Here is a 72,089-nt window from a genome sequence, read left to right as displayed (position 1 = left end):
AACTGTGTCCTGCCCCGCGTGTGTATATAACTGTGTCCTGCCCCGCGTGTGTATATAACTGTGTCCTGCCCCGCGTGTGTATATAACTGTGTCCTGCCCCCCGTGTGTATAACTGTGTCCTTCCCCCATGTGTATAACTGTGTCCTGACCCGCGTGTATATATAACTGTGTCCTGCCCCGCGTGTGTATAACTGTGTCCTGCCCCTGCGTGTATATAACTGTGTCCTGCCCCGCGTGTGTATATAACTGTGTCCTGCCCCTGCGGTGTATAACTGTGTCCTGCCCCTGCGTGTGTATAACTGTGTCCTGCCCCGCGTGTGTATAACTGTGTCCTGCCCCGCGTGTATATATAACTGTCCTGCCCGAGTGTATATATAACTGTGTCCTGCCCCCGCGTGTGTATATAACTGTGTCCTGCCCCCGCGTGTGTATATAACTGTGTCCTTCCCGCGTGTATATAACTGTGTCCTTCCCGCGTGTATATAACTGTGTCCTTCTCGCGTGTATATAACTGTGTCCTGCCCCCGCGTGTGTATGTAACTGTGTCCTGCCCGTGTGTATATAACTGTGTCCTGCCCGTGTGTATATAACTGTGTCCTGCCCCGCGTGTATATATAACTGTGTCCTGCCCCGCGTGTATTTATAACTGTGTCCTGCCCCGCGTGTATATATAACTGTGTCCTGCCCCGCGTGTATATATAACTGTGTCCTGCCCCGCTTGTATATATAACTGTCCTGCCCCCCGTGTGTATAACTGTGTCCTGCCCTGCGTGTATATATAACTGTGTCCTGCCCCGCGTGTGTATAACTGTGTCCTGCCCCGCGTGTGTATATAACTGTGTCCTGCCCCGTGTGTGTATAACTGTGTCCTGCCCCGCGTGTGTATAACTGTGTCTGCCCCCCGTGTGTATATAACTGTGTCCTGCCCCGCGTGTGTATATAACTGTGTCCTGCCCCGCGTGTGTATATAACTGTGTCCTGCCCCGCGTGTGTATATAACTGTGTCCTGCCCCACGTGTGTATATAACTGTGTCCTGCCCCGCGTGTGTATATAACTGTGTCCTGCCCCGCGTGTGTATATAACTGTGTCCTGCCCCCGCGTGTATATATAACTGTGTCCTACTTGCGTGGGTATATAACTGTGTCCTGCCCCCGCGTGTGTATATAACTGTGTCCTGCCCGCGTGTATATAACTGTGTCCTGCCCCCCGTGTATATGTAACTGTGTCCTGCCCCGCGTGTGTATATAACTGTGTCCTGCCCCGCGTGTGTATATAACTGTGTCCTACCCCGCGTGTGTATATAACTGTGTCCTGCCCCGCGTTTGTATATAACTGTGTCCTGCCCCGCGTGTGTATATAACTGTGTCCTGCCCCGCGTGTGTATATAACTGTGTCCTGCCCCGCGTGTGTATATAACTGTGTCCTGCCCCCCGTGTGTATAACTGTGTCCTTCCCCCATGTGTATAACTGTGTCCTGACCCGCGTGTATATATAACTGTGTCCTGCCCCGCGTGTGTATAACTGTGTCCTGCCCCTGCGTGTATATAACTGTGTCCTGCCCCGCGTGTGTATATAACTGTGTCCTGCCCCTGCGGTGTATAACTGTGTCCTGCCCCTGCGTGTGTATAACTGTGTCCTGCCCCGCGTGTGTATAACTGTGTCCTGCCCCGCGTGTATATATAACTGTCCTGCCCGAGTGTATATATAACTGTGTCCTGCCCCCGCGTGTGTATATAACTGTGTCCTGCCCCCGCGTGTGTATATAACTGTGTCCTTCCCGCGTGTATATAACTGTGTCCTTCCCGCGTGTATATAACTGTGTCCTTCTCGCGTGTATATAACTGTGTCCTGCCCCCGCGTGTGTATGTAACTGTGTCCTGCCCGTGTGTATATAACTGTGTCCTGCCCGTGTGTATATAACTGTGTCCTGCCCCGCGTGTATATATAACTGTGTCCTGCCCCGCGTGTATTTATAACTGTGTCCTGCCCCGCGTGTATATATAACTGTGTCCTGCCCCGCGTGTATATATAACTGTGTCCTGCCCCGCTTGTATATATAACTGTCCTGCCCCCCGTGTGTATAACTGTGTCCTGCCCTGCGTGTATATATAACTGTGTCCTGCCCCGCGTGTGTATAACTGTGTCCTGCCCCGCGTGTGTATATAACTGTGTCCTGCCCCGTGTGTGTATAACTGTGTCCTGCCCCGCATGTGTATAACTGTGTCCTGCTCCGCGTGTATATATAACTGTCCTGCCCTGCGTGTGTATAACTGTGTCCTGCCCCGCGTGTGTATAACTGTGTACTGCCCCGCCTGTGTATAACTGTGTCCTGCCCCCCCTGTGTATAACTGTGTCCTGCCCCCGCGTGTGTATATAACTGTGTCCTGCCCCCGCGTGTGTATATAACTGTGTCCTGCCCCCGCGTGTATATATAACTGTGTCCTGCCCGAGTGTATATAACTGTGTCCTGCCCCGCGTGTGTATAACTGTGTCCTGCCCCGCGTGTATATATAACTGTGTCCTGCCCCGCGTGTGTATAACTGTGTCCTGCCCCACGTGTGTATAACTGTGTCCTGCCTCGCGTGTATATATAACTGTGTCCTGCCCCGCGTGTATATAGAACTGTGTCCTGCCCCGCTTGTGTATGTAACAGTGTCCTGCCCCCGCGTGTGTATGTAACAGTGTCCTGCCCCCGCGTGTGTATATAACAGTGTCCTGCCCCCGCGTGTGTATATAACAGTGTCCTGCCCCCGCGTGTGTATATAACAGTGTCCTGCCCCCGCGTGTGTATATAACAGTGTCCTGCCCCCACGTGTGTATATAACAGTGTCCTGCCCCCGCGTGTGTATATAACAGTGTCCTGCCCCCGCGTGTGTATATAACTGTGTCCTGCCCCCGCGTGTGTATGTAACTGTGTCCTGCCCGTGTGTATATAACTGTGTCCTGCCCGTGTGTATATAACTGTGTCCTGCCCCGCGTGTATATATAACTGTGTCCTGCGCCGCGTGTATATATAACTGTGTCCTGGCCCGCGTGTATATATAACTGTGTCCTGCCCCGCGTGTATATATAACTGTGTCCTGCCCCGCTTGTATATATAACTGTCCTGCCCCCCGTGTGTATAACTGTGTCCTGCCCTGCGTGTATATATAACTGTGTCCTGCCCCGCGTGTGTATAACTGTGTCCTGCCCCGCGTGTGTATATAACTGTGTCCTGCCCCGTGTGTGTATAACTGTGTCCTGCCCCGCATGTGTATAACTGTGTCCTGCTCCGCGTGTATATATAACTGTCCTGCCCCGCGTGTGTATAACTGTGTCCTGCCCCGCGTGTGTATAACTGTGTCCTGCCCCGCCTGTGTATAACTGTGTCCTGCCCCCCCTGTGTATAACTGTGTCCTGCCCCCGCGTGTGTATATAACTGTGTCCTGCCCCCGCGTGTATATATAACTGTGTCCTGCCCGCGTGTGTGTAACTGTGTCCTGCCCCACGTGTGTATAACTGTGTCCTGCCTCGCGTGTATATATAACTGTGTCCTGCCCCGCGTGTATATATAACTGTGTCCTGCCCCGCTTGTGTGTATAACTGTGTCCTGCCCCGCGTGTATATATAACTGTCCTGCCCGAGTGTATATATAACTGTGTCCTGCCCCCGCGTGTGTATATAACTGTGTCCTGCCCCCGCGTGTGTATATAACTGTGTCCTTCCCGCGTGTATATAACTGTGTCCTTCCCGCGTGTATATAACTGTGTCCTTCCCGCGTGTATATAACTGTGTCCTTCTCGCGTGTATATAACTGTGTCCTGCCCCCGCGTGTGTATGTAACTGTGTCCTGCCCGTGTGTATATAACTGTGTCCTGCCCGTGTGTATATAACTGTGTCCTGCCCCGCGTGTATATATAACTGTGTCCTGCCCCGCATGTATTTATAACTGTGTCCTGCCCCGCGTGTATATATAACTGTGTCCTGCCCCGCGTGTATATATAACTGTGTCCTGCCCCGCTTGTATATATAACTGTCCTGCCCCCCGTGTGTATAACTGTGTCCTGCCCTGCGTGTATATATAACTGTGTCCTGCCCCGCGTGTGTATAACTGTGTCCTGCCCCGCGTGTGTATATAACTGTGTCCTGCCCCGTGTGTGTATAACTGTGTCCTGCCCCGCATGTGTATAACTGTGTCCTGCTCCGCGTGTATATATAACTGTCCTGCCCCGCGTGTGTATAACTGTGTCCTGCCCCGCGTGTGTATAACTGTGTACTGCCCCGCCTGTGTATAACTGTGTCCTGCCCCCCCTGTGTATAACTGTGTCCTGCCCCCGCGTGTGTATATAACTGTGTCCTGCCCCCGCGTGTGTATATAACTGTGTCCTGCCCCCGCGTGTATATATAACTGTGTCCTGCCCGCGTGTATATAACTGTGTCCTGCCCCGTGTGTGTATAACTGTGTCCTGCCCCGCGTGTATATATAACTGTGTCCTGCCCCGCGTGTGTATAACTGTGTCCTGCCCCACGTGTGTATAACTGTGTCCTGCCTCGCGTGTATATATAACTGTGTCCTGCCCCGCTTGTGTATGTAACAGTGTCCTGCCCCCGCGTGTGTATGTAACAGTGTCCTGCCCCCGCGTGTGTATGTAACAGTGTCCTGCCCCCGCGTGTGTATGTAACAGTGTCCTGCCCCTGCGTGTGTATATAACAGTGTCCTGCCCCCGCGTGTGTATATAACAGTGTCCTGCCCCCGCGTGTGTATATAACAGTGTCCTGCCCCCGCGTGTGTATATAACAGTGTCCTGCCCCCGCGTGTGTATATAACAGTGTCCTGCCCCCACGTGTGTATATAACAGTGTCCTGCCCCCGCGTGTGTATATAACAGTGTCCTGCCCCCGCGTGTGTATATAACTGTGTCCTGCCCCCGCGTGTGTATGTAACTGTGTCCTGCCCGTGTGTATATAACTGTGTCCTGCCCGTGTGTATATAACTGTGTCCTGCCCCGCGTGTATATATAACTGTGTCCTGCGCCGCGTGTATATATAACTGTGTCCTGCCCCGCGTGTATATATAACTGTGTCCTGCCCCGCGTGTATATATAACTGTGTCCTGCCCCGCTTGTATATATAACTGTCCTGCCCCCCGTGTGTATAACTGTGTCCTGCCCTGCGTGTATATATAACTGTGTCCTGCCCCGCGTGTGTATAACTGTGTCCTGCCCCGCGTGTGTATATAACTGTGTCCTGCCCCGTGTGTGTATAACTGTGTCCTGCCCCGCATGTGTATAACTGTGTCCTGCTCCGCGTGTATATATAACTGTCCTGCCCCGCGTGTGTATAACTGTGTCCTGCCCCGCGTGTGTATAACTGTGTCCTGCCCCGCCTGTGTATAACTGTGTCCTGCCCCCCCTGTGTATAACTGTGTCCTGCCCCCGCGTGTGTATATAACTGTGTCCTGCCCCCGCGTGTGTATATAACTGTGTCCTGCCCCCGCGTGTATATATAACTGTGTCCTGCCCGCGTGTATATAACTGTGTCCTGCCCCGCGTGTGTATAACTGTGTCCTGCCCCGCGTGTATATATAACTGTGTCCTGCCCCGCGTGTGTGTAACTGTGTCCTGCCCCACGTGTGTATAACTGTGTCCTGCCTCGCGTGTATATATAACTGTGTCCTGCCCCGCGTGTATATATAACTGTGTCCTGCCCCGCTTGTGTATATAACAGTGTCCTGCCCCCGCGTGTGTATGTAACAGTGTCCTGCCCCCGCGTGTGTATGTAACAGTGTCCTGCCCCCGCGTGTGTATGTAACAGTGTCCTGCCCCCGCGTGTGTATGTAACAGTGTCCTGCCCCCGCGTGTGTATATAACAGTGTCCTGCCCCCGCGTGTGTATATAACAGTGTCCTGCCCCCGCGTGTGTATATAACAGTGTCCTGCCCCCGCGTGTGTATATAACAGTGTCCTGCCCCCACGTGTGTATATAACAGTGTCCTGCCCCCGCGTGTGTATATAACAGTGTCCTGCCCCCGCGTGTGTATATAACAGTGTCCTGCCCCCGCGTGTGTATATAACTGTGTCCTGCCCCCGCGTGTGTATATAACTGTGTCCTGCCCCCGCGTGTGTATATAACTGTGTCCTGCTTGCGTGGGTATATAACTGTGTCCTGCCCCTGCGTGTGTATATAACTGTGTCCTGCCCCCGCATGTGTATATAACTGTGTCCTGCCCGCGTGTATATTACTGTGTCCTGCCCCCGCGTGTGTATATAACTGTGTCCTGCCCCCGCGTGTGTATATAACTGTGTCCTGCCCGCGTGTGTATAATTGTGTCCTGCCCCCCGTGTGTATAACTGTGTCCTGCCCCCCGTGTATATGTAACTGTGTCCTGCCCCGCGTGTGTATATAACTGTGTCCTGCCCCGCGTGTGTATATAACTGTGTCCTGCCCCGCGTGTGTATGTAACAGTGTCCTGCCCCCGCGTGTGTATATAACAGTGTCCTGCCCCCGCGTGTGTATATAACAGTGTCCTGCCCCCGCGTGTGTATATAACAGTGTCCTGCCCCCGCGTGTGTATATAACAGTGTCCTGCCCCCGCATGTGTATATAACTGTGTCCTGCCCCCGCGTGTATATATAAATGTGTCCTGCCCCCGCGTGTGTATATAACTGTGTCCTGCTTGCGTGGGTATATAACTGTGTCCTGCCCCCGCGTGTGTATATAACTGTGTCCTGCCCGCGTGTATATAACTGTGTCCTGCCCCCGCGTGTGTATATAACTGTGTCCTGCCCCCGCGTGTGTATATAGGCCCTCATTCCGAGTTGTTCGCTCGCAAGGCGATTTTAGCAGAGTTGCTCACGCTAAGCCGCCGCCTACTGGGAGTGAATCTTAGCTTCTTAAAATTGCGAACGATGTATTCGCAATATTGCGATTACAAACTTCTTAGCAGTTTCAGAGTAGCTTCAGACTTACTCGGCATCTGCGATCAGTTCAGTGCTTGTCGTTCCTGGTTTGACGTCACAAACACACCCAGCGTTCGCCCAGACACTCCCCCGTTTCTCCACCACTCCTGCGTTTTTTCCGGAAACGGTAGCGTTTTTCCCCACACGCCCATAAAACGGCCAGTTTCCGCCCAGTAACACCCATTTCCTGTCAATCACACTACGATCGCCTGAGCGATGAAAAAGCTGTGAGTAAAAATACTAACTTCATAGCAATATTACTTGGCGCAGTCGCAGTGCGGACATTGCGCATGCGCAGTAAGCGGAAAATCGCTGCGATGCGAAGAAATTTACCGAGCGAACGACTCGGAATGAGGGCCATAACTGTGTCCTGCCCGCGTGTGTATAACTGTGTCCTGCCCCCCGTGTGTATAACTGTGTCCTGCCCCCCGTGTATATGTAACTGTGTCCTGCCCCGCGTGTGTATATAACTGTGTCCTGCCCCGCGTGTGTATATAACTGTGTCCTGCCCCGCGTGTGTATATAACTGTGTCCTGTCCCGCGTGTGTATATATCTGTGTCCTGCCCCGCGTGTGTATATAACTGTGTCCTGCCCCGCGTGTGTATATAACTGTCCTGCCCCGCGTGTGTATATAACTGTGTCCTGCCCCCCGTGTGTATAACTGTGTCCTGCCCCCATGTGTATAACTGTGTCCTGACCCGCGTGTATATATAACTGTGTCCTGCCCCGCGTGTGTATAACTATGTCCTGCCCCGCATGTGTATAACTGTGTCCTGCCCCCGCGTGTATATAACTGTGTCCTGCCCCCGCGTGTGTATATAACTGTGTCCTGCCCCTGCGGTGTATAACTGTGTCCTGCCCCGCGTGTGTGTATAACTGTGTCCTGCCCCACGTGTATATATAACTGTCCTGCCCCGAGTGTATATATAACTGTGTCCTGCCCCCGCGTGTGTATATAACTGTGTCCTGCCCCCGCGTGTGTATATAACTGTGTCCTTCCCGCGTGTATATAACTGTGTCCTTCCCGCGTGTATATGACTGTGTCCTTCTCGCGTGTATATAACTGTGTCCTGCCCCCGCGTGTGTATGTAACTGTGTCCTGCCCGTGGGTATATAACTGTGTCCTGCCCCACTTGTATATATAACTGTGTCCTGCCCCCCGTGTGTATAACTGTGTCCTGCCCTGCGTGTATATATAACTGTGTCCTGCCCCGCGTGTGTATAACTGTGTCCTGCCCCGCGTGTGTATATAACTATCCTGCCCCGCCTGTGTATAACTGTGTCCTGCCCCCCCTGTGTATAACTGTGTCCTGCCCCCGCGTGTGTATATAACTGTATCCTGCCCCGCGTGTGTATATAACTGTGTCCTGCCCGCGTGTGTATATAACGGTGTCCTGCCCCCGCGTGTGTATATAACTGTGTCCTGCCCCCGCGTGTGTATATAACTGTGTCCTGCCCCCGCGTGTGTATAACTTTGTCCTGCCCCCCGTGTGTATAACTGTGTCCTGCCCCGCGTGTATATATAACTGTGTCCTGCCCCGCGTATGTGTACCTGTGTCCTGCCCCGCGTGTGTATAACTGTGTCCTGCCCCCCGTGTGTATAACTGTGTCCTGCCCCACGTGTATATATAACTGTGTCCTGCCCCGCGTGTGTATAACTGTGTCCTGCCCCGCGTGTGTATATAACTGTGTCCTGCCCCGCCTGTGTATAACTGTGTCCTGCCCCCCCCTGTGTATAACTGTGTCCTGCCCCCGCGTGTGTATATAACTGTATCCTGCCCCGCGTGTGTATATAACTGTGTCCTGCCCGCGTGTGTATATAACGGTGTCCTGCCCCCGCGTGTGTATATAACTGTGTCCTGCCCCCGCGTGTGTATATAACTGTGTCCTGCCCCCGCGTGTGTATAACTTTGTCCTGCCCCCCGTGTGTATAACTGTGTCCTGCCCCGCGTGTATATATAACTGTGTCCTGCCCCGCGTATGTGTACCTGTGTCCTGCCCCGCGTTTGTATAACTGTGTCCTGCCCCCCGTGTGTATAACTGTGTCCTGCCCCACGTGTATATATAACTGTGTCCTGCCCCGCGTGTGTATAACTGTGTCCTGCCCCGCGTGTATATATAACTGTGTCCTGCCCCACTTGTGTATAACTGTGTCCTGCTCAACGTGTGTGTAACTGTGTCCTGCCCCGCGTGTATATATAACTGTGTCCTGCCCCGCGTGTATATATAACTGTGTCCTGCCCCGCGTGTATATATAACTGTGTCCTGCCCCGCGTGTATATATAACTGTGTCCTGCCCCGCGTGTGTATGTAACAGTGTCCTGCCCCGCGTGTGTATGTAACAGTGTCCTGCCCCCGCGTGTATATGTAACAGTGCCTTGCCCCCGCGTGTGTATGTAACAGTGTCCTGCCCCCGCGTGTGTATGTAACAGTGTCCTGCCCCCGCGTGTGTATGTAACAGTGTCCTGCCCCCGCGTGTGTATATAACAGTGTCCTGCCCCCGCGTGTGTATGTAACAGTGTCCTGCCCCCGCGTGTGTATGTAACAGTGTCCTGCCCCCGCGTGTGTATATAACAGTGTCCTGCCCCCGCGTGTGTATATAACAGTGTCCTGCCCCCGCGTGTGTATATAACAGTGTCCTGCCCCCGCGTGTGTATATAACAGTGTCCTGCCCCCGCGTGTGTATATAACAGTGTCCTGCCCCCGCGTGTGTATATAACATTGTCCTGCCCCCGCGTGTGTATATAACAGTGTCCTGCCCCCGCGTGTGTATATAACAGTGTCCTGCCCCCGCGTGTGTATATAACAGTGTCCTGCCCCCGCGTGTGTATATAACAGTGTCCTGCCCCCGCGTGTGTATATAACAGTGTCCTGCCCCCGCGTGTGTATATATCAGTGTCCTGCCCCCGCGTGTTTATATATCCGTGTCCTGCCCCCGTGTGTTTATATAACTGTGTCCTGCCCCCGCGTGTGTATATAACTGTGTCCTGCCCCCGCGTGTGTATATAACTGTGTCCTGCCCCCGCGTGTGTATATAACTGTGACCTGCCCCCGCGTGCGTGTGTATATAACTGTGTCCTGCCCCCGCGTGCGTGTGTATATAACTGTGTCCTGCCCCCGCGTGCGTGTGTATATTACTGTGTCCTGCCCCCGCGTGCGTGTGTATATAACTGTGCCCTGCCCCCGCGTGCGTGTGTATATAACTGTGTCCTGCCCCCGCGTGCGTGTGTATATAACTGTGTCCTGCCCCCGCGTGCGTGTGTATATAACTGAGTCCTGCCCCCGCGTCGTGTGTATATAACTGTGTCCTGCCCCCGCGTGCGTGTGTATATAACTGTCCTGCCCCCGCGTGCGTGTGTATATAACTGTGTCCTGCCCCCGCGTGCGTGTGTATATAACTGTGTCCTGCCCCCGCGTTGTGTGTATATAACTGTGTCCTGCCCCCGCGTGCGTGTGTATATAACAGTGTCCTGCCCCCGCGTGTGTATATAACTGTGTCCTGCCCCGCGCGCGTGTGTATATAACTGTGTCCTGCCCCCGCGCGCGTGTGTATATAACTGTGTCCTGCCCCCGCGCGCGTGCGCACAACTGTGTCCTGCCCCCACGCACGTGTGCACAACTGTGTCCTGCCCCCACGCACGTGTGCACAACTGTGTCCTGCCCCCACGCGCGTGTGCACAACTGTGTACTGCCCCCGCGCGCACAAGTGTGTCCCGCGCGCGCGCACCTTAGATGGTGCAGGCCTATATGTATATGAATAGCAGTCTCACTACGGGTTCCGCAGATACCGTAGATGGTGTCGGCCTATCTGTATATGAATAGCAGTCTCACTACGGGTTCCTCAGATACCGTAGATGGTGCCGGCCTATCTGTATATGAATAGCAGTCTCACTACGGGTTCCGCAGATACCGTAGATGGTGCCGACCTATCTGTATATGAATAGCAGTCTCACTACAGGTTCCTCAGATACCGTAGATGGTGCCGGCCTATCTGTATATGAATAGCAGTCTCACTACGGGTTCCTCAGATACCGTAGATGGTGCCGACCTATCTGTATATGAATAGCAGTCTCACTACGGGTTCCGCAGATACCGTAGATGGTGCCGACCTATCTGTATATGAATAGCAGTCTCACTACGGGTTCCGCAGATACCGTAGATGGTTCCGGCCTATCTGTATATGAATAGCAGTCTCACTACGGGTTCCGCTGATACCGTAGATGGTTCCGGCCTACCTGTATATGAATAGCAGTCTCACTACGGGTTCCGCAGATACCGTAGATGGTGCCGACCTATCTGTATATGAATAGCAGTCTCACTACAGGTTCCTCAGATACCGTAGATGGTGCCAGCCTATCTGTATATGAATAGCAGTCTCACTACGGGTTCCGCAGATACCGTAGATGGTGTCGGCCTATCTGTATATGAATAGCAGTCTCACTACGGGTTCCGCAGATACCGTAGATGGTTCCGGCCTACCTGTATATGAATAGCAGTCTCACTACGGGTTCCGCAGATACCGTAGATGGTGCCGACCTATCTGTATATGAATAGCAGTCTCACTACAGGTTCCTCAGATACCGTAGATGGTGCCAGCCTATCTGTATATGAATAGCAGTCTCACTACGGGTTCCGCAGATACCGTAGATGGTGTCGGCCTATCTGTATATGAATAGCAGTCTCACTACGGGTTCCGCAGATACCGTAGATGGTGTCGGCCTATCTGTATATGAATAGCAGTCTCACTACGGGTTCCGCAGATACCGTAGATGGTGTCGGCCTATCTGTATATGAATAGCAGTCTCACTACGGGTTCCGCAGATACCGTAGATGGTTCCGGCCTACCTGTATATGAATAGCAGTCTCACTACGGGTTCCGCAGATACCGTAGATGGTGCCGACCTATCTGTATATGAATAGCAGTCTCACTACAGGTTCCTCAGATACCGTAGATGGTGCCAGCCTATCTGTATATGAATAGCAGTCTCACTACGGGTTCCGCAGATACCGTAGATGGTGTCGGCCTATCTGTATATGAATAGCAGTCTCACTACGGGTTCCGCAGATACCGTAGATGGTGTCGGCCTATCTGTATATGAATAGCAGTCTCACTACGGGTTCCGCAGATACCGTAGATGGTGCCGGCCTATCTGTATATGAATAGCAGTCTCACTACGGGTTCCGCAGATACCGTAGATGGTGCAGGCCTATCTGTATATGAATAGCAGTGTCACTACGGGTTCCGCAGATACCGTAGAGGGTGCCGGCCTATCTGTATATGAATAGTAGTCTCACTATGGGTTTCGCAGATACCGTAGATGGTGCCGGCCTATCTGTATATGAATAGCAGTCTCACTATGGGTTTCGCAGATACCGTAGATGGTGCAGGTCTGTCTGTATATGAATAGCAGTCTCACTACGGGTTCCGCAGGTACCGTAGATGGTGCCGGCCTGTCTGTATATGAATAGCAGTCTCACTACGTGTTCCGCAGATACCGTAGATGGTGCCGGCCTATCTGTATATGAATAGCAGTCTCACTATGTGTTCCGCAGATACCGTAGAGGGTGCCGGCCTATCTGTATATGAATAGCAGTCTCACTATGTGTTCCGCAGATACCGTAGATGGTGCAGGCCTATCTGTATATGAATAGCAGTCTCACTACGGGTTCCGCAGATACCGTAGATGGTGCCGGCCTATCTGTATATGAATAGCAGTCTCACTACGGGTTTCGCAGATACCGTAGATGGTGCCGGACTATCTGTATATGAATAGCAGTCTCACTACGGGTTCCGCAGCAGCGGGACTAAGGGGTGTGTGCACAGCGTTCGTCCCTATATTACACCTAGGGCTGCTCCAAATCCCATTAACATTCCTTGGGCATGTACGGAGTGCTGGGGTGGAGGTTGACCCTGGGCTCAGGCGATGCTTGAAGGTCAAATTCAAAGTCGATTTTAACGGTCCCTGGGGGTGCTACATACCCCAAATTTGGTAGGTTGACGGGAGGGGGGGTCCCGAACCGACCTACCGAGTTTCATAATTTTGGGGTGCGTGGTTCAAAAAATTTGGGGGGTCGTGTCCCCCGGGCCCTAGCGCCCCCAATATTGGGTCTAGAGACTCGGGGTTGCGATGGTGGGGTAGTCCACCGATGGGGCTAACTTTGTTCCCGCGGGGGGGTTAAGCCCCGAAACCTTTCGAGGTACCCCAAAATCCGGTTAGAACCGTTCGGAGCGCGCCACAGGTCAGGGGTCATGACCTTTGACCTCGATTCCTATGAGAAAAATGTACCCCAATGAGTGCTCTACAAAACGTATATCTCCGATTTTTGATAGGACCCCCCTGGACCGAGCAATTGCCCCTCAAAACTGCCCCCCCCCAAAAAAAAAACGTCACCCGTGATAAATCACGTTCTGGGGGTGGTGGATCCTCCAAACCGGGTTCATCTGAAAGAGGGGGATCAGCTGAACAAAACGTATATCTCGGAATTTTTATAGACCCCCTGAATCCGGAGATATATCGGTCCAAAGGGACCCCGAAATCCCATAGGCGTTGCATGGAGCCCGAAATCGGGGCGGTTTTATACCTTCAACCGGCTGTAGCTCCGGAACCGTAGGGGTTAAAAAAAAATCGAAATATACGTCTTGTAGCCCTGATTCTCTAGTTTCAGAAAATGTAATTGTTTATTTTTTTTGGGGGGGTTCCCGGACCGCAATCCCCAAAACCGCAACTTACCCTGCAGACTCTGTGTGAAAGTAACAGTAAGACTTCATTTTTCGGCGTTTGGGCGAAAAGTGCTTGCGGCGCCGCCGGCCCCCCCGAAATCAACTTGCCCGCACCCCCCCCCCCCCCGCCCCGGGGCGCCACCCCGGGAGTCGCACCACCGGGGGGGGCTTAATAGTCGGGGGGGGCTTAATATTCGGGGTGTGGCTTAATATGAAAATGGACCGTTCCGGGGGTCTGGACTTCCATAGAGACCGAGTGTTCCGGAATTAAGTACCGGGACTCAGACGGATACATGTTTCCGGAATGTTCCGGTCCATATCTCCGGTTCCCCCGGAACGATTTACCCCAAATTTGGCCCAAATATAGATGTGATTCTCCTCTATTATGGTACCAAATTTGGGGTAAATAGCTCCACAGGAACCGGAGATCCACGACTTCCAGCCAGCGGGACCTGGACGATTGCTTACCCGGGAGTGTCCGGGTACAAGTCTGTGACTTTGCCGGTCTATATCTCCGGTTCTCCTAAACCGATTTACCCCAAATTTGGCCCATATATATATGATATACTCCTCTATTAGTGTACCAAATTTGGGGTAAATAGCTATTCAGGAACCGGAGATCCACGACTTCCAGCCAGCGGGACCTGGACAATTGCTTACCCGGGAGTGTCCGGGTACAAGTCTGTGACTTTGCCGGTCTATATCTCCGGTTCTCCTGAACCTATTTACCCCAAATTTGGCCCATATATATATGATATACTCCTCTATTAGTGTACCAAATTTGGGGTAAATAGCTATTCAGGAACCGGAGATCCACGACTTCCAGTCAGCGAGACCTGGTCACTTCACTTACCCGGGAGTGTCCGGGTACAAGTCTGTGACTTTGCCGGTCTATACCTCCGGCTCTCCTGAACCGATTTACCCCAAATTTGGCCCATATATATATGATATACTCCTCTATTAGTGTACCAAATTTGGGGTAAATAGCTATTCAGGAACCGGAGATCCACGACTTCCAGCCAGCGGGACCTGGACGATTGCTTACCCGGGAGTGTCCGGGTACAAGTCTGTGACTTTGCCGGTCTATATCTCCGGTTCTCCTGAACCGATTTACCCCAAATTTGGCCCATATATATATGATATACTCCTCTATTATTGTACCAAATTTGGGGTAAATAGCTATTCAGGAACCGGAGATCCACGACTTCCAGCCAGCGGGACCTGGACGATTGCTTACCCGGGAGTGTCCGGGTACAAGTCTGTGACTTTGCCGGTCTATATCTCCGGTTCTCCTGAACCTATTTACCCCAAATTTGGCCCATATATATATGATATACTCCTCTATTAGTGTACCAAATTTGGGGTAAATAGCTATTCAGGAACCGGAGATCCACGACTTCCAGCCAGCGGGACCTGGATGATTGCTTACCCGGGAGTGTCCGGGTACAAGTCTGTGACTTTGCCGGTCTATATCTCCGGTTCTCCTGAACCGATTTACCCCAAATTTGGCCCAAATATAGATGATATACTCCTCAAATTTGGGGTAAATAGCTATTCAGGAACCGGAGATATAACCGTTCAAAGTTACCCGAAATCCCCATAGACTTTGACGGGGGGAGGATGCTCGGAAAACAGCTAAGTCCAAAAGAGGAGATCCAGAGCTACAAAACGTATATCTCGGATAGTGGATTGACCCCCTGGAACCGGAGATAGAACCGGTTGAAAAACCCAAAAATCCCCATTGACTTTGCATTGGGACGGTTGCCGGTAGGGGCACCGGGTTTGGACCGGTGTAACTCCGGTTCCTCGGATCACCGGTACTTGAGATAGTGGATTGACCCCCTGGAACCGGATATATAACCGTTCAAAGTTGCCCGATATCCCCATAGACTTTGACGGGGGGAGGATGCTCGGAATTCGGCTAAGTCCAAAAGTGGTCCTGGAAGTCCTTGCGGCGGTTTGACCGCGTTCAGCCGGTACTTACCGTAAAATTACACGGGTGGTATCGTTGGATTCCGGAGCATATGCTGAGTCCAGAACCGTTGAGAGCTAGTTTCTAGCCCCCCCAGAACCGGAGCTACCGTTGGGCAAAGGTAGGGTGTCTTTGGACCGGTGCCGTTCCGGTTCCTCGGATCACCGGTACTTGATATTTGGTAAGCCGGTAGAGGAGATCCAGAGCTACAAAACGTATATCTCGGATAGTGGATTGACCCCCAGGAACCGGAGATATAACCGGTCAAAGTTATGGCCAATCCTGGGAGGAGGATGTTGGAAAAAAGACTAAGTCCAAAAGTGGTCCAGGATGCCCTTGCAGCGGTTTGACCGCGTTCAGCCGGTACTTACCGTAAAATTACACGGGTGGTATGGTTGGATTCCGGAGCATATGCTGAGTCCAGAACCGGAGCTACCGTTGGGCAAAGGTAGGGTGTCTTTGGACCGGTGCCGTTCCGGTTCCTCGGATCACCGGTACTTAATATTCGGTAAGCCGGTAGAGGAGATCCAGAGCTACAAAACGTATATCTCGGATAGTGGATTGACCCCCTGGAACCGGAGATAGAACCGGTTGAAAAACCCAAAAATCCCCATTGACTTTGCATTGGGACGGTTGCCGGTAGGCGCATCGGGTTTGGACCGGTGTAGCTCCGGTTCCTCGGATCACCGGTACTTGAGATTTGGTGTGCCGGTAGAGGAGATCCAGAGCTACAAAACGTATATCTCGGATAGTGGATTGACCCCCTGGAACCGGAGATATAACCGTTCAAAGTTGCCCGAAATCCCCATAGACTTTGACGGGGGGAGGATGCTCGGAAATCGGCTAAGTCCAAAAGTGGTCCTGGAAGTCCTTGCGGCGGTTTGACCGCGTTCAGCCGGTACTTACCGTAAAATTACACGGGTGGTATGGTTGGATTCCGGAGCATATGCTGAGTCCAGAACCGTTGAGAGCTAGTTTCTAGCCCCCCCAGAACCGGAGCTACCGTTGGGCAAAGGTAGTGTGTGTTTGGGCCGGTGCCGTTCCGGTTCCTCGGATCACCGGTACTTGAGATTTGGAGATAGAACCGGTTGAAAAACCCAAAAATCCCCATTGACTTTGCATTGGGACGGTTGCCGGTAGGGGCACCGGGTTTGGACCGGTGTAGCTCCGGTGCCTCGGTAGACCGGTACTTGAGACTTGGTGTGCCGGTAGAGGAGACCCAGAGCTACAAAACGTATATCTCGGAATTTTTATAGACTCCCTGTATCCGGAGATATAGGGGTCCAAATATGCCCAGAAATCCCATTAAATTGCATGGAGCCCAAAACGGGGACAGTTTTATACTTTCAATCGGCTGTATCTCCGGAACCAAGGGGTCTATAAAAAATCCGAGATATACGTTCTGTAGGCCTGAGTCTCTAGTTTTCGGAAAGGTAAGTCACTAGTATTTGTGTTTCGTGGTTCCGGAACTGTGATCCCCACACTAAGAATACTCCCATCCTGGAAGGCATCTTCCAGACTTCATTTTTTGGCCAAGTGGCATATTCTCCGACTTTGAACCCCCATAACTCCGGAACCACGCCCCCCACCCACTCATGGCTGGTACCTCCTTGTAGCCAACACCCCTGTGCTTAATATGAGGGGTGTGGCTTAATATTCAGATGTACCGTTCCGGATATATGGGACTTCCATTGACCGGGTGTTCCGGAATCAAGTACCGGGGCTCAGAAGGATACATTTTGTCGGTATGTATCGGCATATATCTCCGGTTCCTGCCACTCTTTTTACCCCAAAATTCGCCAAAGTGTAGGTGTGATACTCCTCTATTATGGTACCAAATCTGGTGCAAATAGCTATTCTAGAACCGGAGATCCACGACTTCCATGTAGGGGTACCTGTCCAATCTCTTACCCAGGAGTGCTCGGGTACAGGTTTTGGACTTTGTCGGTCAATATATCCGGTTCTGTTGGACGAAAATACCCCAAAATTGGCCAAAGTGTAGGTGTGATACTCCTCTATTATGGTACCAAATCTGGTGCAAATAGCTATTCTAGAACCGGAGATCCACGACTTCCATGTAGGGTTACCTGTCCAATCTCTTACCCAGGAGTGCTCGGGTACAGGTGTTGGACTTTGTCGGTCAATATCTCCGGTTCCTTGTATGGAAATGACCCCATATTACACATGTATGTGTGATACCCCTCTACTAGTGTACCAAATTTGGTGTAATTTGCATACAAGGAACCGGAGATCCAGTACTTCCAACCAGCGGTACCTCCCATTTGCTTACCCGGATCACTCCCGCAGGGGATCCAGTCAGTTGCGGTCCACTTCTGAAGCTGTAACTTCCGTCCCTGGGGTCACAGTGACCCCAAATTTTGCAGGCACATAGATTAGACTCTTGTCTATCACCCCATCAAGTTTTAAATATGTGGAGTCAACTCTCCATGAGCTATCCCGGTATGAACCGGAGGTGGGGTCCATTATTTTGACGGTCCATAACTCGGGTACCCCTGGACCGATTTTTCCAAAATTGGGTCAGTTTATAAAGGGGACCCCCCTCTACAAGTGTGCCAAATTTGGAGTCATTTGCATAAAAGGAACCGGAAATATCTTACTTTTAGTCAGACGCAATTTTCATTGGTCCGTTTTTCCAGAATACAACCAATCAGATTAGTGCTCCACTTGAGTAGCTATATCTTCCGTTCCTGGGGGGCTAGCGACCCCAAATTTGGTGTGCATACAGAAGGGACCATTGTCTATCACCCCACCAAGTTTCATAATTTTGGGGTGCGTGGTTCTTAAAATCTGGGGGGTATTGTCCCCCGAAGCCTAGCGCCCCCATTTCTCTATCGTCCTAGTGGATGCTGGGGTTCCTGAAAGGACCATGGGGAATAGCGGCTCCGCAGGAGACAGGGCACAAAAGTAAAGCTTTCCGATCAGGTGGTGTGCACTGGCTCCTCCCCCTATGACCCTCCTCCAGACTCCAGTTAGATTTTTGTGCCTGGCCGAGAAGGGTGCAATCTAGGTGGCTCTCCTAAAGAGCTGCTTAGAAAAAGTTTAGCTTAGGTTTTTTATTTTACAGTGAGTCCTGCTGGCAACAGGATCACTGCAACGAGGGACTGAGGGGAGAAGAAGTGAACTCACCTGCGTGCAGGATGGATTGGCTTCTTGGCTACTGGACATCAGCTCCAGAGGGACGATCACAGGTACAGCCTGGATGGTCACCGGAGCCGCGCCGCCGGCCCCCTTGCAGATGCTGAAGTAAGAAGAGGTCCAGAATCGGCGGCAGAAGACTCTTGCAGTCTTCTAAAGGTAGCGCACAGCACTGCAGCTGTGCGCCATTTTCCTCTCAGCACACTTCACACGCAGTCACTGAGGGTGCAGGGCGCTGGGGGGGGGCGCCCTGGGAGGCAAATGAAAACCTATATATTGGCTAAAAATACCTCACATATAGCCCCCAGAGGCTATATGGAGATATTTAACCCCTGCCATAATCCGTTGAAGAGCGGGAGACGAGGCCGCCGAAAAAGGGGCGGGGCCTATCTCCTCAGCACACAGCGCCATTTTCTCTCACAGAAAGGCTGGAGAGAAGGCTCCCAGGCTCTCCCCTGCACTGCACTACAGAAACAGGGTTAAAACAGAGAGGGGGGGCATTAATTGGCGATATTAATATATATATAAAGATGCTATAAGGGAGAAACACTTATATAAGGTTGTCCCTATATATATTATAGCGTTTTTGGTGTGTGCTGGCAAACTCTCCCTCTGTCTCTCCAAAGGGCTGGTGGGGTCCTGTCCTCTGTCAGAGCATTCCCGGTGTGTGTGCTGTGTGTCGGTACGTGTGTGTCGACATGTATGAGGACGATGTTGGTGAGGAGGCGGAGCAATTGCCTGTAATGGGGATGTCACTCTCTAGGGAGTCGACACCGAAATGGGTGGCTTATTGAGAGAATTACGTGAGAAGGTCAACACGCTGCAAGGTCGGTTGACGACATGAGACGGCCGACAAACAATTAGTACCGGTCCAGGCGTCTCAGAAACACCGTCAGGGGCTTTAAAAACGCCCATTTACCTCAGTCAGTCGACACAGACACGGACACTGAATCCAGTGTCGACGGTGAATAAACAAACGTATTTCTCATTAGGGCCACACGTTAAGGGCAATGAAGGAGGTGTTACATATTTCTGATACTACAAGTACCACAAAAAAAAAGGGTATTATGTGGGAGTGAAAAAACTACCTGTAGTTTTTCCTGAATCAGATAAAACAAAATGAAGTGTGTGATGAAGCGTGGGGTTACCCCGATAGCAAATATTGGCGTTATACCCTTTCCCGCCAGAAGTTAGGGCGCGTTGGGAAACACCCCTTAGGGTGGATAAGGCGCTCACACGCTTATCAAGTGGCGTTACCGTCTCCAGATACGGCCGCCCTCAAGGAGCCAGCTGATAGGAAGCTGGAAAAATATCCTAAAAAGTATATACACACATACGGTGGTTATACTGCGACCAGCGATCGCCATCAGCCTGGAGATGCAGTGCTGGGTTGGTTTGGTCGGATTCCCTGACTGAAAATATATTATTGATATAGAGCATTTAATAGGATGCATTCTATATATATGTACGCAAGATGCACAGAGGGATATTTGCACTCTGGCATCAAGATAAGTGCGTTGTCCATATCTCCCAGAAGATGTCATGGACACGACAGTGGTCAGGTGATACAGATCCCATACGGCACATGGAAGTATTGCCGTATAAAGGGAAGGAGTTAGTTGGGGTCGGTCCATCGGACCTGGGGACCACGGCAACAGCTGGGAAATCCAACCTTTTTACCCCAAGTTACATCTCAGCAGAAAAAGACACCGTCTTTTCAGCCTCAATCCTTCCGTTTCCATGAGGCAAACGGGCAAAAGGCCAGTCATATCTGCCCAGACATAGAGGTAAGGGAAGTAGACTGCAGCGGGCAGCCCCTTCCCAGGAAAGGAAGCCCTCCACCACGTCTGCCAAGTCCTCAGCATGACGCTGGGGCCGTGCAAGCGGACTCAGGTGAGGTGGGGGGGTAGTCTCAAGAGTCTCAGCGCGCAGTGGGATCACTCGCAAGTTGACCCCTAGATCGTACAAGTATTATCCCAGGGGTACAGATTGGAGAGTCGAGACATCTTTTCCTCGCAGGTTCCTGAAGTCTGCTTTACCAACGGCTTCCTCCGACAGGGAGGCAGTATTGGAAAAGATTCACAAGCTGTATTTCCAGCAGGTGATAATCAAAGTACCCCTCCTACAACAAGGAAAAGGGTATTAGTCTTCCACACTATATTGTGGTACTGAAGCCAGACGGCTTGGTGAGACGTAGTCTAAATCTGAAATCTTTGAACACTTACATAAAAAGGTTCAAATCAAGATGGAGTCACTCAGAGCAGTGATAGCGAACCAAAAAGGGGACTATATGGTGTCCCTGGACATCAAGGATTACCTCCATGTCCAAATTTGTCCTTCTCAACAAGGATACCTCTGGTTCGTGGTACAGAACTGTCAATATCAGTTTCAGACGCTGCCGTTGAAGTATCCACGGCACCCCGGGCCTTTACCAGGGTAATGGCCGAAAAGATGATTCTTCAAAGAAAAAAGGCATCTTAATTATCCCTTACTTGGACGATATCCTGAAAAGGGCAAGTTCAAGAGAATGGACGTCGGAAGAGCACTATCTAAAGTAGTTCTACGACAGCACGAGTGGATTTTAAATATTCCAAATATCGCAGCCGTTTTCCGACGATACGTCTGCTGTTCCTAGGAATGATTCTGGGCATAGTCCAGAAAAAGGTTTTCTCCTGGAGGAGAAAGCCAGGGAGTTATCCGAACTAGTCAGAAACCTCCTAAAACCAGACCAGGTATCAGTGCATCAATGCACAGGAGTCCTGGGAAAAATGGTGGCTTCTTACGAAGCGATTCCATTCGGCAGATCTCACGCAAAAAAAAAAAAAATTTTTTCAGGGGGATTTGCGGGACGAATGGTCCGGATCGCATCTTCAGATGCATCAGCGGATAATCCTGTCTCCAAGGACAAGGGTGTCTCTTCTGTGGGGGCTGCAGAGTGCTCATCTTCTAGAGGGCAGCACGTTCAGCATTCAGGACTGTGTTCTGGTGACCACGGATGCCAGCCTGAGAGGCTGGGGAGCAGTCACACAGGGAAGAAATTTCCAAGGAAGTGTGGTAAAGTCTGGAGACTTCTCTCCACATGAATATACTGGAGCTAAGGGCAATTTACAATGCTCTGAGCCTAGGAAGACCTCTGCTTCAAAGTCAACCGGTGCTGATCCAGTAGGACATCATCATACCAGTCGCCCACGTTAACAGACGGGGCGACACAAGAAGCAGGAGGGCAATGATAGCAAGGATTTTTCGCTGGGCGAAAAATCATGTGATAACACTGTCAGCAGTGTTCATTCCGGGAGTGGACAACTGGGAAGATTTCCTCAGCATGTATGAATTCCACCCGGAAAAGTGGGAACTTAATCTGGAAGTTTCCACATGATTGTAAACCGTTGGGAAAGACCAAAGGTGGTCATGATGGCGTCCCACATGAAGCGCCAGGTCAAGAGACACTCAGGCAATAGCTGGGACGCTCTGGTAACACCGTGGGTGTACCAGTCGGTGTATGTGTTCCATCCTCTGCCTTTCATACCCAGTGTATTGAGAATGATAGGAAGGAGAGGAGTAAGAACTATACTCGTGGCTCCGGTTTGGCCAAGAAGGACTTGGTACCCGGAACTTCAAGAGATACTAAGAAGGGTCTTGATTCAGCAAGAATCATGTCTGTTCCAAGATTTACCGCAGCTGCGTTGACGCCAGGGCGGGTGAACGCCGGATCCTAAGGGAAAAAGGCATTCCGGAAGAGGTCATCCCTACCCTGGTCAGAGCCAGGAAGGAGGTGACCGCACAACATTATCACCGCTTAGGTGAAAATATTTTCCATGGTGTGAGGCCAGGAAGGCTCCACGGAAGAATTTCAACTAGGTTAATTCCTACATTTCCTGCAAACAGGAGTGTCTATGGGTCTCAAATTGGGGTCCATTAAGGTGCAAATTTCGACTTGTCGATTTTCTTCCAGAAAAGAAATTGGCTTCAGTTCCTGAAGTCCAGAAGTTTGTTAAGGGAGTACTGCATATACAAACCCCCTTTGATGTCTCCAGTGGCACTGGGAGATCTCAACGTAGTTTTGGGATTCCTAAAATCACATTGGTTTAAAACAAATCAAATCTGTGGATTTGATATATCTCACATGGAAAGTGGCCATGCTGTTAGTCCTGGCCGCGGCCAGGCGAGTGTCAGATTTGACGGCTTTGACTCACATAGCCATATCTGATTGTCCATTCGGACAGAGCAAAGCTGCGGACTCGTCCCCAGTTTCTCCTTAAGGTGGTGTCAGCGTTTCACCTGAACCAGCTTATTGTGGTACCTGCGGCTACTAGGGACTTGGAGGACTCCAAGTTGCTGGATGTTGTCAGGGCCCTGAAAATATAGTTTCCAGGTCGGCTGGAGTCAGGAAATCTGACTTGCTGTTTATCCTGTATGCACCCAACAAGCTGGGTGCTCCTGCTTTTAAGCAGTCGATTGCTCGTTGGATTGGTAGCACAATTCAACTTGCACATTCTGTGGCAGGCCTGCCACAGCCTAAATCTGTTAAAGCCCATTCCACAAGGACGGTGGGCTCATCTTGGGCGGCTGCCCGAGGGGTCTCGGCATTACAACTCTGCCGAGCAGCTACGTGGTCGGGGGAGAACACGTTTGTAAAATTCTACAAATTTGATACCCTGGCAAAAGAGGACCTGGAGTTCTCTCATTCGGTGCTGCAGAGTCATCCGCACTCTCCCGCCCGTTTGGGAGCTTTGGTATAATCCCCATGGTCCTTTCAGGAACCCCAGCATCCACTAGGACGATAGAGAAAATAAGAATTTACTTACCGATAATTCTATTTCTCGGAGTCCGTAGTGGATGCTGGGCGCCCATCCCAAGTGCGGATTATCTGCAATACTTGTACATAGTTATTGCTAACTAAATCGGGTTATTGTTATTGTGAGCCATCTTTTCAGAGGCTCCCCTGTTATCATACTGTTAACTGGGTTCAGATCACAGGTTGTACAGTGTGATTGGTGTGGCTGGTATGAGTCTTACCCGGGATTCAAAATTCCTCCCTTATTGTGTACGCTCGTCCGGGCACAGTATCTAACTGGAGTCTGGAGGAGGGTCATAGGGGGAGGAGCCAGTGCACACCACCTGATCGGAAAGCTTTACTTTTGTGCCCTGTCTCCTGCGGAGCCGCTATTCCCCATGGTCCTTTCAGGAACCCCAGCATCCACTACGGACTCCGAGAAATAGAATTATCGGTAAGTAAATTCTTATTTTTGTACCCCAAAAACTTGAAACTTCGTCATTGGGTACAAAATCGCTGGTGCTACCTTTGTCCCATTGGGGTCTAAGATCTAAAGTGGACCGGTGACCCCCAAATTCTGGTTCAAAGTGTTTGAGAGCCTCCACAGGTCAGGGGTCGTGACCTGTGACCCCGACCCCTATGTACCGATGGTAGGCCCTAATCTCCTCTCCAAAACGTATATCTCCTATTTTTGAAGAAAAATCTGGGGTTTGAGCAATCTGACCCCAAAAATGACCCCCTAAAAAAAATGTCACCCCGATTATCTCGGCCCCCAATGATGCTAGAAAGTTGGGGATGGATCATAGTCTCCTGAACAAAACGTATATCTCGGAATTTTTATAGACCCACTGGAGCCGGAAATATCGGGGGTCAAAACACCCCAAAATCCCCATTGGCTTTCAATGGGGCTGGGGCACCCAGTTTGACGGTCGATATCTCCGGTTCCTCTGAACCGAATGACCCCCAATTTGGCCCACATGGACAGGGGTGTCTGGGCTCTCGGTGGTCCAAATTTGGGGTGATTCGGTCCACAGGAACCGGAGATATTAGCGGGGGAAGCGAAAAGCACCCACCGGGGTTTGGGGTCACCCGGTTGGGGCGCCTGTATCTCCGGTTCCGAAGGGTCCACGGACCGGTACCGGGGTTCATCCGAAAGCCAATGGTCCGGTCTACCGTACGGTACCGGTCCCGAGCCGCTGAGGTACCGGGTTCGCGAGATATTTCGGTTTTTACAGGACCGGTAAAACAGGGTCGGCTACCGGGCCCAGGGCGCGAGGTCCCCGGCGTGAAAGACGGGGGACCGCCCGGTGTCGCAGAGTCAAGCATCGGAGCTTCACTTACGACTCATGCGAATTGGATGTCCAGCCGTTACTCCCCCCATATCTTCTGCCTCCTCCTTACTGAGCAACGCTGGCCGCCTCCTGTATCACATCCCCCGTTTCGTAGGCTGCGACTCTTTCCTCTTGTACTGCGTAGGACCACCCACCTGATGGGCACGTCTTTCACTGTCCGCCACCGCTGCTTATGTATAATGGGACACCCAGTGACCCTAGAGGAGCCGTCACTTTCTGTCGCTAACTAGCGGTACGCTGGTACGCTCGGTCGGTGCAGCACGACCAAATCTCCTGTCTCCATGGTCAGGTCACTCCCCGTTTCTTCTGCTGAGCTGCCCCTGCTCGTAGTCAGGCCGCCGTCACACCACCAGTTCAGGCCAGGCTCAGGGACTCAGGACCTCACCCGCTACCACCCGTCCTCCGCTCTCTGCACCACACAGCCTCTAAACTCCGTTTACCGGTCAGTCCTTTTTCCAGTTAATGGTCTCTCTCCTCGGACGCTGTATCTTCCTCCACCAGCACGCGAACACCACTTTGTCCTGGCGCGGGGGCTTCTAGAAGAATTTTCTCCAGTCCCCTCGTGCCCATCTAGTCCCACTGTCCCGCTGATCCCATAGTACAGGGTGCATTGAAATAGGATCACCCTCAAGGGCATATAACTACCATATAAATTTCATTTATTTACACTCATACAAATCATAGCATCATACTAGGGAGCTACACTTATAGCTATAGTAATAATACAGGGACATGACTGGGGAGGTGAGGGGATCTGGGAGTGTCACAGTGACATCACTTATATCTATAGTAATACAGGGACATGACTGGGGAGGTGAGGGGATCTGGGAGTGTCACAGTGACATCACTTATATCTATAGTAATAATACGGGGACATGACTGGGGCGGTGAGGGGATCTGGGAGCGTCACAATGACATCACTTATATCTATAGTAATACAGGGACATGACTGGGGAGGTGAGGGGATGCGGGAGCATCACAGTGACATCACTTATATCTATAGTGATAATACAGGTACATGACTGGGGAGGTGAGGGGATCTGGGAGTGTCACTGTGACATCACTTATATCTATAGTGATAATACAGGGACATGACTGGGGAGGTGAGGGGATCTGGCAGTATTTATAGTGATATTGATGCCTTCCCCATTTTGCAGGATTGCACAGTAGTGAAGAAGACATCCAATGAGTGTGAGACACCCAGCAGCCGTCCCTGTTTGTCAGAAGGACTAAGCAGAACCCAGAGCCCCATTACGGTGCCTCCACCTCACTCACTGATACATGAGAGACACAGTGACCAGAAGATCCTGGAACTCACCAACAAGATCATTCAGCTGCTGACTGGAGAGGTGAATGCTGGGAATGGGACATTATACAGTAACACCAGGGCATGTGTCTGGGTGATGACTAGAGAGGTGACTGCCGGGAATGGGGCATTACACAGTAACGCCAGGGCACGTGTCTGGGTGATGACTGGAGAGGTGACTGCTGGGTATGGGACATTATACAGTAACACCAGGGGGTGTGTCTGGGTGATGACTGGAAAGGTAACTGCTGGTAATGGGGCATTATACAGTAACACCAGGGGACGTGTCTGGGCGTTGACTGGAGAGGTGACTGCTGGGAATGGAACATTATACAGTAACACCAGGGGACATGTCTGGTTGATGACTGGAGAGGTGACTTCTTGGAATTGGATATTATACAGTAACACCAGGGGACATGTCTGGGCGTTGACTGGAGACGTGACTGCTGGGAATGGGACATTATACAGTAACATCGGGGAATGTGTCTGGGTGATAACTGGAGAGGTGCCTGTTGGGAATTGCACATTATACAGAAACACCAAGGGATGTGTCTGGGTGATGACTGGAGAGGTGACTGCTGGGAATGGGGCATTATACAGTAACACCAGGGGATGTGTCTGGGTGATGACTGGAGAGGTGACTGCTGGGAATGGGGCATTATACAGTAACACCAGGGGATATGTCTGGGTGATGACTGGAGAGGTGACTGCTGGGAATGGGGCATTATACAGTAACACCAGGGGATGTGTCCGGGTGATGACTGGAGAGGTGACTGTTGGGAATGGAGCATTATACAGTAACACCAGGGGATGTGTCTGGGTGATGACTGGAGAGGTGACTGCTGGGAATGGGGCATTATACAGTAACACCAGGGGATGTGTCTGGGTGATGACTGGAGATGTGACTGCTGGGAATGGGACATTATACAGTAACACCAGGTGACGTGTCTGGGTGATGACTGGAGAGGTGACTGCTGGGAATGAGGCATTATACAGTAACACCAGGGGATGTGTCTGGGTGATGACTGTATCACTGTGTGTGTCAGGTTCCTATAAGGTGTCAGGATGTCACTGTCTATGTCTCCATGCAGGAGGGGGAGTATATAGAGGAACACAGGGGTCTGTACAAGGACGTGATGATGGAGAATCTCCGGCCCCTCACATCACTGGGTAAGAGGAGACTGTCATGTATTGTACAGGGGAGAGCAGGTATGGGGGCCCCCTATATAAATACATCATCTGATAATCACATATATACACTGTACTCAGTCACTGTGTGTCTCCTACAGATGGACCCAGTAACAGAGATACCCCAGAGAGATGTCCCCGTCCTCTGTATTCCCAGGATTGTACAGAGGAGAATCACAGGATCCCACAGGAGGATCAGGTAGGTGGGATTTAGGGTCTCCCCAATATACCAAAGTAACTGTCACTATATGATCTGTAGAGGAGCTGTGTCTTATACACTGATATTATACTGTTTCACCTCAGTTTAATCTGACTGTATGGAAATGTCATTATAGTGTTTGTTTGTTTGTTTGTTTGTTTTTTAGGCACAACGTCTGTCTGATATTAAAATAGAAGGTACAGAGGTAGAAGAAGAGACATATGTGACTGATATGAAGGCAGAAGATATAGAGGGAGAAGAAGAGACGTATGTGACTGATATAAAGGCAGAAGATATAGAGGGAGAAGAAGAGACGTATGTGACTGATATAAAGGCAGAAGATATAGAGGGAGAAGAAGAGACGTATGTGACTGATATAAAGGCAGAAGATATAGATGGAGAAGAAGAGACGTATGTGACTGATATAAAGGCAGAAGATATAGAGGGAGAAGAAGAGATGTATGTGACTGATATAAAGGCAGAAGATACAGAGGGAGAAGAAGAGACGTATGTGAGGGGTGATCAGCAGTGTAAGGAGGAGGAGATTCCTACAGATATCAGCACAGGTGAGTAATAAACACTTTTCTCTAACGTCCTAGTGGATGCTGGGAACTCCGTAAGGACCATGGGGAATAGCGGGCTCCGCAGGAGACTGGGCACTCTAAAAGAAAGATTAGGTACTATCTGGTGTGCACTGGCTCCTCCCTTTATGCCCCTCCTCCAGACCTAAGTTAGAATCTGTGCCCGGCTCGAGCTGGTTGCATACTAGGGGCTCTCCTGAGCTTCTAGTAAAGAAAGTATTTATTAGGTTTTTTATTTTCAGTGAGATCTGCTGACAACAGACTTACTGCTACGAGGGACTTAGGGGAGAGAAGCGAACCTACCTGCTTGCAGCTAGCTTGGGCTTCTAGGCTACTGGACACCATTAGCTCCAGAGGGATCGAACACAGGCCCAGCCTCGGTTGTCCGGTCCCGGAGCCGCGCCGCCGTCCCCCTTGCAGAGCCAGAAGCAAGAAGAACGTCCTGGAAATCGGCGGCTAAAGACTCCAGTCTTCATTAAGGTAGCGCACAGCACTGCAGCTGTGCGCCATTGCTCCCTATGCACACCACATACTCCGGCCACTGATGGGTGCAGGGCGCTGGGGGGGGGGGGGGGGGGGGGGGGGGTGGCCGCCCTGGGCTGCAATTAGAGTACCTTGACTTTGGCAAACAACACATAATATAGCCTAATAAGCTATATATGTGTAAAAATCCCCTGCCATAATACACTTATAAGAGCGGGAGAAGTCCGCCGAAAAAGGGGCGGGGCTATCTCCCTCATCACACTGGCGCCATTTTCTCTTTACAGTGCAGCTGGAAGACAGCTCTCCAGGCTCTCCCCTGCAGTTTCCAGGCTCAAAGGGTTAAAAAGAGAGGGGGGGCACTAATTTTATGCGCAAACTGTATATAAGAAGCAGCTATAGGGATAAATCACGTTCTGTTAGTGTAACTCCCTTATTAAATAGCGCTGTGGTGTGTGCTGGCATACTCTCTCTTTGTCTCCCCAAAGGACTTTGTGGGGTCCTGTCCTCAGTCAGAGCATTCCCTGTGTGTGTGCGGTGTGTCGGTACGGCTGTGTTGACTTGTTTGATGAGGAGACTTATGTGGAGGCGGAGCTGGTGCCGATAAATGTGATGTCACCCCCTGCGGGGCCGACACCAGAGTGGGTGGATATGTGGAAGGTATTAACCGACAGTGTCAACTCCTTACATAATAGGCTGGATGACGTAACAGCCGTGGGACAGCCGGCTTCTCAGCCCGCGCCTGCCCAGGCGTCTCAAAGGCCATCAGGGGCTCAAAAACGCCCGCTACCTCAGATGGCAGACACAGATGTCGACACGGAGTCTGACTCCAGTGTCGACGAGGTTGAGACATATACACAATCCACTAGGGGCATCCGTTGCATGATTTCGGCAATGAAAAATGTGTTACACATTTCTGACATTAACCCAAGTACCACTAAAAAGGGGTTTTATGTTTGGGGAGAAAAAGCAGCCAGTGTTTTGTTCCCCCATCAGATGAGTTGAATGGAGTGTGTGAAGAAGCGTGGGGTACCCCGATAAGAAACTGGTAATTTCTAAAAAGTTACTGATGGCGTACCCTTTCCCGCCAGAGGATAGGTCACGTTGGGAGATATCCCCTAGGGTGGATAAGGCGCTCACACGTTTGTCAAAAAAGGTGGCACTGCCGTCTCAGGATACGGCCACCTTGAAGGAGCCTGCTGATAGAAAGCAGGAGGCTATCCTGAAGTCTGTATATACACACTCAGGTACTATACTGAGACCTGCAATTGCCTCAGTATGGGTGGTCTGATACCCTGTCAGATAATATTGTTACCCTCGACAGGGATACTATTTTGCTTACCATAGAGCATATTAAAGACGTCGTCTTATATATGAGGGATGCACAGAGGGATATTTGCCGGCTGGCATCCAGATTTAATGCAATGTCCATTTCTCTAACGTCCTAAGTGGATGCTGGGGACTCCGTCAGGACCATGGGGAATAGCGGCTCCGCAGGAGACAGGGCACAAAAATAAAGCTTTAGGATCAGGTGGTGTGTACTGGCTCCTCCCCCTATGACCCTCCTCCAAGCCTCAGTTAGGTTTTTGTGCCCGTCCGAGCAGGGTGCAATCTAGGTGGCTCTCTTAAAGAGCTGCTTAGAAAAAAATTTTAGGTTTTTTATTTTCAGTGAGTCCTGCTGGCAACAGGCTCACTGCATCGAGGGACTTAGGGGAGAGAATTTCAACTCACCTGCGTGCAGGATGGATTGGATTCTTAGGCTACTGGACACCATTAGCTCCAGAGGGAGTCGGAACACAGGTCTCACCCTGGGGTTCGTCCCGGAGCCGCGCCGCCGACCCCCCTTACAGATGCTGAAGATTGAAGGTCCGGAAACAGGCGGCAGAAGGCTCTTCAGTCTTCATGAAGGTAGCGCACAGCACTGCAGCTGTGCGCCGTTGTTGTCACACACTTCACACCAAGCGGTCACGGAGGGTGCAGGGCGCTGCTGGGGGCGCCCTGGGCAGCAATATTTTATTACCTTAAGGCAAAAGAATACATCACATATAGCCATTAAGGCTATATGTATGTATTTAACCCATGCCAATTATCTAAATCCACGGGAGGAAAGCCCGCCGAAATAGGGGGCGGGGCTTATTCTCCTCAGCACACAGCGCCATTTTCCTGCTCAGCTCCGCTGTGAGGAAGGCTCCCAGGACTCTCCCCTGCACTGCACTACAGAAACAGGGTAAAACAGAGAGGGGGGGCATTTTTTGGCGATATACTGGATATATTTAAGCTGCTATAAGGAACAACACTTATATAAGGTTGTTCCCATATATATTATAGCGCTTGGGTGTGTGCTGGCAAACTCTCCCTCTGTCTCCCCAAAGGGCTAGTGGGGTCCTGTCTTCGATAAGAGCATTCCCTGTGTGTCTGCTGTGTGTCGGTACGTGTGTGTCAACATGTATGAGGACGATGTTGGCGTGGAGGCAGAGCAATTGCCGATAATGGTGATGTCACCCCCCAGGGAGTCGACACCGGAATGGCTTTGTTTATGGAATTACGTGATAATGTCAGCACATTACAAAATCAGTTGACGACATGAGACGGCCGGCAAACCAGTTAGTACCTGCCCAGGCGTCTCAGACACCGTCAGGGGCTGTAAAGCGCCCTTTACCTCAGTCGGTCGACACAGACCCAGACACAGACACTGAATCTAGTGTCGACGGTGATGAAACAAACGTATTTTCAAGTAGGGCCACACGTTATATGATCACGGCAATGAAGGAGGCTTTGCATATCTCTGATGCTGCAAGTACCACAAAAAGGGGTATTATGTGGGGGGTGAAAAAACTACCTGTAGTTTTTCCTGAATCAGAGGAATTAAATGATGTATGTGATGAAGCGTGGTTTAACCCAGATAGAAAAATGCTAATTTCAAAAAAGTTATTAGCATTATACCCTTTCCCGCCAGAGGTTAGGGCGCGCTGGGAAACACCCCCTAGGGTGGATAAGGCGCTCACACGCTTATCAAAACAAGTGGCGTTACCGTCTCCGGATACGGCCGCCCTCAAGGATCCAGCAGATAGGAGACTGGAAACTACCCTAAAAAGTATATACACACATACTGGTGTTATACTGCGACCGGCCATCGCCTCAGCCTGGATGTGCAGTGCTGGGGTCGTCTGGTTGGATTCCCTGACTGAAAATATTGATACCCTGGATAGGGACAGTATTTTATTGACTATAGAGCAATTAAAGGATGCTTTCCTTTATATGCGAGATGCGCAGAGAGATATTTGCACTCTGGCATCGAGAGTAAATGCGATGTCCATATCTGCCAGAAGGAGTTTATGGACGCGACAGTGGTCAGGTGATGCGGATTCCAAACGACATATGGAAGTATTGCCGTATAAAGGGGAGGAATTATTTGGCGCCGGTCTATCGGATCTGGTGACCACGGCAACTGCCGGAAAATCCACCTTTTTACCTCAGACCCCCTCCCAACAGAAAAAGACACCGTCTTTTCAGCCGCAGTCCTTTCGGTCCTATAAGAACAAGCGGACAAAAGGACAGTCATATCTGCCTAGGGGCAGAGGAAGGGGTAAGAGAGGGCAGCAAGCAGCCCCTGCACAGGAACAGAAGCCCTCCCAGGGTTCTGCAAAGCCCTCAGCATGACGCTGGGGCCTTACAAGCGGACTCAGGAACGGTGGGGGGTCGACTCAAGAATTTCAGCGCACAGTGGGCTTGCTCACAGGTGGACCCCTGGATTCTGCAGGTAGTATCTCAGGGTTACAGGTTGGAATTCGAGAAGTCTCCCCCTCGCCGGTTCCTAAAGTCTGCTTTGCCAACGTCTCCCTCAGACAGGGCGACGGTATTGGAAGCCATTCACAAGCTGTTTGCTCAGCAGGTGATAGTCAAGGTACCCCTCCTACAACAGGGAAAGGGGTATTACTCCACACTATTTGTGGTACCGAAGCCGGACGGCTCGGTAAGTCCTATTCTAAATCTGAAATCTTTGAACCTGTTCATACAAAAATTCAAGTTAAAGATGGAGTCACTCAGAGCAGTGATAGCGAATCTGGAAGAAGGGGACTTTATGGTGTCCCTGGACATAAAGGATGCTTACCTGCATGTCCCAATTTGCCCTTCACATCAAGGGTACCTCAGGTTCGTGGTGCAAAACTGTCATTATCAGTTTCAGACGCTGCCGTTTGGATTGTCCACGGCACCTCGGGTCTTTACCAAGGTAATGGCCGAAATGATGATTCTTCTGCGACGAAGAGGCGTATTAATTATCCCTTACTTGGACGATCTCCTGATAAGGGCAAGGTCCAGAGAACAGCTGGAGGACGGAGTAGCACTAACCCAAGTAGTGCTGCAACAACACGGGTGGATTCTGAATTTTCCAAAATCTCAGTTGACCCCGACAACACATCTGCTGTTCCTGGGAATGATTCTGGACACGGTTCAGAAAAAGGTGTTTCTTCCGGAGGAGAAAGCCAGGGAGTTATCCGAACTTGTCAGGAACCTCCTAAAACCAGGGACAGTGTCTGTACATCAATGCACAAGAGTCCTGGGAAAGATGGTGGCTTCTTACGAAGCGATTCCATTCGGCAGATTCCACGCACAAACTTTTCAGTGGGATCTGCTGGACAAATGGTCCGGATCGCATCTGCAGATGCATCAGCGGATAACATTATCGCCACGGACAAGGGTGTCTCTTCTGTGGTGGTTGCAGAGTGCTCATCTGTTAGAGGGCCGCAGATTCGGCATACAGGACTGGGTCCTGGTGACCACGGATGCCAGTCTGAGAGGCTGGGGAGCGGTCACACAAGGAAGAAACTTCCAGGGAGTATGGTCAAGCCTGGAGATGTCTCTTCACATAAATATACTGGAGCTAAGAGCGATTTACAATGCTCTAAGTCTGGCAAAACCCCTGCTTCAGGGTCAGCCGGTGTTGATCCAGTCGGACAACATCACGGCAGTCGCCCACGTAAACAGACAGGGCGGCACAAGAAGCAGGACAGCAATGGCAGAAGCTGCAAGGATTCTTCGCTGGGCGGAAGATCATGTGATAGCACTGTCAGCAGTATTCATTCCGGGAGTGGACAACTGGGAAGCAGACTTCCTCAGCAGACACGATCTACACCCGGGAGAGTGGGGACTTCATCCAGAAGTCTTCCACATGATTGTGAACCGTTGGGAAAAACCAATGGTGGATATGATGGCGTCCCGCCTCAACAAAAAACTCGACAGGTATTGCGCCAGGTCAAGAGATCCTCAGGCAATAGCTGTGGACGCTCTGGTAACACCGTGGGTGTTCCAGTCAGTGTATGTGTTCCCTCCTCTGCCTCTCATACCAAAAGTACTGAGAATTATACGGCAGAAGGGAGTAAGAACGATACTAGTGGCTCCGGATTGGCCAAGAAGAACTTGGTACCCGGAACTTCAAGAGATGCTCACGGAGGATCCGTGGCCTCTACCTCTAAGACGGGACCTGCTTCAGCAGGGACCGTGTCTATTCCAAGACTTACCGCGGCTGCGTTTGATGGCATGGCGGTTGAACGCCGAATTCTAAAGGAAAAAGGCATTCCGGAAGAGGTCATTCCTACACTGGTAAAAGCCAGGAAGGAGGTGACTGCACAACATTATCACCGCATTTGGAGAAAATATGTTGCGTGGTGTGAGGCCAGGAAGGCCCCCACGGAGGAATTTCAACTGGGTCGATTCCTACATTTCCTGCAAACAGGATTGTCTATGGGCCTCAAATTGGGGTCCATTAAGGTTCAAATTTCGGCCCTGTCGATTTTCTTCCAGAAAGAATTGGCTTCAGTTCCTGAAGTCCAGACCTTTGTAAAAGGAGTACTACATATACAGCCCCCGATTGTGCCCCCAGTGGCACCGTGGGATCTTAATGTAGTCTTGGATTTTCTCAAATCCCATTGGTTTGAGCCGCTCAAATCGGTGGAGCTGAAGTATCTCACATGGAAAGTAACCATGCTACTGGCCCTGGCTTCAGCCAGGAGAGTATCAGAATTGGCGGCTTTATCATATAAGAGCCCATATCTGATTTTCCATACGGACAGGGCAGAACTGCGGACGCGTCCTCATTTTCTGCCTAAGGTGGTGTCAGCGTTTCACCTGAACCAGCCTATTGTGGTGCCTGCGGCTACTAACGAGTTGGAGGATTCCAAGTTGTTGGACGTGGTCCGGGCATTGAAAATATATATTTCAAGAACGGCGGGAGTCAGAAAGTCTGACTCACTGCTTATATTGTATGCACCCAACAAGATGGGTGCTCCTGCTTCTAAGCAGACGATTGCTCGTTGGATTTGTAGCACAATTCAACTTGCACATTCTGTGGCAGGCTTGCCACAACCTAAATCTGTCAAGGCCCATTCCACAAGGAAAGTGGGCTCATCCTGGGCGGCTGCCCGGGGAGTCTCGGCATTACAACTCTGCCGAGCTGCTACTTGGTCAGGGGCAAATACGTTTGCAAAATTCTACAAATTTGATACCCTGGCTGAGGAGGACCTTGAGTTCTCTCATTCGGTGCTGCAGAGTCATCCGCACTCTCCCGCCCGTTTGGGAGCTTTGGTATAATCCCCATGGTCCTGACGGAGTCCCCAGCATCCACTTAGGACGTTAGAGAAAATAAGAATTTACTTACCGATAATTCTATTTCTCGTAGTCCGTAGTGGATGCTGGGCGCCCATCCCAAGTGCGGATTGTCTGCAATACTTGTACATAGTTATTGTTACAAAAAAATCGGGTTGTTATTTGTTGTGAGCCGTCTGTTCAGAGGCTCCTACGTTTGTCATACTGTTAACTGGGTTCAGATCACAAGTTATACGGTGTGATTGGTGTGGCTGGTATGAGTCTTACCCGGGGTTCAATATCCTTCCTTATTGTGTACGCTCGTCCGGGCACAGTATCCTAACTGAGGCTTGGAGGAGGGTCATAGGGGGAGGAGCCAGTACACACCACCTGATCCTAAAGCTTTATTTTTGTGCCCTGTCTCCTGCGGAGCCGCTATTCCCCATGGTCCTGACGGAGTCCCCAGCATCCACTACGGACTACGAGAAATAGAATTATCGGTAAGTCAATTCTTATTTTCTGCCAGGAGGGTATTAGGGACCCGGCAGTGGACAGGTGATGCTGATTCTAAAAGGCACATGGAGATTCTGCCTTATAAGGGTGAGGAATTGTTTGGGGATGGTCTCTCGGACCTCGTATCCACAGCAACAGCTGGGAAGTAAAAAGTTTTACCTCAGTTCCCTCACAGCCTAAGAAAGCACCGTATTATCAGAAACAGTCTTTTTGGCCTCAGAAAAGCAAGCGGGTCAAAGGCGCTTCCTTTCTGCACAGAGGCAAGGGAAGAGGGAAAAAGCTGCACCAGACAGCCAGTTCCCCGGATCAAAAATCTTCCCCCGCTTCCTCTAAGTCCACCCCATGACGCTGGGGCTCCACAGGCGGAGCCAGGTGCGGTGGGGGCGCGTCTCCGGAACTTCAGCGACCGGTGGGCTCGCTCACAGGTGGATCCCTGGGTTCTGCAAGTAGTATCACAGGGATACAAGCTGGAGTTCGAGGCGACTCCCCCTCACCGTTACCTCAAATCAGCCTTACCTGCTGCCCTCGGAGAAAGGGAGGTAGTACTGGCGGCAATTCACAAGCTGTATCTTCAGCAGGTGATAATCAAGGTACCCCTCCTTCAACAGGGACGGGGTTACTATGCCACAATGTTTGTGGTACCGAAACCAGAGGGTTCGGTGAGACCCTTTCTAAATTTAAAATCCTTGAACATTTATATAAAAAAGTTCAAGTTCAAGATGGAATCGCTCAGGGCGGTTATTGCAAGCCTGGAAGAGGGGGATTTTATGGTGTCATTGGACATCAAGGATGCTTACCTGCATGTCCCCAATTATCCACCCCACCAGGAGTACCTCAGGTTTGTGGTACAGGAATGTCATTACCAATTCCAGACGCTGCCGTTTGGTATGTCCAAGGCACCGAGGGTATTTACCAAGGTAATGGCCGAAATGATGATGCTCCTCCGAAAGAAGGGAGTCATGATTATTCCGTACTTGGACGATCTCCTTATAAAGGCGAGGTCCAAAGAGCAGTTGCTAGTCAGCGTAGACCTATCTCAGGAAGTGCTACATCAGCACGGCTGGATTCTGAATATCCCAAAGTCGCAGCTGATTCCTGCGACGCGTCTGCTGTTCTTGGGCATGATTCTGGACACAGAACAGAAGAAGATATTTCTCCTGGTGGAGAAGGCCCAGGAATTATCATCTCTGGTCAGGGACCTCCTGAAACCAAAGCAGGTGTTGGTGCATCACTGCACGCGAGTCCTGGGAAAGATGGTAGCTTCTTACGAAGCAATTCCCTTCGGCAGATTCCATGCAAGGATCTTCCAGTGGGATCTGTTGGACAAGTGGTCCGGATCGCATCTCCAGATGCATGGGTTAATCACCCTGTTCCCGAGGGCCAGGGTGTCTCTGCTGTGGTGGCTGCAGAGTGCTCCTCTGCTCGAAGGCCGCAGATTCGGCATACAGGACTTGGTCCTGGTGACCACGGATGCAAGCCTCCGAGGTTGGGGGGCAGTCACCCAGGGAAGAAACTTCCAAGGACAATGGTCGAGTCAGGAAACTTCCCTACACATAAATATTCTGGAACTAAGGGCCGTTTACAACGCCCTGAGTCAAGCAGAACCCCTGCTTCAAAACCAACCGGTTCTGATTCAGTCAGACAACATCACAGCGGTCGCCCATGTAAACCGCCAGGGCGGCACAAGAAGCAGGGTGGCAATGGCAGAAGCCACAAGGATTCTTCGATGGGCGGAGAATCACGTGATAGCACTGTCAGCAGTGTTCATTCCGGGAGTGGACAACTGGGAAGCAGACTTCCTCAGCAGGCACGACCTCCACCCGGGAGAGTGGGGACTTCATCCAGAAGTCTTCCAGCTGATTGTGAACCGTTGGAAACGGCCACAGGTGGACATGATGGCGTCCCGCCTCAACAAAAAGCTAAAAAGATATTGCGCCAGGTCAAGGGACCCTCAGGCGATAGCTGTGGACGCTCTAGTGACACCGTGGGTGTACCAGTCGGTTTATGTGTTCCTTCCTCTCCCCCTCATACCCAAGGTACTGAGGATAATAAGGAGAGGAGTAAGAACTATACTCATTGTTCCGGATTGGCCAAGAAGAGCTTGGTACCCAGAACTTCAAGAAATGGTCTCAGATGACCCATGGCCTCTGCCGCTCAGATGGGACCTGCTGCTGCAGGGGCCCTGTCTGTTCCAAGACTTACCGCGGCTGCGTTTGACGGCATGGCGGTTGAACGGATCCTAAAGGAAAAGGGCATTCCGGAGGAAGTCATTCCTACGCTGATTAAAGCTACGAAGGAGGTGACCGCAAAACATTATCACCGCATATGGCGGAAATATGTTGCTTGGTGTGAGGCCAGGAAGGCACCAACGGAGGAATTTCAGCTGGGTCGATTTCTGCACTTCCTACAGTCAGGGGTGACTATGGGCCTCAAATTGGGTTCCATTAAGGTCCAGATTTCGGCTCTGTCGATTTTCTTCCAAAAAGAACTGGCTTCACTGCCTGAAGTTCAGACTTTTGTTAAAAGGAGTGCTGCATATTCAGCCCCCTTTTGTGCCTCCAGTGGCACCTTGGGATCTCAACGTGGTGTTGGATTTCCTAAAGTCGCATTGGTTTGAGCCACTGAAAACAGTAGAGCAAAAATATCTCACGTGGAAAGTTGTCATGCTTCTGGCCTTGGCTTCGCCAGGCGTGTATCAGAATTGGCGGCTTTGTCATGTAAAAGCCTTATCTGTTTTTCATATGGATAGGGCGGAATTGAGGACTCGTTCCCAATTTCTTCCTAAGGTGGTATCAGCGTTTCATTTGAACCAACCTATTGTGGTGCCTGCGGCTACTCGGGACTTGGAGGATTCCAAGTTGCCGGACGTAGTCAGGGCCCTGAAAATCTATGTTTCCAGGATGGCTAGAGTCAGGAAAACTGACTCGCTATTTATCCTGTATGCACCCAACAAGCTGGGTGCTCCTGCTTCAAAGCAGACTATTGCTAGTTGGATTTGTAGCACGATTCAACTTGCACATTCTGCGGCTGAACTGCCGCATCCTAAATCTGTAAGAGCCCATTCCACGAGGAAATGGGCTCTTCTTGGGCGGCTGCCCGAGGGGTCTCGGCTTTACAACTTTGCCGAGCTGCTACTTGGTCGGGTTCAAACACATTTGCAAAATTCTACAAGTTTGATACCCTGGCTATGGAGGACCTTGAGTTTGCTCATTCGGTGCTGCAGAGTCATCCGCACTCTCCCGCCCGTTTGGGAGCTTTGGTATAATCCCCATGGTCCTTACGGAGTTCCCAGCATCCACTAGGACGTCAGAGAAAATAAGAATTTACTCACCGGTAATTCTATTTCTCGTAGTCCGTAGTGGATGCTGGGCGCCCATCCCAAGTGCGGATTGTCTGCAATACTTGTATATAGTTATTGCCTAGCTGGAGGGTTATTGTTATGAGCCATCTGTTCGTGAGGCTCAGTTGTTATTCATACTGTTAACTGGGTATAGTATCACGAGTTGTACGGTGTGATTGGTGTGGCTGGTATGAGTCTTACCCGGGATTCCAAATCCTTTCCTTATTGTGTCAGCTCTTCCGGGCACAGTTTCCCTAACTGAGGTCTGGAGGAGGGGCATAGAGGGTGGAGCCAGTGCACACCAGATAGTACCTAATCTTTCTTTTAGAGTGCCCAGTCTCCTGCGGAGCCCGCTATTCCCCATGGTCCTTACGGAGTTCCCAGCATCCACTACGGACTACGAGAAATAGAATTACCGGTGAGTAAATTCTTATTATTACAGAAGTCACATATTCTCATTGCTCAGTCACTACAGCAATCTCTTATCCTACACCCTCCTCTGTCATCAGCCCTGTTCTCAGTTGGGTGTTTCTAACACAAGGCTATCCATGACAAATATCACATGTAGAGAGTTTTCTCATACGTCCTAGAGTATGCTGGGGACGCTTTGAGAACCATGGGGTAAAGACTGGATCCGCAGGAGACATGGGCACTTTAAGACTTTAAAAGGGGTGTAAACTGGCTCCACCCTCTATGCCCCTCCTCCAGACTCCAGTTAGATTCTGTGCCCAGCGAGACTGGATACACTTAGGAGCTCTCCACAGTTTCTCAGAAAAAAAGACTTTATTTAGGTTTATAATTTTCAGGGAGACCTGCTGGCTACAGGCTCCCTGCATCGTGGGAGTGAGGGGGGAGAAGCAGGACCTACTTCTGTGAGTTCAAGGGCTCTGCTTCTTAGGCTACTGGACACCATTAGCTCCAGAGGTTCAGATCACTTGGTGCACCTAGCTGCTTGTTCCCGGAGCCGCGCTGTCACCCCCCTCACAGAGCCAGAAGACAGAAGCCGGATGAGTAAAGGAAGATCAGAAGACTTCAGTGACGGCAGAAGACGGCAGTTGGATCCGACAACACGCCTGTCGTTCCTGGGTATGATTCTGAATCCAGAATTACGGAGAGTTTTTCTTCCAGTGGAAAAGGCTCTGGAAATACAGAACATGGTAAAATAGATTCTGAAACCGGCAAAAGTGTCAGTTCTTCAATGCACTCGATTGCTGGGGAAGATGGTGGCGGCCTACGAGGCCATTCCGTATGGCAGGTTCCATGCCGGGGTGTTTCAGTGGGACCTGTTGGATAAGTGGTCCGGGTCTCACCTGGACATGCACCGGAAAATACTCCTATCTTCCAGGACCAGGATCTCCTTTCTGTGGTGGCTGCACAGTTCTCACCTTCTGGAGGGACGCAAGTTAGGGATTCAGGATTGGATCCTGGTAACCACAGATGCAATTCTCCGAGGCAGGGGAGCAGCCACACAGGGGTGAAACTTTCAGAGAAAATGGTCAAGCCAGGAAGCTTGTCTGCACATAAACATTCTGGAATTAAGGGCCATTTACAACGGCATTCTGCAAGCGGAACATCTTCGCGGTCTGCCTGTCTTGATTCAATCAGACAACATAACAGCAGTGGCGTACGTAAACCGCCAGGGCGGAACAAATTTCGGCCTTATCAATTTTCTTTCAGAAAGAATTGCCCTCCCTTCCGGAAGTTCAGACCTTCGTCAGGTGTGCTGCACATCCAACCTCCATTTGGGCCCCCAGTGGAACCATGGGATCTTAATGTGGTGTTGCAGTTCCTGCAATCTCCTTGGTTTGAACCTTTACGTAAGGTTGAGTTAAAATTCCTTACTTGGAAAGTAGTCATGTTGTTGGCCATGGCGTCCGTAAGGTGAGTTTCTGAATTGGCGGCTTTGTCTCACAAAAGACCCTATTTAATCTTCCATGCTGATAGAGCGGAGTTAAGAACTCATCAGCAATTTCTACCAAAAGTGGTTTCCTCATTTCACGTAAACCAGCCTATTGTGGTGCCAGTGGCTACTGATGCCTTGGCGGAATCGAAGTCTCAATGTGGTCAGAGCTTTGAAAATCTATGTCGCCAGAACGGTGCAGATTAGGAAAACAGAGGCTCTGTTTGTCCTGTGGGCTCCCAACAAGATTGGGGCTCCTGCTTCCAAGCAGACTATTGCGCGCTGGATCTGTAATACGATTCAGCAGGTTCATTCTACGGCAGGGTTGCCGTTACCGAAATCGGTGAAAGCTCATTCTACCAAAAAGGTGGACTCATTCTGGGCGGCTGCCCGAGGGGTTTCGGCATTACAACTTTGGCGAGCTGCTACTTGGTCGGGTTCAAACACCTTTGTGAAGTTTTACAAGTTTGATACCCTGGCTGAGGAGGACCTCATGTTTGATCAGTCGGTGCTGCAGAGTCATCTGCACTCTCTGCCCGTTCTAGAGCATTGGTATAAACCCCATGGTTTTGAAGCATCCCCAGCATCCTTTAGGACGTATGAGAAAATAGGATTTTAATACCTACCGGTTACAGACCTAGTCTCTACAGCTACTACTGGAAAATCGTCATTTTTACCTTATGTTCCCCCAAAACACAAGAAAACGCATCATCAAATGCAGTCCTTTCGGCCCAATAGATACTGAAGAGGAAGATGCTCTGCCTTCCGTGCTGCTAGAGGCAGGGAAAGAGGTAAAAGAAACCCAGGCTTCTCTGCCTCCCAAGAACAAGTCCTCCCCGGCTTCTGCCAAGTCCACCGCATGACGCTGGGGTTTCCCTGCGGGAGTCCTCGCCGGTTGGGGCACGTCTCAAGCTCTTCAGCCAGGTCTGGGTTTGCTCGGGCCTGGAACCTTGGATTTTAAAAATTGTGTCACAAGGGTACAAACTAGAATTTTAAGACGTTCCCCTTTGCCGATTTTTAAAATCAGCCTTGCCAGCTTCTCTGACCGGCAGAGAGGTAGTGTGCGACGCAATACAAAAATTGTGTCAGAACCAGGTCATTATCACGGTTCCCCCTGCGCAACAGGGACAAGGCTTTTATTCCAGCTTATTCGTGGTTCCGAAGCCGGACGGCTCGGTCAGACCGATCCTCAACCTTAACCTAAATTACTTTCTGCAGAAATTCAAATTCAAGATGGAGTCTCTCAGAGCAGTGATCTCCAGTCTGGAGGAAGGGGACTTTATGGTCTCCTTAGACATAAAGGATGCCTACCTACATGTTCCCATTTATCCTCCTCATCAGGTCTTCCTGCGCTTTGCGGTTCAGGATTGTCATTACCAATTTCAGACGTTGCCGTTTGGGCTGTCCATGGCTCCGAGGATTTTCACCAAAGTGATGGCGGAGATGATGATTCTTCTTCGCATGCAAGGTGTCATGATTATCTCATACTTGGACGATCTCCTGATGAAAGCCAGATGCAGGGACAAGTTGTTACAGAACATTGCACTGTCCCTGAAGGTGTTGTAACAACATGGCTGGCTCCTCAACCTGCTGAAATCTCAGTTGATCCCTACGACCCGCCTGTCGTTTCTGGGGATGAATCTGGACACAGAACTACAGAGAGTTTTTCTTTCGGAAGAAAAAGCTCGGGAACAAATCTTAAAACCAACCAGAGTGTCAATCCATCAATGCACTCACTTGCTGGGAAAGATGGTGGCGGCCTACGAGGCCATTCAGTTTGGCAGATTCCATGCCAGAGTATTCCAGTGGGACCTGTTGGACAAGTGGTCCGGTTCCCACCTACACATGCAACGGATGATAGTCCTGTCCTCAAAGACAAGGATATCACTGCTGTGGTGGCTGCACAGTTCTCACCTCCTCGAGGGACGCAGGTTCGGTATTCAGGATTGGATTCTAGTGACCACGGATGCAAGTCCCCGGGGGTTGGGGTGCAAGGAAGATGGTCAAGTCAGGAGACTTGTCTCCACATAAACGTTCTGGAATTAAGGGCCATTTACAGCGGCCTTCTACAAACGGAACGCCTTCTTCAAAGTCGACCCGTCCTCATCCAGTCGGAGAATGTAACAGCAGTAGCTTACATCAACAGCCAGGGCGGAACAAAAAGCAGAGCAGCAATGGCAGAAGCCACAAGGATTCTCCGCTGGGCGGAGAAACATCTAAGCGCTCTGTCAGCTATCTTCATTCCAGGAGTGGACAACTGGGAAGCAGACTTCCTCAGCAGACACGATCTCCATCCAGGAGAGTGGGGACTTCATCCAGAAGTCTTCACAGAAGTGACAAGTCGCTGGGGTACTCCCCAAGTAGACATGATGGCGTCTCGTCTCAACAAGAAACTCCAAAATTAGGGACCCTCAAGCCATAGTGGTGGACGCTCTGCTGACACCGTGGGTGTTTCAGTCGGTATGTGTTCCCTCCACTTCCTCTCATTCCGAGAGTGTTAAAAATTATAAGAAGAAGAAAGGTTCCGACGATCCTCATTGTTCCAGATTGGCCAAGGAGGGCTTGGTATCCCGATCTTCAGGATTTACGCATAGGAAATCCCTGGCTGCTTCCTCTACGAGAGGACCTGTTACAGCAGGGGCCATGTCAGTATCAAGATTTACCGTGGCTACGTTTGACGGCATGGCGGTTGAACGCCAGATTCTAGACCAGAAGGGAATTCCCAGTGAAGTCATTCCCACTCTTATTCAGGCTAGAAAGGATGTTACGGCAAAACACTATCACCACATTTGGAGGAAATATATTTCTTGGTGCGAGTCCAAGAAGGCTCCTGCGGAAATTTTTTAACTTGGACGTTTTCTCCACTTTTTACAAGCTGGAGTGGATGCGGGCCTTAAATTAGGATCCATTAAAGTACAGATTTCTGCATTGTCAGTTTTCTTTCAGAAACAATTGGACTCCCTTCCTGAGGTGCAAACATTTGTAAAGGGGGTGTTACACATCCAACCTCCTTTTGTGCCTCCTGTGGCACCTTGGGACCTTAACGTGATGTTACAGTTCCTTCAATCTCACTGGTTTGAACCTTTTTCAAAAGGTGGATTTGAAATTTCTTACTTGGAAAGTGGTCATTTTATTGGCCTTGGCATCTGCACGTCGGGTGTCCGAATTGGCGGCCTAGTCTCACAAGAGCACTTATTTGATCTTCCATGAAGATAGAGCAGAGTTGAGAACTCGTCAACAGTTTCTGCCGAAGGTGGTTTCTTCTTTTCATATAAACCAACCTGATGTCTGTCTCCCTCGGCACAGTTCCTATAACTGAGGTCTGGAGGAGGGGCCTAGAGGGAGGAGCCAGTTCACGCCCTTATTAAAGTCTTAAAGTGCCCATTTCTCCTGCGGATCCTGTCTATACCCCATGGTTCTATTGATGACCCCAGCATCCTCTACGGACTCAGAGAAAAGGATTTACTGGTAGGTATTAAAATCCTATTATTTATTAGTGCGCAAGCAGGACAGCATATTCTCTTCATTGGTGTTTTATTATTACAACCATGTCACCTCTAGTAATCCCACACGAGCGTCCATGTCACCTCCAGTAATCCCACACGAGCGTCCATGTCACCTCTAGTAATCCCACACGAGCGTCCATGTCTCCCCCAGTAATCCCACACGAGCGTCCATGTCACCTCTAGTAATCCCACACGAGCGTCCATGTCTCCTCCTGTAATCCCACACGAGCGTCCATGTCACCTCTAGTAATCCCACACGAGCTTCCATGTCTCCTCCAGTAATCCCACATGAGCGTCCATGTCACCTCTAGTAATCCCACATGAGCGTCCATGTCACCTCTAGTAATCCCACATGAGTGTCCATGTCACCTCTAGTAATCTCACATGAGCATCCATGTCACCTCAACTAATCCCACATGAGCGTCCATGTCACCTCTAGTAATCCCACATGAGCGTCCATGTCACCTCTAGTAATCCCACATGAGCGTCCATGTCACCTCTAGTAATCCCACATGAGCATCCATGTCACCTCTAGTAATCCCACATGTGCGTCCATGTCACCTCTAGTAATCCCACATGAGCATCCATGTCACCTTTACTAATCCCACATGAGCGTCCATGTCACCTCTACTAATCCCACATGAGCGTCCATGTCACCTCTAGTAATCCCACATGAGCGTCTATGTCACCTCTAGTAATCCCACATGAGCGTCTATGTCTCCTCCAGTAATCCCACACGAGCGTCCTTGTCACCTCTAGTAATCCCACATGAGTGTCCATGTCACCTCTAGTAATCCCACATGAGCGTCCATGTCACCTCTAGTAATCCCACATGAGCGCCCATGTCACCTCTAGTAATCCCACATGAGCGCCCATGTCACCTCTAGTAATCCCACATGAGCATCAGTGTCACCTCTAGTAATCCCACATGGGCATCCATGTCACCTCTAGTAATCCCACATGAGCGTCCATGTCACCTCTAGTAATCCCACATGAGCGTCCATGTCACCTCTACTAATCCCACATGAGCGTCCATGTCACCTCTAGTAATCCCACATGAGCGTCCATGTCACCTCTACTAATCCCACATGAGCATCTGTTTCACCTCTACTAATCCCACATGAGCGGCCATGTCTCCTCCAGTAATCCCACACGAGCGTCCTTGTCACCTCTAGTAATCCCACATGAGCGTCCATGTCACCTCTAGTAATCCCACATGAGCGCCCATGTCACCTCTAGTAGTCCCACATGATCGCCCATGTCACCTCTAGTAATCCCACATGAGCGTCCATGTCACCTCTAGTAATCCCACATGAGCATCAGTGTCACCTCTAGTAATCCCACATGAGCGTCCATGTCACCTCTAGTAATCCCACATGAGCGTCCATGTCGCCTCTAGTAATCCCACATGAGCGTCCGTGTCACCTCTAGTAATCCCACATGAGTGTCCGTGTCACCTCTAGTAATCCCACATGAGCGTTCAGTGTTGATCAAGCTCCAGTCTAAGCATCCTAGCTTTTTTTTTTTTTTTAATACACATAAAAGCAATGATTACAGGTAAAACATGTCAGTTATAGAATTATATATTGTATCCTATAACACCCTGGGTCTTGTCTACTCATTTTATATTTCCATAATGTATTTTATTTCCAGGTGATGGACACACAAGCAGAAATATCTCAGAAGGACATCTAATGGTATCCCAGGATTCTGAATTAACAGATAATGACAGTAGACAGGATTCTCCAGGAGATAACCCCATTACCCCAATTATACATCCAGCTCTATCAGCTGATCCACCTGATCCTGGGAAATGTTCTCCTGATCACTCTGATATTGGTGCATCTGTTACAGTTCTGAGAGTAGATACAGTGTTTCCATGTTCTGTAGATGCCAAATGTTTTACACAGAACACAAAGCTTATCACCCATCAGCCAGCTAAGGCAGGTGAGAGGCCACTGATATGTTCTGAGTGTGGGAAATGTTTAGCATTTAAATCAGTTCTTGTTAAACATCAGAGAAGTCACACAGGTGAGAAGCCGTTTTCCTGTTCTGAGTGTGGGAAATGTTTTACACAGAAATCATCTCTTGTTACACATCAGAGAAGTCACACAGGTGAGAAGCCATTTTCCTGTTCTGAGTGTGGGAAATGTTTTCCACGGAAATCAGCTCTTGTTGCACATCAGAGAAGTCACTCAGGTGAGAAGCCATTTTCCTGTTCTGAGTGTGGGAAATGTTTCGCATTTAAATCAGTTCTTGTTACACATCAGAGAAGTCACTCAGGTGAGAAGCCGTTTTCCTGTTCTGAGTGTGGGAAATGGTTCGCATTTAAATCAGTTCTTGTTACACATCAGAGAAGTCACATAGGTGAGAAGCCGTTTTCCTGTTCTGAGTGTGGGAAATGTTTTGCACAGAAATCAGCTCTTGTTACACATCAGAGAAGTCACACAGGTGAGAAGCCGTTTTCCTGTTCTGAGTGTGGGAAATGTTTTGCATTCAAATCACATTTTGTTATTCATCAGCATACTCACACAGGTGAGAAGCCGTATTCCTGTTCTGAGTGTAGGAAATGTTTTGCACGGAAATCAGATCTTGTTAAACATCAGAGAAGTCACACAGGTGAGAAGCCGTTTTCCTGTTCTGAGTGTGGGAAATGTTTTACACAGAAATCAGCTCTTGTTACACATCAGAGTAGTCACACAGGTGAGAAGCCATTTTCCTGTTCTGAGTGTAGGAAATGTTTTCCACGGAAATCAGATCTTGTTGCACATCAGAGAAGTCACACAGGTGAGAGGCCATTTCCATGTTATGAGTGTGGGAAATGTTTTACACATAAATCAGCTCTTGTTAGACATCAGAGAAGTCACACAGGTGAGAAGCCGTACTCCTGTTCTGAGTGTGGGAAATGTTTTGCATGGAAATCAGCTCTTGTTACACATCAGAGAAGTCACACAGGTGAGAAGCCGTTTTCCTGTTCTGAGTGTGGGAAATGTTTTGCATGCAACTCAAATCTTGCTACACATCAGAGAAGTCACACAGGTGAGAAGCCGTTTTCCTGTTCTGAGTGTGGGAAATGTTTTGCATTCAAATCACATTTTGTTATTCATCAACATACTCACACAGGTGAGAAGCCGTATTCCTGTTCTGAGTGTAGGAAATGTTTTGCACGGAAATCAGATCTTGTTAAACATCAGAGAAGTCACACAGGTGAGAAGCCGTTTTCCTGTTCTGAGTGTGGGAAATGTTTTTCACAGAAATCAGCTCTTGTTACACATCAAATAAGTCACACAGGTGAGAGGCCATTTCCATGTTATGAGTGTGGGAAATGTTTTTCACATAAATCAGCTCTTGTTAGACATCAGATAAGTCACACAGGTGAGAAGCCGTACTCCTGTTCTGAGTGCGGGAAATGTTTTGCATGGAAATCAGTTCTTGTTTATCACCAGCGCTTTCACAGGTGAGAATGCATTTTCATGCTGTGAGAGAAATAAATCCGCTCTTGTTGAACATATTAGACATTACCCAAATACGGAACCATTTACATCTTCTGGAGTATAATTATCACTGTCATGCAATGTTCCTCAAGGGTCAACCTTATCTCCTATGCTTTATGCAATATAAATGCTACCACTGGGTGATATAATCAGACGTCTTGGCCTGGTCTACCACTGCTATGCAGATGACCTGCTTTTTGCTCCATGTACTGAGAACCTAATACCAATCCTAAATGGTTGTCTAGCTGAGCGCCAGGGGTGGATGATGCCAGTTGGCTGTGACTCAGTCTTTGTGAAACCTAATAGAAGCTCCCCAACAAAGGACAAGACTACAGCGTTACCAACCATCTGGATTTATGCTTTGGTGTTCAGAATTGCAAAATACTGAATATGTGATGAATCTTTGTGTTGTCCTGGTATGTGGCTGACACAGACATCAGGTATCTGCCACATACAAATCTTAATTCTTCCATCTGTGGACCATAGCCAGAATCAAGCACTTGATTCCCTCAGAAGTTCATAGACTACTGCAATGCCATCTACCTGGGTCACCCAGAAAAGAGTTACAGAGCTTGCAGCTAGTACAGAATGCAGCAGCCAAGCTGTTACCTAACCCGTTCCTGCCGCATAACACCCATTCTCTACTCCCTTCACCGGATGCCTGTAAGATGACAAATCTATTTCATTATTGGCTAACTGACCTTCCCAGACCAACATTACATGGTCCAAGGTACTAGAAGCAGCTTCTGCCTCCTTACTGTCCTGCTTGCTTGCTTCTACAGATGAAAGACTGTTACCAGCAGTACCAAGAATCTCCTGTCATTCATTTAAGGGTTGAACTTTTAGCTTTGCAGCCTTGACCATGGAACTCACTGCCTTGCACAGTCCAAGAGGCCTCCACTCTAGAGACCTTCACAAGCAGACTGATGACTGTTACTCACGCTTTTCATTAATGTACCTCTATTTCTCATACGTCCTAGAGGATGCTGGGGATTCCAAAAGGACCATGGGGTATAGACGCATCCGCAGGAGCTTGGGCACACTGTAAAGACTTAAACTGGGTGTGAACTGGCTCCTCCCTCTATGCCCCTACTCCAGACCTCAGTTAGACTTTGTGCCCAGCAGTGATGGGTCACACACTAGGGGAGCTCTACTGAGTTTCTCTGAAAGACTTTATGTTAGGTTTTTTATTTTCAGGGAGACCTGCTGGCTACAGGCTCCCTGCAGCGTGGGACTGAGGGGAGAGAAGCAGGACCTACTTCTGTGAATTTCAAGGCTCTGCTTCTCGGCTACTGGACACCATTAGCTCCAGAGGGTTCGATCACTTGGTGCGCCTAGCTGCTTGTTCCCGGAGCCACGCCGTCAATCCCCTCACAGAAGCCAGAAGAAAGAAGTCGGGTGAGTATTGGAAGAAAAGAAGACTTCAGACGGCAGAAGACTTCAGTAACGGAGGTACAGTGGTAGTGCTGCTCTTCATGCTCCCACACACCAACGGCACTCACAGGGTGCAGGGCGCTGGGGGGGGAGCGCCCTGGACAGCATGTTACTGGTCTGCTTAATGTGAACAACTGGCAAAAAAAAAAAGCATTTAGGTGTCGAGGCACCGTGGTTCATCCCCCGCCAGTATACTTTCATTATTTCCCCGCCACCGCTTATACGGGTGCAGGGCGCGCGGGGGGGAGCGCTCTGGGCAGCGAGTCAGTTTTAACAGTTCTTACTCTCGCTGCCGGGGGCTCCATATACAGACCCCAGCAGGCGCTTTATGCCGTAGTCCCCGTCGGCCGCCATGGGTACAGGTGGTGGCGCCCGGGGCAGCATAGATAGTTAGAGCTCCCGGGCGCCGCACACGGGGACCCACCATGAGAGCGGCGGGTGCGCGATGCGCCGGAACTCCCGCTTCCCGAACGTTGTCTGGGGTGCAGGGCGCGCAGGGGTGTGCCCTGAGCAGCATGGTGCTGAGTATATATATATATATATAAGTCGTTACCCTATATTTAGTACTCGGCCTATTTGGTTTTCAGATCCACGGGGGCTATAGCGCGCCGAGAGGGGCGGAGCTTAGCCTCACACACTGAGTCAGCGCCATTTTTCCCTGCTGTCCCCGCCAAGAGCAAACAGTGGGGAACGCAATGTTTGGACTCTGTTGCCCTCCCAGAGGTGTAATCTCCCTGTGTATAGGGTCCCCCGGTTCAATATAGGGTTTTATATATATATATATATATATATATTCATTTATTTTTGTCGAGCGGGCTTAAGCGCGCCGGGAAGGGGCGGAGCTTAGACCTCACAGAGGGGTCAGCGCCATTTTCCAAAGTTCCCCACCGGGACTTGCTGTATACTAAGAAGGAAGGGGGGCACAGAGTGTTTTAATGCTGTATGGGTGTCATAAAGCATTAGGATTGATAATGGACGCAGAATCCTTGTTGTAATACATAAATACACTGTTTCCCTGTTTTATTTACCCACTATTGGTTAGTCGACATGTGTCGACAGGTGTGTGGGCTTTGTCAAAGGCGCCCGTGGGGATAACTGTCGGTTTCGCCAACGCTTGCCGGTACTTGATTCAAACAACTAAGTATTGACAGGTTACTTTTGTGTGCTTAAAAAAACAAGTAAACACACTAGGGGAGACACGGCGGTCGGTCGATGCCCTGTCGGCATCAACAGTAATGCCTGGCTAAAAGAATTAACAAGCTGTTATTGCCTGGTGCCTGTATTGGTATTTCTATATTTTCTTTATATATAAGTAGGGGGAGTGTTATTACAATTGTAGAGGTATGCTTCCCTCAGACCCCTTGGGGTTTCCAAGATTGTGATTATTCTGCCGCTTACTATTCCGGGCTGTCGACATGTCCTCAGTTTCTGTCGGCCGTAGAGTTCCTGGTAGATCCACATCGGGGGCATGTCAGTACATGGTCATACACATTCACAACACATTACTGTCACTAGGGACCTGCCGGGTCTGGACAATCCACTTGCGTATAGGTTATGTCTATATGTATTTATGTGTAGATATGACTTTATATATGCATGATTACGATATATGTGTTATATTGTGTATTACATGATGCATATACATGAATGCTGAAATAATGGTCTTCTTCTCATGGGCTGGTCGCTCTGTTGATTAAGCTCTAGATTGGCCGGGACGAGTTGGTTTCGATGCTCTCAAGGAGTCCGAATATTAATCTCTTCACAACGCGGAGAGAAATCTATGACAGTCAACTCCTGGTCGACGCAGAGCCCGGTCGCAAAGGATCATACACAGGCAGCTAAGTGAAATGTTATTTCTATACTTTGACCTTATTTGCAATGTATGCACTTGAGGGAGTGTGGTAGTCGGGTAAGCTTCCGATAGAATTATCCTGCCCAGAGTGGGTAGGGCTTGCCTATGTTTATTTTTCCTTATAACATTACAGCAGGCTTCCAAGTGACAGCAGGTGGTGTGACCGGAAAAATGCGGAGGAGGTCTCCGGGAGATGCTGGTGGGAGGTATACAGCTGTTTGGTGTGGCCTCTCTTCAGTTAATCTCGGCGGTATCCGCTGATAAGTCTAAATTCGTGAGTTAACCTCCTTCACAACGGTGGATGACGCATTATTTTGTGGGATGCAGACGTTTAACCGTTTCGAGACCGTTCTTTTTCCTTTTCTGTGTAGACAGTGGAAGGTGAAAAGGTAAGTGTTCTGCAGCCTTGTTAGGTTCGCAGAAGTGGACGTAGTTTCTGTTTCCACTACATACACCACTTGTCGCTGAGTCTATCTGGCTGGTCCCCACTTCGGTGACCACTTGTCCACTAATTTTCAGTTAGTCTAGGAATAGACTACGACATGTGAGTTATTTATAGAAGCCAAAGGGGAACATTCTGAGTTACGGTTGTTTCCCCTTACTGTTTTTTCTAATAGATTTTGCCTCTCCCCTATGGAAGGGGAGGTAACACGCAACGCCTTACAGAGGTGCGTCACGTTCAGGACATTGTCTGGTTGTCCCTGTAAAAAAGTGCATATCCTTGTTTATCTCTGACGGTTCTTCGGCACAGAAATGGGCCTGTTGTTCCCAACGACGCAGATGTCAGAAGTGGTTTTCAGAGTGGATAATGACCGGTTAAGGTTTGGTGTTTTTCTGTGGAAAGAGGTCTGAGGGTCCAGAGTTGGATCGACTTTGAGGTGACACCTCATCAATAGGTTCCATTAAGAAGACAGATGGATGCGGCATGAGAGGTTTTTTTTCGGAGAGCAGGTCTAATACCAGAGTGATTTTCATGGGACCAGTTGGAAATGTGGTCCGGGTCTCACCTGCGCATCCACCGGAATATAATCAAAACGGCCAGGACATCGCTCCTGTGGTGTCTGCTCGATTTTTTCCTTCTAGAGGAATAAAGGTTAGGGATCCAGGTTTAGATCTTGGTGTCCGTGCATATAGATCTCCGAAGCTGGGGAGCAGTCCTTTGCAAGGGACGTATTTCCAGAGGATGAGGTCAGGTTGGGAAACTTGTCTGCTGTAAGTTTTGGAATTAAGAGCTATTTTAGACGAACATATTCTTCATGCTCTGCCGTGTTAATTCTGCCAGAAGCCTTGTCAGAAAGGGCGTAAGTAAGCCGCTAGGGCGGAACAAAAAAAAAATTAAAATGGCAGAAGATGCGCTGTTTGCAGTTGAGGGGGAAGTCTGGTAAACGCTATGTTAGCAGTCTTCATTCCGGAGGTAAACGACGGAGAAATAGATTTCCTTTGCGGATATGATATTCAGCCGGCAAAAATACTGTCATTATTGAGAAGCTTTCCCAGACGTGCCAAGTCTTTGTGGAGTGTCTCAATTGGACATGTTGGCGTTTCGCCTCAACGAGAGACCTCGAGGAGAGGGTTCCAGGTTAAGAGACACTCAGGATATAGGAGCGGACATCCTTGTGACACCGTGGGTGTTTTTAGTCGGTCGAGGTGGCCTCTCCGCTTTCACTTTTCTGGCAGTGGTACGCGTAAGATGATCGATGGTTCCGATGATCCTCTGAACTCCGGTCTAACCAGAGAGGGTTGGCTATCCAGTTTTCATGGTGTACTCATAGAAAATTACTGCCCTCTTCCTTTACGTGAGGTAATGTTACAACAGGATCAGGGCGTGTATCAGGACTTACCGCGGCTGCGTCTAACGGCGGGGCGGTTGAAGGTCGTATCCTAAGCTGAATGGGTGTTCCCAGTCAAGTCGTTTCTTCAATTCTTCTGGCTTGGAAAGAACTCAAGGCACAGCATTACAACCGTTGTTGGAGTAATTATGTGTCTCGGTGTGTATCCAGGAAGGCTCCTATGGAGGACTTTCAGCTAGGTCCTGCTTATCCATACGTTACAAGCCGATGTGAAGGCAAGACTATTAAGTTTCTTTGCGGAAATTTTCTCGTTTTGAAAGTGGTCAGGTTTTTGACTTCGACGTCCGCAAGGCGGGTGTCGGAAGTGGTGGTCTTGTCCCACAAGAGCCTTGTTTGATCTTTCAGGTGGATAGAGAGGAATTGAGTACTCTGTTGATAGTTCTACCAAGAGTGGTTTCGGGGTTTCGCAGAAATCAGGCTTTTGTTGATGCCGGGGGTTACTTAGGCATTAGCTGGTTCAAACCCCCTTGCTCTAGCCAGGGTTTTGAGTATGCAAGTCATCTATTTGGCTCAGTTTGGAGTAACAGAGGCCCTGTTTATGTGGTATGTTCCCAGCTTACTTTGGGAGACTGTGTTATGCAGTTTGTTACATGCTGAATCTGTGATGCGGTCTGGCATGTTTGTTCTACGGCTGCTTTGCCGTCACCGAAGTCGGTGGAGGTTCCTTCTTTTGGGAAGATGGGATTTTCTTGGGCGAATGCCCGAGGAGTCTCGGCGGTTCAACTTTGCCGAGCGGATTCTTGGTCGGGGTCAAAAGTTTTTGCAATGCTTTACAAGTTTGATACCCGGATTGTTGTTGACCTTATGTTTGCTCATTCGGTGCTGCAGAGTCGTCCGCACTCTCCCGCCCGTTTTGGAGATTTGGTATAAACCCGATGGTCCTTTTGGAATCCCCAGCATCCTCCAGGACGTATGAGAAAATAGGATTTTGGTACCTACCGGTAAATCCTTTTCTCTTAGTCCGTAGAGGATGCTGGGCGCCCGTCCCCGTGCGTACGGTGTCTACAGTTATTGCTTTTTGGTTACACCCTGGTGGTGTGTCTTCTCTATCTGGTGGTTGCTACCGTTGTTCATGACATAGCATGTAGGGTCCTATTTTTGTTTCTGTGGACACACGGGTTGTGTTACATATTCTCTCAGCATGTGGCTGGGTTTTGTTCATGCCATTGACTGGTATTCTACTGAATGCCACGTTCTACGGTGTGTTTGAGGTGTGAGCTGGTATGACACTCACCGTGTTTATAACAATAAATTCTTTCCTCGAAATTGTCCATCTCTCCTGGGCACAGTTTTCTAACTGAGGTCTGGAGGAGGGGCATAGAGGGAGGAGCCAGTTCACACCCAGTTTAAGTCTTCACAGTGTGCCCAAGCTCCTGCGGATCCGTCTATACCCCATGGTCCTTTTGGAATCCCCAGCATCCTCTACGGACTAAGAGAAAAGGATTTACCGGTAGGTACCAAAATCCTATTTTACTTCCTAAATAATACATCCCAAAGGCTTAGGTCTTTTTTCTGCTGTTTATTTTGTATCTTGTGCTTTGTGTAAATGTGAATGTCTAATACCAGTTTGCACAATCTGTATTGCTGCACGACAATATGGCGGCCATTGGAACGTGTTTTCACTTCTAGTTTGCCTAACTTGTTGCAGACACTCATAAGGAGTGCTGAGTGTTTTCAGATACAAGATCCTATCCATATATACCCTGTACATTACCATGTGCATTAGAGTCACCCGGGTTCCATCTGCAGTGGTTTGTTGTATGTTACATCTATATGGTGCAGTTACTCCTCTGTATGATTTCATAATAAAAGCTTTTGTTTGCATCTAATTATTACATTAAAGCTTGTATTTTTTATTCTGTTTTATATTCCTGTATGAGTAATTACGCCATAATGTCTAATCTCGGTGTGGACCCCAGAAGATGTAAAGAAACCGTGTAAGTTTTCCATCATTCTGTTATGTGTAAGCATACAGGTAAGTGATGGCACGGCGGTCACTGTCCGTCACATTCCGGTGGTATAATGGAAGTGGGAATGTCTGGGCTTATTCTAGTCTACTGCAGAAATAAAAAACTCAGCCTTTATCCTGCTTATAAAAATGACAAAGCCCATAAATCAAGCTTGGTCGGACAAGACGGAAGCCACATTAATGGTGGCACATCATATAGGCTGAGGACCATGCTTCTGGTATATATGGCATAACTCCCTCTTCACCCCCACAAAACCTTCCCTTCATCATTCACAATGTCCACCATTGCCCCTTCAGAAGGGACACAACTTTCCTTTGCTTTTTCCACCTCCTCCTCTACAGAGCCCAGGACCACCTCCATGACCATTTCATGTTTATCTGGAGGCCTGGCATCTGGGAGGTTTATGGCCTGAGATTACCACAGAACCACCAGGTAGTGGGCAAGAAGAATCCACAGCCTCCTGAGGAACTGGAGAGTCCAAGGATCCACCCCGCATCAGCCAGAGAAGCGTCAACCACAGGGACTGGCTCACCAATTTCCTTCCTAAAAGCTGCTCTTTACCCAGTTTGGTACCTGTGGGATCCCACTCCAATTTCCCTTGAGAGTTCTTACCCTCACTAATCCCTTTCTAAACCTACTAGTTCCTTCCCCTTCCAACCACTCCTCCTTTTTAAGCTTTTCACCACCTGCTGTTTGAGTCCCATTAAACTTCTCCATTCCTTGACTCATTGGTGTAGCAACCCCCTTCTCCCCCCCCCCCCCCCCCCCCCACCACACTGCTTCACTGCAGTTAAGCTGTGAGACTTGCTGCTAGCAGTACTCACTACTCAGCACACACGCTCACATCATGATTACACAGCTGTGCCAGCAACACTGTCTCACTGACACCCAGGATGAGACACTCCCAGAAAGGCATGTATGTACGAGTACAGAGAGAGTGGGAGCAGTGGGGCTGCATGACTGACAGCTGAGCCTGTCACGTCAGTGAGGTGACAAAATGCAAGATATAATCACCTAGCTAAATCAGGCACTAATGCAATGTTACATGTATTAAATGAGCACCAAATATATTGATTATTAGATAGCAGCTCCCATGCGGCAACTGGATGCCTTAGACCAGGCATGTCCAAACTGCGGCCCTCCAGCTGTTGAGAAACTACACATCCCAGCATGCCCTGACACAGCTTTAGCATTCTTTGACAGCAAAACTGTGTCAAGGCATGCTGGGATATGTAGTTTCACAACAGCTGGAGGGCCGCAGTTTGGACATGCCTGCCTTAGACAATATAGATTGTTTAAGTTTCAATAGATAAATAATAATAAAAATATTTCTAATATTTATTAGAGTTCAACACAATAAAAACAGTTATGCTAATAATAACCAGATAAAATGTAGCCACAATATTTCTCAAACGTCCTAGAGGATGCTGGGGACTCCGTAAGGACTATGGGGTATAGACGGGATCAACAGGAGACATGGGCACACTATAAGACTTTTACTGGGTGTGAACTGGCTCCTCCCTCTATGCCCCTCCTCCAGACCTCAGTTAGACTTTGTGCCCAGGAGAGACTGGACACACACTAGGGGAGCTCTACTGAGTTTCTCTGGAAAAATACTTTTGTTAGGTTTTTTATTTTCAGGCAGACCTGCTGGCTACAGGCTCCCTGCATCGTGGGAGTGAGGGGAGAGAAGTCAGACCTACTTCTTCTTAGTTAAGGGCTCTACTTATTAGGCTACTTGCCACCATTAGCTCCAGAGGGTTCAATCACTTGGTGCTCCTAGCTGCTTGTTCCCTGAGCCGCGCCGTCATCCCCCTCACAGAAGCCAGAAGAAAGAAGCCAGGTGAGTATACAGAAGACTTCAGTGACGGAAGAAGACTTCAGTAACGGAGGTACAGCGTGGCGGTAGCACTGCGCTCCATGCTCCCACACACCAATGGCACTCACAGGGTGCAGGGCGCTGGGGGGGAGCGCCCTGGGCAGCAGGTTACTGATGTTCTAAATCTGGCATAAAAAAGCTTATTCGATGCCTGGGCGCCGGATCCCAGACCCCCGCCAGTATGAAGCAGCACGCTGCGCGCCATTACTCCCACGCCGACGGCTTGTACATGGGTGCAGGGCGCAGGGGGGGCACCCTAGGCAGCGGTTTATACCTTTTTTTAAGGGTGGCTACACGATATACAGTGTGTGGACACTGTATAGGGACCCCCGCTGGCATAAAAAACGCTGTATTACTAGCGGGCTGAAGCTTAGCCCTCATAACACTTTCAGCACCATTTTTCTCCATGTCCCCGCCATAACAGTGAAAACAATACAAATGTGGGGGGGGGGGGGGGGGGCACAGTGTTTAGTGCTATATTGACAATATAACACTTTGTTAGATAAATGGGCTTGTAATACTGTGTGTTGTGAATGTATCCCTGTGTGTTCCCTGGTCAGACATTCCCACTATAGCTTTTTAGTCGACATATGTCGACAGGCATGAGTACTCTGTCACAAAGTTAGGGGATCGCTGTCGGCGTCGCTGACGCCTGTTGTTGCTTGTTGCAGTAGATGCAGTGTCAGCAGGTCGGTAGTTTGCTTTGCAAAAGTAATCACTGTAGGGGAGACACAGTGGTATGTAGGTGACCCTGTCGGCACCAACTCTTATTACTGGGTGTAAATTAACATACTGTAACTGCCTTATACCTATATATATATTTATATGTATCGTATGGTTCCTTGGGCCTGTAGCTGGAGCACAGATATGGTAGTATGTGTGGGGGAGTGTTATATATGTATACTTCCCACGGACCTCTCGGGATCACCAGAATGTTATTTTGCCTGGTTACTACTCCCTGCTGTCAACGATTATTAGTTTTTCTGTTGACCATACGTTGTCCTGTCAGATCCACAACTGGGTTTTCAGTACATGATCATACACATTCAGAACACATTAATGTCACTAGGGACCCTATGGTTCCGGACAATCCGCTTATATGTATGATATATATATATATATATATATATATAATATAGGATGTGTGTGTAGTTGTGTATTACGTTATGATTTATAATGAGTGCTGAGGTAAAAGTATTATTTCTCATGTGCTGGTCACTCTGTTGATAAAGCTCTAGGTCGGCCGTGACAAGCTGAAAGGAGTCCGAATGTTTATTCTTTTCCCGCTGCGGATTGAATACTGTGAAAGTCAACTCCTGGTCGACACGGGGCTCTGTCACACAGGATCGTACACAGGAAGCTGAGTGATATTTTATTTTCTATGCTCAGGAGTTATTTGCATTACATGCACATGGGGGAGTGTGTATTTTTGGAAAGGCATCCGATAGTATTACCCTAAATAGAGAGAGGGGATGTTTCTTGTGACTGCACAAGAAATGCTGAGGCTGACTCCGAGAGTTACTGGAGTGTTTCCCTGGGACGGTGTACCACTGTGTGGGGAGGCCTCAGTCCAGTCAATCTCAGTGGATACCACTGGTGGGTCTAACTTCGTGAGTTAGATTCCCTCACAACGGTTGGTGACGCATTCTGTTGTGGGATGTTTTGATACCGTTCTTTTTTCCCTTTCTGTGCAGATAGTGGACGGTGAAAAGGTAAGAGTTCTGCAGCCTGGTTAGGTTTGCAGAAGCAGATGTCGTTTTCTGTTTCTACCACATCCACCGCATGTCTCTGGGTCTATCTGGCTGGAGCCCACTCTGGTGGGAACTCATCTACTACTCTTCAGTCAGTCTGAGAATGGCCTTGGACCTGTGAGTTAATAATGGATTCTAAAGGGGGTCATGCTGGAGTTACAGATGATTCCCCTCACTGATTTTTTGAATAGATCTTACCGATTCCCCTCTGGAAAGGGAGGTAGTACGCGACGCCATACCAGAGTTGCGTCAGGTTCAGGACATTGTCCTGCTGTCCCTAAAAAAAAGAAGAAAAAAAGAAAAGATTTCTACTTACGAAGGGAGCTCCAGCACGTAAAGGTAGAAAAGGGGTTAAATGCATTTTTCTCCGCATTCAGCTTACCTGGGTTGATGTCCAGGATTGTCTTTGCCATTTCACCGGAGTGATGGCAGTAGGATGGTATTCTATCAATAGTAAGAGCCATTGTTATTCTGTACTCTCCTGTTTAAGGCGAGGTCAAGAGACAAGTGGTGCAAATCGTTGTTTCTCTCTGACTGTTCTTCAATACAGGGGAAGGCTGTTATTCCCAACAACGCAGATGTCGGAGGTGGGTATCAGAGTAGATACTGAACGGTTGAAGTTCTGTGTGTTCCTGTGGAAAGAGGTCTGAGGATCCGGAGTCGGATCAGATTTGCAGTGACAATCCATCAATATGTTCCATTGATGAAGAAGATGGGTGCGGCCTAAGAGGCCTTTTCATGAGCAGGTCAAATGCCCGAGTGGTTTTCACAGTTCATGATAGCTTTATAAATCTGTGCACATAGGCCACAAATACAGCTGACAGGAATCAGTCAAATATAATCAATTATTAGCAAGATTTATAATCCAAAAAAGGACACACTAGTCATACTGCAAATTATGCCTATACTGTGTTTGAACAGATGAGTTGCTCTTAGGACAAACTGAGACTCTATTTAGCCTGAATTTCTACAAATAAACAATTAACACCTGACACATAATAGGTGGTTTTGACACATTTGTCTCCTTTCTCCTTAATTGTACTTGACTGATTCCTATCAGCTGTAATTGGCCTATGTGCACAGATTTATAAAGCAATCATTCTTCTCTGTTCTTTTTCTTATATACCCAATTCATGCCATATTGGCATTTATTGCTATTATTTTCTTTCCTTACACTCCTGCACATCTGTGCCCATGTGCTCTCTCCAGTTCTTCTCACCACGGTGGTGGTGACCAATTTCTGCAGAAGCCCCAGCTCTGGACAGCAGAAGCACATCTCTGCTTACTAGGAATAAGTACTGACTCATCCACCTGTTTACGGCCATACTCCACAGGAGACGCCTAATCTTGTCTGATCTTGGAAGCTAAGCTCTGGAAGGCCTGGTCAGTACTTGTTTGGGAGACTGCCAAGGAACACCAGGTGCAGTAAACTTGGTTGGAAAGCAGAAGGAACATTCCCTTAATCTTCAACCTTATTTCCCTTTTTTCTTCTTTCATTAGAACTAAAAGAACGACCCTCCCAAGCTTTACAGGTGTACTTTCCCAAACTTGCTGTGTCTCAACACCACCTCTTCATGACTTAAACCACTATCTGGTGGTCATCACTAATTTCCTATCAACTCAGCAGATTATACACTCTTGTCTAATCCGCTGCATTAAAATGCCTATGGTGACACCACTGTTAGACATCTATACAGAAGGTGGATCCACACCACATTAGGCAACAATCCTTTCAATCTATTGGTGCTCAGATTAACTCACGGGATATCACTTTAGGAGACTTTGGCTATCCACTCATTGTCAGTGGACATATGTTAAGCCACTCCTGTGACTATATATAATACATTTTCACCATGGCAGTATTTACTGTTAATTAATCTTATACAATTCTGGTATTTATATTTTTATTTAAAAAAAACTTGATCTTGATTGTCACACTATATCTTATATGATCCTAAATAAAGGTTAATTTTTATTGTCTCATTTTTTCATAAAGAGTGCCCCAGCACAGAGTCTTTCTTTTTTCCTCCTTATTTACAACTGGCATGGGTTAGGGTTAACACATTGATTATTCATTTTGCTATCCTTTACCGATGCAACATTGGTTGTAGCCAATTTCTCCCCATCGACATATGGCGGTGGTGGTGCGCTCACAATCGCTTTCCCGCTAGGTTTGGAACTCGCCGTGTGAGCCATTTCCCTTTGCACCTCCCCCTCTTGCTGCCACAGATTTAAACAGTCGGTATGTCTGATCCTGTTTTCTAGATTTGATCAGACATATTCTTATTCTTATGCTCTGCAGTATCTCTGGTTCAAAAGTACCCATCTTAGGGAATGATGTCCTTTCTTCAGCAGTCATACGTATCCATTCATTGCAAAAAGCCTCTGCGTGTGGACCATATTTCCCACACATTATCAACCTTGCTGACCCTTTTGGCCGCACCTCTTCAGCCTGAACCCTGACTGTTGTATGTCTTCCGCTTGTGCAATTGGATCCCATTGCAGACTTTTTAAACACAATACTCAACGGCACAATGAACAGACGGTGTAAGTTCTCCGAGCGCTTACACCCACTCCTTCTCCGCTGACGTACCACGACTCACTCCGTGACCACCACGTACCTAATGAGGACCCTATCAGCAACTGGTTTCTATTTACTGGAATTTGTGTAGGGAGAGAAACAGACTATCGATCCCCCTTTCCAATGAACGTCTCACCTTGGACAATTTCTTCCTGAGAAGAAGAAAAAGGCGCCCGTATCTTTAAATCCTTGGGATTCCCTAATGCTGCATATATTGGAAAAGAGGGGAAATTGCCAACCCTTCAATAAAGATACAAACAACAGGACAATTACCAATAAGTGCGCAAAAAGGATGAGTATAAATTAAATATAAATTAAAAGGTTTAATACTTCAATTAATAAACATAAAACATATCCTCAGAATGACCACATTTTGTTTAACATTAAATGGAACAATCAATTAAAATATACATCTACCAATGTCCATATCGATACCTCATTTCAAGAGGCTTGAATAATAATCAGAGATTGTATCACACTCCCATAGAGTAGCTTGATATGATACTTTGTATTAAAGAATATCAAATATTTGTTGTTTCATATTACAGAAACCTGATTGAAATTAAGTACAATTTTCAGGCTGGCCAGCCTATTTGATAGTTAAAGCTGTTGAACTCACTCTGTTTCCAAAGATGTATTAATATCCAGCAGCCAGTGGAAATAAATGGTCATAAATGGACTGATTAAAGTACCTGTTATGTTCAAAGGTGAACTAGTAGCCATGCTGCAGAACTGCGGGGTCCCGTAGGCAAGTCTCCCGCCGTGAGACTAGAGGGCCCTGTAATGTCAGGGTCTCGCCACAAGGCTGAACCATTGTATAATCTGAGGGCACCAAGAGTTGAAAAGCTGCCGTCTGGATGCAGGTGCTGACGTCTGGATGCAGTCGTTGCCGGACGCTGTGCCACTATGAACCGCCGTGTGTTACGCGGTCTGGGCACCTGGAGCTGATGAGCCGACGTCTGGATACAGGTGCTGCCGGAAGCTGTGCCGCTGTGAGCCGCCGTGTGTTGCACTGTCTGGGCTTCCCAGGCAGTGCAGCTGGAGAATCCATTGTGGGCTCAGATAGTGCACGGGTGTTTGTATCAGGCTGCTGGCGGCTAGGGTAGCCTTTAAAGAAGTCGTCCGAGGATAATAGGTAGATGCTCTGTGATGGAAGGTCACTCAAGTAGCCATAACTAACGCGTTTCTCGACCTTGGCACTGGTCGTTTCATCAGAGAAAGGTAGAATAAAGTGAAGTCTGTGTCCAGCTATATTTAAGGATCCAGGATAATTACTTAATACAAACAGCGAAGAAGGATGATTAATTAATACAAGCAGCTGTAGTATTTTACTCACATCCACTTAATAGACCAAACTAAGAACAATAAGGAATCCTCATCTCACATATAGAGAAATATATATACATAATACAACAAAATCCATATAATTATAATTTCTTAGATAATACCTAAAGTGTATACATATATATATATATATATATATATATATACACACACACACATATATATATAAAACTAATATCAGCTAGTAATCTTAATGATCAACATAAATATATATAATGTTTATATAAATGTTTATAGTACTCCCAGCTCCGGAACTCCCCAGGTGAATAAAAAATGCTTTGCCGGGTGCCCTCCAACACTTAGTCATCCAGGCTAGGTGCTTGTTAAATATTTCTCCAATGGCGGCACTCCGGACTTGTAAGAATTACTCAGAGTCAGCTGTACAAAATGTTTATATAAATATATAAACATAAATATCATATGCCACAATACTCAGGAATGGAATAGTATATAGAACATTCTAACCATGAAGATAAGAATAAATAAATACATTTTTTTTATTTTATACATAGTTACAATCATTTATGAATATATTTCCTAATGTAATCGACATAGTCACATAGTGTGAATAATGAATTAATTTGTATGGTCCCTTTATCACTAAATTATAATCTTAATTCAATATTATAATATTAATAATTAATTCTTAACATAATAACCTAATAAAGACTAAGTGAAAATTAATAGTGCCTGTGACAGTGCTTCCAGCATAACGGTCTATAAAAAATAATAATAATAAAAAATAATAAATAATAAAAAAATAATAAATAAAAAAATGAACTACATGTATAAATAAAGTTTAATTTATGTAAATGTGTAAATAAACATGTATATAAAAACTACATAGTAAAAAATAAATAATTAAATGTGTGGAAGGTAGTATATTGCATGTGCCAGTCGGGTCGATAGACAGGGTAGTGGACAGTGCCAAGAGAGAGATATTTAAACTCATCTTGGGGGCGTCCATCACCCATCCGTGGACCCGACTGGCACATCCAATAGTGACTATTAATAGATTTACCTAATGGACCAACTTAACTAAAAGGCATATTGTACATAAAGTGAAAGAGTAGATCAAAAACGATGAATTAAAACATTAATCTATATCACTAAATATCTCTAAATGAAGAATGGGTACAGATTGAAGAGAAAGAGGATGACAGCCACAGCTACAATCATACATAGATATACAATCTATGTATAATCTGTTAAGCACAGAGAGATAATTTGATACTGAATCACTATTCACTGCATTGAACTAATATTAAATGTAAACCAATGAATATTATTAGAAAGATAGGAAAATAGAAGGAGTTTTGATATCTCTATAAATAAGGGGCTAGGAACTAAAGCACTGAACTATATCTTCGCAATGAAAACTTAAATGAACAATGACCACCAGGGAACTAGAGTGTCATTAGAGGGTTAAGTCTCATCAGATATTATTAAGTTCTACTGTATCGTTTAAACCATATGGAGATAGTGTTTGGAATTGGAAGATCCAAAATGCCTCCCGTTTGCAAAGTTTGTTGAACCTATCACCCCCCCTGCTAGTGGGTTGGATCTGTTCAATAGCTCTTACTGTAAGGCCTTTTAAATTGACCTTTTGACACAAAGAAATATGATTGGAGAGAGTATGTGTTACCGCATATGTAGCATATGCCCCGTATAGTCCTCCCCACATATTGAATCCCACAGTGACATTGGAATACGTATATAACATAACTCGATCTACAGTTGAGGAAGTTTTTAATCTCAAATTTTTCTTTGGTCACATGTGAGTTAACAGTAACACATTTATGTTCAGCATACGATCATGTCAGGCACCTGTCTTTACCACACTTAAAAAACACTTTTGGTTTAGGTGGTCATTGAAATCTCTGATCATCGGTGTCAATCAATATTTTGGGATCCCTTCTAAACATACTTGGTGCTAGTTTCTGTTTCAAATTTTGTGCTTTTCTGAATACTACAGGGTTTCTATCTGATAGAGTATGCTCCAAGAACCGATCTGATTGTAGAATCATAAGATTCTTGGAAACTATTCTCTTTATTTGGCTAGCAGCCGAATTGTATTGTGATAAAAATGGGTGATTGGTTAGATAAACTGTCTTTCTGTGATGCTCTCTCATGTCGATTAATCATTAATGTTCTAGACTGACCGTTACTAGTTTCTAGTGCTCTATCAAGGAGGTGCGTAGGGTAACCTTGCCTCACAAAGGAGGTATACATATCTCTCGCTTGTAGGTTAAATGATTCTTCAGTGGAACAGTTCCTGCGTAGCCGAAGGAACTGTCCTTTAGGAATATTGATCTTCCAGGGATTATAGTGACCACTATTAAAATGTAGGTAGTTACCACAATCCACCTCCTTGATATATGTAGAGGATTCAATCCTGGAATCAATAACAGTAACAGTAATATCTAGGAAATTAAGATTAGTGGAGCTGAAATTTTGTGTAAACTTCAGGCCCAGATGGTTTAAATTAAGATATTCATTACTGAATTTGTATATCCTTCTCAAATAATAAAGAGATAATCGATATATATCTGCCATAAAGGACCAGGTCCGCAGCGTGGATGTTATTAATGATGTACCTTTCCTCAAACCAACCTAGAAAAAGGTTGGCGAAGCTCGGTGCGAACCTGGTCCCCATGGCAGTACCTCTAATCTGTAAATAAAACCGTGAATCAAAAGAGAAATAGTTGTGCTCCAAAATAAATCTAATGGAGCACAGTATGAAATGTCTCAATTTATCCGAAATCTCAAGATCTTGTGTTAGATAGTGATTAATAGCCAGTAGACCCCATTCGTGTGACATGTTCGTATATAATGATTCGACATCACATCATAAGTATATAAGTATCCTTCCATTCAATTTCCTCTAATTTTTGTAAAAAGTATTGATGAGCGGGATCGGTTCGTCGGAATCCGAACCCGCTCGAACTTCACCTTTTTTTGCACAGGTCCGAGCGACTCGGATCCTCCCGCCTTGCTCGGTTAACCCGAGCGCGCCCGAACGTCCTAATCCCGCTGTCGGATTCTCGCGAGATTCGGATTCTATATAAAGCCGTGCATCGCCGCCATTTTTCACTCGTGCATTGGAAATGATCGTGAGAGGACGTGGCTGGCGTCCTCTCAGTTTCTATGTTCAGGGGGCTGCAAATATCTGTGCTCAGTGTGCTGCAAATATCTGTGCTCAGTGTGCTGCAAATATCTACGTTCTCTGCCTGAAAAACGCTCCATATCTGTGCTCAGTGTGCTGCAAATATCTGTGCTCAGTGTCCTTTATTGTGGGGACTGGGGACCACCAGTATTATATAGGAGGAGTACAGTACAGAGTTTTGCTGACCAGTGACCACCAGTATTATACGTTCTCTGCCTGAAAAACGTTCCATATCTGTGCTCAGTGTGCTGCAAATATCTGTGCTCACACTGCTTTATTGTGGGGACTGGGGACCACCAGTATTATATAGGAGGAGTACAGTGCAGAGTTTTGCTGACCAGTGACCAGTGACTACCTGTATTATACGTTCTCTGCATGAAAATTGCTCCATATCTGTGCTCAGTGTGCTGCAAATATCTGTGCTCAGTGTGCTTTATTGTGGGAACTGGGGACCACCAGTATTATATAGGAGTACAGTGAAGAGTTTTGTTGACCAGTGCCACCAGTATTATACGTTCTCTACCTGAAAAACGCTCCATATCTGTGCTGCATTGTAGTATATATAGTAGGAGTACAGTGCATAATTTTGCTGACCACCATTATATAATATATAGCAGTACGGTACAGAAGGCCACTACCTACCTTGTCAAGTATACTATCCATCCATACCTGTGCTGCATTTCAGTTTTTCACAGTTTGCTGACCACCAGTATATAATATATAGCAGTACTGTACAGAAGGCCACTGCTCTACCTACCTCTGTGTCGTCAAGTATACTATCCATCCATACCTGTGGTGCATTTCAGTTTTGCACAGTTTGCTGACCACCAGTATATTATATATAGCAGTACGGTACAGAAGGCCACTGCTCTACCTACCTCTGTGTCATCAAGTATGCTATCCATCCATACCTGTGGTGCATTTCAGTTTTGCACAGTTTTCTGACCACCAGTATATATATAGCAGTATGGTACAGTAGGCCACTGCTCTACCTACCTCTGTGTCGTCAAGTATACTATCCATCCATACCTGTGGTGCATTTCAGTTTTCCACAGTTTGCTGACCACCAGTATATAATATATAGCAGTACGGTACAGAAGGCCACTGCTCTACCTACCTCTGTGTCGTCAAGTATACTATCCATCCATACCTCTGGTGCATTTCAGTTGTGCGCAGTATATATAAAAGTAGGCCATTGCTATTGATACTGGCATATATTCCACACATTAAAAAATGGAGAACAAAAATGTGGAGGGTAAAATAGGGAAAGATCAAGATCCACTTCCACCTCGTGCTGAAGCTGCTGCCACTAGTCATGGCCGAGATGATGAAATGCCATCAACGTCGTCTGCCAAGGCCGATGCCCAATGTCATAGTAGAGAGCATGTAAAATCCAAAATACAAAAGTTCAGTAAAATGACCCAAAAATCAAAATGAAAAGCGTTTGAGGAGAAGCGTAAACTTGCCAATATGCCATTTACGACACGGAGTGGCAAGGAACGGCTGAGGTCTTGGCCTATGTTCATGGCTAGTGGTTCAGCTTCACATGAGGATGGAAGCACTCATCCTCTCGCTAGAAAAATTTAAAGACTTAAGCTGGCAAAAGCACAGCAAAGAACTGTGCGTTCTTCTAAATCACAAATCCCCGAGGAGAGTCCAATTGTGTCGGCTGCGATGCCTGACCTTCCCAACACTGGACGGGAAGAGGTGGCGCCTTCCACCATTTGCACGCCCCCTGCAAGTGCTGGAAGGAGCACCTGCAGTCCAGTTCCTGATAGTCAAATTGAAGATGTCACTGTTGAAGTACACCAGGATGAGGATATGGGAGTTGCTGGCGCAGAGGAGGAAATTGACAAGGAGGATTCTGATGGTGAGGTGGTTTGTTTAAGTCAGGCACCCGGGGAGACCCCTGTTGTCAGTGGGACGAATATGGCCATTGACATGCCTGGTCAAATTACAAAAAAAATCACCTATTCGGCGCGGAATTATTTTAACACAAATACGGACAACAGGTGTCAAGCCGTGTGTCGCCTTTGTCAATAAGTAGGGGTAAGGACGTTAACCACCTCGGAACATCCTCCCTTATACGTCACCTGGAGCGCATTCATCAGAAGTCATTGACAAGTTCAAAAACTTTAGGTGACAGTGGAAGCAGTCCACTGACAACTAAATCCCTTCCTCTTGTAACCAAGCTCCTGCAAACCACACCACCAACTCCCTCAGTGTCAATTTCCTCCTTACACAGGAAAGCCAATAGTCCTGCAGGCCATGTCACTGTCAAGTCTGACGAGTCCTCTCCTGCCTGGGATTCCTCCGATGCATCCTTGAGTGTAACGCCTACTGCTGCTGGCACTGCTGTTGTTGCTGCTGGGAGTCGATTGTCATCCCAGAGGGGAAGTCGGAAGACCACTTGTTCTACTTCCAGTAAGCAATTGACTGTCCAACAGTCCTTTGCGATGAAGATGAAATATCACAGCAGTCATCCTGCTGCAAAGTGGATAACTCAGGCCTTGGCAGCCTGGGTGGTGTCAAACGTGTTTCTGGTATCCACCGTTAATTCACAGAAAACTAGAGACTTGCTTGAGGTACTGTGTCCCTGGTACCAAATACCATCTAGGTTCCATTTCTCTAGGCAGGCGATACCGAGAATGTACACAGACCTCAGAAAAAGAGTCACCAGTGTCCTAAAAAATTTAGTTGTACCCACTTAACCACGGACATGTGGACAAGTGGAGCAGGGCAGACTAAGGACTATATGACTGTGACTATTGCCTCCCACAGCAAGAACAGCAGCGGCGGCGTCAGTAGCAGCATATTGCAAACGCCAACTCATTCCTAGGCAGGCTACGCTTTGTATCACCGCTTTCCAGAAGAGGCACACAGCTGACAACCTCTTACAGAAACTGGGGAACATCATTGCAGAATGGCTTACCCCAATTGGACTCTTCTGGGTATTTGTGACATCGGACAATGCCACCAATATTGTGCGTGCAGTACATGTGGGCAAATTCCAGTACGTCCCATGTTTTGCACATACATTGAATTTGGTGGTGCAGATTTTTTTTTTAAATTGACAGGGGCGTGCAAGAGATGCTGTCGGTGTCCCGAAGAATTGCGGGCCACTTTCGGCATTCAGCCACCGCGTGCCGAAGACTGGAGCACCAGCAAACACTCCTAAACCTGCCCTGCCATCATCTGAAGCAAGAGGTGGTAACGAGGTGGAATTGAACCCTCTATATGCTTCAGAGGATGGAGGAGCAGCAAAAGGCCATTCAAGCCTATAAAGCTAACTGTGTTATAGGCAAAGGAGGGGGAATGCACCTGACTCAAGCGCAGTGGAGAATGATTTCAACGTTGTGCAAGGTTCTGCAACCCTTTGAACTTGCCACACGTGAAGTCAGTTCAGACACTGCCAGCCTGAGTCAGGTCATTCCCCTTATCAGGCTTTTGCAGAAGAAGCTGGAGAGATTGAAGGAGGAGCTAAAACAGAGCGATTCCGCTAGACATGTGGGACTTGTGGATGGAGCCCTTCATTCGCTTAACCAGGATTCACGGGTGGTCAATCTGTTGAAATCAGAGCACTACATTTTGGCCACCGTGCTCGATCCTAGATTTAAAACCTACGTTGTATCTCTCTTTCCGGCAGATACAAGTCTGCAGAGGTTCAAAGACTTGCTGGTGAGAAAATTGTCAAGTCAAGCGGAACGTGACCCGTCAACAGCTCCTCCTTCACATTCTCCTGAAACTGAGGCTGTGAGGAAAAGGATAAGAATTCTGAGCCCACCCGCTGGCGGTGATGCAGGGCAGTCTGGAGCGACTGCTGACATCTGGTCCGGACTGAAGGACCTGCCAACGATTACTGACATGTCGTCTACTGTCACTGCATATGATTCTGTCACCATTGAAAGAATGGTGGAGGATTATATGAGTGACCACATCCAAGTAGGCACGTCAGATAGTCCATAAATATACTGGCAGGAAAAAGAGGCAATTTGGAGGCCCTTGCAGAAACTGGCTTTATTTTACCTAAATTGTCCCCCCTCCAGTGTGTACTCCGAAAGAGTGTTTAGTGCAGCCGCTCACCTTGTCAGCAACAAGGTTACTTCCAGAAAATGTGCAGAAGATGATGTTCATCAAAATGAATTATAATCAATTCCTCCGTGGATACATTCACCAGCAATTGCCTCCAGAAAGTACACAGGGACCTGAGATGGTGGGGACAAATTAATAATCTGTGAGGAGGGGGATGTACACAGTGAAAGGGGGTGAGGAATCGGAGGATGAGGAGAAGGTGGACATCTTGCCTCTGTAGAGCCAGTTTGTGCAAGGAGAAATTGATTGCTTCTTTTTTGGTGGGGGCCCAAACCAACCAGTCATTTCAGTCACAGTCATGTGGCAGACCCTGTGGCTGAAATGATGGGTTTGTTAAAGTGTGCATGTCCTGTTTATACAACATAAGGGTGGGTGGGAGGGCCCAAGGACAATTCCATCTTGCACCTCTTTTTTCTTTCATTTTTCTTTGCATCATGTGCTGTTTGGGGACTATTTTTTAAATCTGCCATCCTGTCTGACACTGCAGTGCCACTCCTAGACGGGCCAGGTGTTTGTGTAGGCCACTTGGGTCGCTGAGCTTAGTCACACAGCTACCTCATTGCGCCTTTTTTTCTTTGCATCATGTGCTGTTTGGGGGCTATTTTTTTGAAGTGCCATCCTGTCTGACACTGCAGTGCCACTCCTAGATGGGCCAGGTGTTTGTGTCGGCCACTTGGGTCGCTTAGCTTAGCCATCCAGCGACCTCGGTGCAAATTTTAGGACTAAAAATAATATTGTGAGGTGTGAGGTGTTCAGAACAGACTGGAAATGAGTGGAAATTATGGTTATTGAGGTTAATAATACTGTGGGGTCGAAATGACCCCCAAATTCTATGATTTGAGCTGTTTTTGAGGGTTGTTTGTAAAAAATCACCCGAATCCAAAACACACCCGAATCCGACAAAAAATTTTCAGGGAGGTTTTGCCAAAACGCGTCCGAATCCAAAACACGGCCGCGGAACCGAATCCAAAACCAAAACCCGAAAAATTTCCAGTGCACATCTCTAGTTAAAAGTGATTTGTGTCTTTAATGTGTGAAGGTAAAGAGGTAACATATTTCTGTAAATGAGCATCCACAAAAGAAGAGAGGTTCGCTGTAAGAGATCCCACTCCAGAGATAATTGGTCGACCAATTATCTCTGGAGTGGGTTCTCTTACAGCGAACCTCTCTTCGAATCATATGCTCTATATGCTTTAGAGCACAGGTTCTCAAACTCGGTCCTCAGGACCCCACACAGTGCATGTTTTCCAGGTCTCCTCACAGAATCACGAGAGCTTATTATCTCCACCTGTGGACCTTTTAAAATGTGTCAGTGAGTAATGAGTACACCTGCTGGGTTACCTGCAGAACATGCACTGTGTGGGGTCCTGAGGACCGAGTTTGAGAACCACTGCTTTAGAGGATGGAGCAGCAGCAAAAGGCCATTCAAGCCTACACATCCACCAACGATATAGGCAAAAGAGGGGAAATTATATATAAATGATATACTTGGTTATAGGAAAACATTTCCCTCTCAATACCAATATTATTACATATGTGCTGAATTGAACATATATGTTTCTTTGTGCCTTTGATAGTGATCCCACTGTTTTACATTATAGGTAGTAACACTGTCTTAACGTGTGATACGCTACAGGTAGTAACAAAGTGGTCATTATAAAACATAGTGGTTACCAGAAAAAGCCACTTAGGCTGTATGCAGTAGTAATACTCTGCAGGGAGCACTTAGGTTGTATGCAGTAATAATGCTCTGCAGGGAGCACTTAGGTTGTATGCAGTAATAATGCTCTGCAGGGAGCACTTAGGTTGTATGCAGTAGTAACGCTCTGCAGGGAGCACTTGGGTTGTATGCAGTAGTAACGCTCTGCCGGGAGCACTTGGGTTGTATGTAGTAGTAACGCTCTGCAGGGAGCACTTAGGTTGTATGCAGTAGTAACGCTCTGCAGGGAGCACTTAGATTGTATGCAGTAGTAACGCTCTGCAGGGAGAATTTAGGTTGTTTGCAGTAGTAACGCTCTGCAGGGAGCACTTAGGTTGTATGCAGTAGTAACGCTCTGCAGGGAGCACTTAGGTTGTATGCAGTAGTAACGCTCTGCAGGGAGCACTTAGGTTGTATGCAGTAGTAACGCTCTGCAGGGAGAACTTAGGTTGTATGCAGTAGTAACGCT

The 72,089-nt window shown here is 48.3% G+C and overlaps 1 protein-coding gene and 1 pseudogene across 1 annotated transcript; both read left to right on the top strand.

Annotated features, from left to right (window-relative positions):
• Positions 1-27,776: 27,776 nt before the first annotated feature.
• On the top strand, positions 27,777-49,009 carry LOC134983305 (oocyte zinc finger protein XlCOF6-like). The gene is made up of 2 exons (XM_063949019.1): positions 27,777-28,172; positions 46,162-49,009. The coding sequence occupies exons 1-2, from the start codon at positions 27,839-27,841 to the stop codon at positions 47,967-47,969; spliced, it is 2,142 nt and encodes a 713-aa protein (XP_063805089.1). The 5' UTR covers positions 27,777-27,838; the 3' UTR covers positions 47,970-49,009.
• An 11,042-nt stretch (positions 49,010-60,051) lies between these two features.
• LOC134983327 (5S ribosomal RNA) lies at positions 60,052-60,170 on the top strand (annotated as a pseudogene).
• The last annotated feature ends 11,919 nt before the right edge of the window (positions 60,171-72,089 follow it).

The sequence above is a fragment of the Pseudophryne corroboree genome (genome assembly GCF_028390025.1).
Source record: "Pseudophryne corroboree isolate aPseCor3 chromosome 3 unlocalized genomic scaffold, aPseCor3.hap2 SUPER_3_unloc_12, whole genome shotgun sequence".
NCBI classification, from domain to species: Eukaryota; Metazoa; Chordata; class Amphibia; order Anura; family Myobatrachidae; genus Pseudophryne; species Pseudophryne corroboree.
This window is presented reverse-complemented; position numbering and strand designations above follow the sequence as displayed.

Bases quoted from the DNA above. Each gene is read 5' to 3' on its own strand.
- LOC134983305 (XM_063949019.1), top strand. From the start codon at position 27,839: ATGAAGGCAGAAGATATAGAGGGAGAAGAAGAGACGTATGTGACTGAT. The intron at 28,173-46,161 runs GTGAGTAATAAA...TTTTATTTCCAG, and splicing joins TCCTACAGATATCAGCACAG to GTGATGGACACACAAGCAGA.